Source organism: Adelges cooleyi, unplaced genomic scaffold, assembly GCF_023614345.1.
Source record: "Adelges cooleyi isolate 19-005CV unplaced genomic scaffold, UGA_ACOO_1.1 ACOO_flye_CR_arks_rails_tigmint_CR_PRNA_34, whole genome shotgun sequence".
NCBI lineage: Eukaryota > Metazoa > Arthropoda > Insecta > Hemiptera > Adelgidae > Adelges > Adelges cooleyi.
The window spans coordinates 327,231-399,319 of NW_026096013.1; the positions used below are offsets into that span (position 1 = coordinate 327,231).

The following is a 72,089-nucleotide window of genomic DNA, read 5'->3' on the forward strand; positions in this document are numbered from 1 at the left end:
TAGGAAAAATGAATTTTCAAAATAAAATGAGCGTCTTACATCAGTTGGATCACCCTGCACATAGTCAACGCCCCGCATTGCCAGAACCTTTTTTTTCTTTTTGCTACAACTAAGTTGGTATAATATTATGGTTATGGTAATTTATTGAAAACAAACCGCTGTGTGGAATAATCGTGATTCGCGTCGCCGACAACAGCTGTATGTTGCAGCTGCCACTACCACCATCGCACAGATCGGCCACCCCGCCCATCGCCAACTGTTATATAGGGGGAAAATTCAATGTTTAAGCAGGACTAGACGAGTCCACCTAACTGTGACTTTATATTCGAATCGGCGTAAAAAAACACTATAATACGGTTTAAAAAAAGGGTGCCCGGTATAGTACGTTTGTTTACATTTCCTAGTCCCTCCAAAACAATTTTTTACACTATTTGTCGCTAAAAAGTTATTTACTCTTCGAAAGAGGTTAAAAAGAAAATAAGCTAGAATAAGCACTGAAAAAAAAATTATTTAACAAAATATTTCAAAAAAATGTTGTGCGATATTTTTTTCTTGAAAGCAAAATGTCCATCAAAGAATTCTAAAGCCCTTATGACCATGCAAGTTCACAAGAAAACGTGGGTCATCGTGATTATCATTACTTTCTTATAATACAGGCTGACTGGTACCAATACGCCTTCACCCTTAAAACGTATTGACAGGCGTCTGCTCGATGATGTTTAAACTTATTTTCCAAATCAGTTTCCAAACCATAAAATTCTATATTTTTACATTGTAATAATATAAGTATTATAGGCGTCACACTGACACAATAACACAGTAACCATTATCAAATAATAGTATAATAATAATAAATTAATTTGGTAAAGCATTTAAGAAATAATCTGTTGTCTGGTGATTTTGAAATCAACAGTAACATTGTGTCATCCAGATACATTAATTATTTGCCAGAATTCTTTTTTATTAGTGCAAGTGCACATGCAGTTTAGTACTAATCATATTTTTACTAATAATTTGATTATATGTAAACAACTTTGTTCAAATATAATGGTGGACTGCTCACCAAGTGAGTTGCCAATTCGACACAGCTTACTACTCAGTACATTGTACATAGTTTTTTTTTATAAAATACATGTTGATAAGTTTTACGGGTAAAAGTTAACTAAAATAAACGAAATTACAATCGAAAAATTATGAATGTTAAAATTACAATGAGCTTATTAATTATAGAATGAATAAAGTTTCTATGAGTACAAATGGTATTAAATTATTCCCAATGTGTCCTTCAGTACCGTTAGGCACATTTTAAAGTGTTCGTATACATATTTGTCTTATTTTCTGTATTGCCCTAATAGTAATATTATATTTTAAGATAATAATTTTTTAAATTATTTTAATTGTGTATTATTGATCTGAAAGTCAATTTTCTGTAATTCTCAATAACGATAAAATATGACTCCCAGACAGCAAACATTTTATAATATTTTCAAAATATTGTAAAACATTACAAACACAGAAGTAGGTGTTAAATATTAAAGTGTGTTTTAATTTAAATTTTAGCTGTCAATCTCATTTTTTAAATCGGAAGTCATAGTTATAAATGTTTTACACCGAACGTACCAACACTTTTTAATAATGCAGTTACAAATGTATCTTTTTCAAATTATCGCCATGCGTGTATCCATTAGGTATTTAGGTACAGCTGTAAGGTAGTTCTACGAAGATCGGGTATCATGGATTTCTGTACAACGCTTTTTCTTTTGTGATTTATTACAGACAGCGGAATGTGGGCCTTAGAATGGAATGTACCTAAGGGATCTACGTCAGAGAAAAGACATTCAACACAGAATACCTACGTTCTGCAACAAAAATTGAAAAAATACGGCCAGCTATATTTGCTATATTGTCATAAAAGTGATAGTAAAATAGTTATTCGAAATTAATGTATAAATAAGAACACATTAAAAAAAAATATATTTCGTATTACATTTTTTAATAAATTCGAACATTTTTTTTCCAAAAACAAAGTATCGAAATAATTTTTAAAAATTACTAAGCGTACTTAGTATAGTATTTACTTCAATGGGGTAGGTTAAAAAAAATATGTCATTAACGATAATAATATAACTATGCAACATATAATCCACTTCTGTGGCATATTAACAGTCCATACTTTTTATAAGACCTCACCGGGAAGTTAAAGTCAATACATTCAAAATGAAATAAAATATATACTTTCTACTGTAAAACTGTAACATTGTATAATAACGTTTGTTACGGTGCAACACAACATCTAAAACGGCCTTTCTCAAACCCACCAACGATCCGTACCGAATAGTAAACGAAACTACCGAAAAACCACTAACAAAACATCAGCCAATGGGATTGCGGGGTTTTACGAAAACAGCATAAATACCGACCGCAATCCCACAATCAACACAGTCTTCTTCCAACCATCCGGGTATCTTATACACTGGATAATTTGGAAGCCGACAACTACACTATCAACCGCCAGCGTCTACCAGCAGTAGCAAGCGACACCAGCAGTAACCACAGAGACTCAGCAGCAGCGGAACCGACAGGAGCGGCACCGCAGCAGACGTGCCGACAGTTCACACGGCTCCACCGACGGTTCCCCATCGCAGGCCGTCCTTCCTAAAATTACAGAGTCACTTATTAAAGTTGCGCTCTCCTCCCGGTGACTAGAGTCCGTAGGCGCTTATTCAAGCTGCCCTACTTTCCTTCTAGTCATCCCAATACATCCCCCACACATCTGTATCCCCTGTAGGACAATATAGTACCATAATTGTGAGGTACATAGTGCCCGTTTAACCCAGCGTGAGAGGCAAACTTATGCGAGTCCCGCCCTCACCGTTACTTATTGTATTACCTAAAACCTCTGAATAATAAAGAACAACCGTAATATCAAGCATCCGTTTTATTATTCAACACACGACACGGCAAGGCACCCGCCACCCGTATCAATTGGCGCCCAACGTTCAAGCTCGAACCCAGACCCCAGATCAATAGTCTCGCGCTCAAAATGACTGAGAAAATAGATGACGCATTCAAGAGAATAGACTCTTTGGAGTCATGGACGAAAAAAATTATCGCCTCCATCAAAGAGCTAGACGCGAACAACACCGAACACAAGAAGAGGACCGAAGAACTACAACAATTGTTAAACATGTCTGACACAAACTTAATTATTGAAAAGGCCAAAAGGGAATCTGAAGTTAGCTTACTCCAAAAGGAAATTGAACAATTAAGGGTATTGTGTCAGCAAAGTGCATCCAATACCACCAATAATACCTCGGAACGAGTCATACCTGTCGAAATGACCCCACCAACATTTTATGGCAACGAGCGGGACATACACCCTAAAAAATTCATTAAAGAACTAAGAAGATACATTACACATCGAAAAGTAACTACGGAAGACCAGATTTTACTAGTAGTAGAAAACAGTTTACGCAACAAGGCAGCAAACTGGTTTAGCATAGTAAAAGACGCTTCTCCCGATCTCGACCAATTCGAAACTATGTTTTTAAAGAATTTTTTTTCGGAAAGCCAACAATGGGATATCTTCATAAAATGTACGGAAGCTGGTAAAAAACCAATCCAATCCGGATTTCAAGGTCACTTCCATTACTGGATGTCCGAACTTAAGCAGTTAGACTTTCCAAAAATGGATGAAGAACAATCAATCAACCTTATCACCAAACATTTTCCGATATCCGTGCAGGCTTACATTCAGACTTGTCCAGAAAAAAAATTCCTACCCATTTGGGAAAAATTAAAAGAAATCGAAACAAAGAGAAACGAAGGCAGAAGTGACCAATCAGTTCAAAACAATTTGCAGCGCCTAAACAACTACAAACCAGACCAGAATCAGTCTAATCCACCGCCCAGTAACGTTAGGAATGAAGCTGGACAGAAGGACCGAAAACTTAAGCAGATTACGACCGAATATGACAAATTCAATGAAGAGGAGTCGGAAGAAATTGATCTTGAAAAAAACTCCTATCAGGGGATTGTGGACTAAGATCGCCCACAATCATAAACACCCCAGATCTTCGCGCAGACATAAAAAGTATTATCGCACTCGAGGATGTGATCGATCAAGCAGATGACACGTCCACAACTAATCTTAGGGAACTATGCGACAACGAGAACTTTGACTTCACTCCGCCAGTCAGTTTGAAGGAATGCCCTTATATAACTGGTCAAAGAGTCGACAGAATAGACTTGCTTGTTGATATTGGAGCAGAAATAACTGTCATGTCGGAAGAGTGTTATAATGACAGATCAAAAAAGGCACCTGACATACCAACGCTCCCGATAACTGGACTTAGTATCCACCTAGCGGGTGAAGACAAACCAACTAAAATCCGAAAACAAGCACTCATACCGTTGAACCTAGACCCACACAGGGAACAAATTCCATGCACAGTGGTTGGCCAGTTAAACGATGGCGGGACTTTAGAAAATGATTTTTTAAGAAATCACAAGGCGGTTATCGATTACGGCAAAGAGCAAATTATTTGTGAATACAACGGCAAAGAAATAAGCATACCATTTTCAAATACATCAGGAAAACCAACGTCTCCATTACACACGATAGCAAGAAAAGTAATGACAGAACCACGGGTGAAAAAACCACCAGATAGATTTCTGGCGGCCGTGAAAAATTACGGACATAATCAATGTGTGTCCGTTTTCTGATAATATAAAACAAGGGCTACGGCAAAGAGCGAATCGGAACGCCAAATCAGGCTAGCAAACAAAAAACTTTGCCACATATATATATATAAAAAAAAAAAAATTAAAAAAAAAAAATAATAAATAAATAAAATACAAAAAAAATCAACATCAAATCGTCAAACTGCAAAATGCCGTCAACCATGCAAAACAAGACACTGAATTTGTGTACGAACTGTTGGATACAAGATCCAACACCCGGACACAAATGCGGGGGGGCACTGTTACGGTGCAACACAACATCTAAAACGGCCTTTCTCAAACCCACCAACGATCCGTACCGAATAGTAAACGAAACTACCGAAAAACCACTAACAAAACATCAGCCAATGGGATTGCGGGGTTTTTACGAAAACAGCATAAATACCGACCGCAATCCCACAATCAACACAGTCTTCTTCCAACCATCCGGGTATCTTATACACTGGATAATTTGGAAGCCGACAACTACACTATCAACCGCCAGCGTCTACCAGCAGTAGCAAGCGACACCAGCAGTAACCACAGAGACTCAGCAGCAGCGGAACCGACAGGAGCGGCACCCGCAGCAGACGTGCCGACAGTTCACACGGCTCCACCGACGGTTCCCCATCGCAGGCCGTCCTTCCTAAAATTACAGAGTCACTTATTAAAGTTGCGCTCTCCTCCCGGTGACTAGAGTCCGTAGGCGCTTATTCAAGCTGCCCTACTTTCCTTCTAGTCATCCCAATACATCCCCCACACATCTGTATCCCCTGTAGGACAATATAGTACCATAATTGTGAGGTACATAGTGCCCGTTTAACCCAGCGTGAGAGGCAAACTTATGCGAGTCCCGCCCTCACCGTTACTTATTGTATTACCTAAAACCTCTGAATAATAAAGAACAACCGTAATATCAAGCATCCGTTTTATTATTCAACACACGACACGGCAAGGCACCCGCCACCCGTATCACGTTTTGTATTTTATAATCAATCATTGTACTGTGATATTTATGTTTAATAGTATTGTGTTTTTTATTTCTACATAAATACTAAACTTACACTAAGATATACAATCGTATATCCTAATACCAACTAAAGAATGTGTCGTATTGATTGTTTTTAAAGTAACAATGCTTTGAGTATTAACTGAAATAAATTGTTTTTTGGCACTGTAAAACGTTCCACGTATTTTAATCATTATACAAATTTTTAGTAAACTACGGTATTTTTTTCCAGTTAATTTAAACCGAATATATAATATTATTATTGTTTCTTTGTGTTAATCATAAGCACTATCTATATGTTTGAAAAAAATCATATTTTTAATATAGTGATTTTTCTTCTTTTAACAAAAAAAATGTAGATCAATATTCAAACTTTATCAGTTTTGGATACAATGTCTATAAAAAATCAAGTAATTTGGAACAAAATAGCACATAAATAGGTTATTGTGATTTTGGGAGACTATTGAAGAATATTGAGAATATTGAAGAATCAGAAACCACCGCTACTGAATCATTAGTGTTACAATATATTGTTTATATTTATACATCATTTCTATTATTCCAATGTTATTTTAATTACCAAATTTTCTATTTGAATGTTAGTGAATTCATTCTACTATGCTTGAATACATAATTTGTAGTATTCCTATGTTTTAATTACCAAAGTTTCTATTTTTGTGTTAGTTGTTTCAATCTGTATATTTATAATTTTAGCCGTTCGGCTTTAAGTAGACAGTGACTTTTTTTTATTAAATCATGATAGTGTCGTGGCCGTAGACGTTCGGAGTAATTAAACCCTTAGTAGTAATTAAAATAACAACACTTGTTTACGTTAGTCACCGTTTATTCTATTACGCTATAGTACTACACGACAATAATAATACTATTGATACCCGGCGGTCCGGTGACGGCCGTATTTATGTTAACGGCGGCGGTCAACATTGCTGATAAGCTGCGCCGGGGTTTTGCTTAATGGGCAATTAGGGAAGCACGACCCGGCCGGGTATTGTCATCGCGGTCCGGGTAATAGTCCAGACCGCGGTGATGGCAATACCCGACCGTGTCAATAGGTATCAGTAAAGTAATTGTTTTTACCTTTTATATAGGTTCCAATGAAATGATATCCAACAAAATTTTAAATAATGTATTTTAATAATTTTGTTATCTAGCTAGTGGGCACTATCTTTCGAAGGCTTTGAGGCACGTTTATCATAAAATCTTATATCAAAGCCTTAGATTGTTTGAAGTCGAAATTCTCAAAATAAAAGGACCACCCTAAGTCCTAACCCACATAATATTATACTCTTGCCATAATGTCTCGTTTTATTATCTTTTCTTTGCACTCATGTTGAATTCTTCATATAACCTCGTTATGATAATTCAAGGAAAAAATTATTTAGTGCGATGTTTGTTGGATATTGTGAAAGATCTTGCACTCTCAAGTCTCAATAAAGGCAGAATTTTAACTGGGAAAATGTTTATTTTAGTTTTTTTTTCGACAATAGAAATCCTGCCGATGCTGTATAATTTTTAGAGGAATAAAACGAAATAAAACACTTGCTCGACGAGTGCCGTCTCGTGTTATACTAATTATAAAGATGTATTTCAGATAATATAATTTATTTTTTATTGGTTCGTTATCTGGCTATGAATTATTCGATTTTTTATAAATTAATCGTTTTAGTAATTCATATTTTAATTACATTAAATGCAAAATACATTATTTTTAATATGTTCAATTTGTTTTTTTAATCTAATAAACTCATTTTAACATTTTAAATAAACTTTTGACTGCTATATTAGACTGCGTTTGTTTAAGACGTATAAGTATTTGAAATCTAAGGATTATAAAAATACATTAAAAAAACTGGTAAAGTAGTAATGCAACTGCTTTTGAATAAAATGCAGTTGTTTATTAAATTTAGCTAAAAATTGATAATAACATAAGGTTTTGCACGGGCTTAGGTAAAAATGAATTTCATATTCGGGTTCCTGGCCGTCGAAAACATAACATTCAAACAACCTCGACCGGTGAGATGTTAATGCATACCTACAGCAACTGTAGTGGATAGGTATTTCGTGTATGGACTATGTTGTGGGTACTTAATACTCGAACATTGTTCGTTTTGGCGTTGGTTATTTTATTTCGACACTCTGTTTTAAACAATACACCAGATGCCTGACCCAACGAGACCTATAGTGTAACGACATATTTGTAAAATATTTCTGCTGTAGAATATTCTACTACCTACCAGTATAAAAAAAAAAAAAAAGAGTATTTTTTCTACATGCGGATTGTAAAATGTTCCGTGCCTATTCTCCCCCAAGATCAACACACAATGCCGTGTGAAATGCCTGCCATTGATTTGTCCCTTTTGTCAGCGGGGAACAGCTGCCCGGCCGGTGTTTATAACAATACGGTTTTAGCATCTGCTGTCGGGGGTACTGTGTGTATGCAAAGGGACGTGTCAACCGTGGTGGGGACAGCCACAACGCTCGAGCCGGCCGCCTGCAGCTGCCGTATGACCAACGCCAGTGTCCTTGGTCTCCCGCACCGGTCGGTGCTCTGTTTACTAGTTTCCTCTCGGCTGTACGCTCGACGGTCCAACGTAGTTCGGCATCGACTGTTAACGTTACATTACATAATAATAATATTGTATTTTTTTTTTTACCACGGGTTTAAAAATTATTATTTCAGTTTTTGTTTTACCATTTCAACGCTATAATCGTTCATGCAGCAATGCCGTGTTTTGCCGTCTACACGTCCCACGTCTTTGGTGAGTACGAACTAAAATCGATTTTATACACACACGCACAAATCACGGGCTATGCTGAAATATCCTAGTGGCGCTAACGTTTTTCTAACTTTGTTATTTCGAATGTAATATTATCACGAGGTCAGATTAGTAGGATACTATAACTTGTAGTGGTTTCATGTTAAGACAAATGGATAGAAAACATAATATTTTAGTTCATCCATTTTGTCAGCACCGTAGCGTGCGATGTCGTTGTAAATAAGTAGTAGAACAAACAAGTAATTTCTACTACTCAAGTGTTGAACTTTTAAAATATTTTATTGATACACAAGTTAAAGTAATTATTGAAATAGACTGGCGCGGAGGTGCCGACACTTTTGACTGACCAAATCTAACTCCGACAAAAGCTGCTATCGCAAACGCTTTTATGTGGCAAACGACTTTCGTGCGTCACTTGGTAGGCGTGCAACTTGATTAATATTAATGAGAGACGTTTACCAATACTGAAAAATTATTGTTATAATTGTTATTGTAACAATATTTATTGTGGCGCCTATAATATTATTAAAAGCGCTAAATTAAAGATAACACAATGGTTAAATAGCTTTGGCTACAAATCTTTAACAAGTATACTACTGACTGACACCAGTGGATACAATGTGCCTACATATTCATTTATAACAATTTGAACTTTAATATAAGTTAATACCAGAGTCTACAGCACCTCTCTTCCAAATGAAAGGGTTATGCTTATCTTAAAAAAATTTGAAGAAAATAAATAATTTAAAATAAATCTTTTAAAAAATTTGAATTGAATTACAATTAGGAATGTTATATCGAAACATTTTTTTCATTTATTTTACTTGGTATCGAATCTAAAGCTAATAACGATACCTACAAAATATCGAAACAAATTATCGATATTTACTGATATTGATAAAAAATAAAAAAACAGTACAGTGGGGTAAAAAATTTGCTTTGAATTCCGCACCGTGTGTTTAACTTTATCTCTTCCACTGTGCTGGCTAGATCCTGACTGGTGCTTGGATTGGGATTATTATATCCCAGGTCCAAATATATCAAAAATCTATTGTAATTTTCATGAAGGAATAGTCCTTTACAAATCGGCTCGAATGCCCCAGAGTATAAGTTCAGAGTGTAAACGCAAAACCGCGGTGATCCATTGGAAACAATTATTTTGTACACCGACAAAAAGTTTATAGTTTTTAATATTTTAAATACTGCCAAAGTCAATTCCGTCATACAACTGAGCTCTGGCTTTTTTGACTCGACTACCGTAAGCAACTACATGTATTGAAGAACATAAAAACATAGTAAAAAAACATATTATGAGTAATAATAATACACGAAAAAATACTTTTCGCTTATAAAATGCGTTAGTAAATAAAAAATCTTGAAGTGTTGCGTGTAAAAACACACAATTTTTCAAGTATTTTTCGGGTCGATGTGAACAACATTTGATCAACAGCACTTTTCTAAACCAATACTCATCCACAAAAACAATTTTATAAATTTGCCTTTTTGTAAAGAATTGTAATCACGCTAGTGATGAGCGATTCTATATATGTTCAGAGTAATTCATATTTATCCATTTTTCTCATCGGCTCTACCAAATAGTTCAACGCTCTTGACATGTAATCAAACATCTGTGTGCTGTTTTTGATTTGTTTCAAAAGGGTGTTGAATAGTACACAGGATTTCCGATAGTGACCAGAGGAAACCACAAAAGGTTCATTAACCTCGCCTGCGGCAAGTTTAGCGTTGTGGCGTTTTTCTTTTTTATATTTACTTATATATGCTTGACGTACCGCACGTTTACATTTGGCCAAAATGCTCTTGGTCAAATTTTTTTTTTTTTCGTAATTATTCTAGTCGAAAATTGGATTCCAGCACATTGTGCTATGATGCCTGCATTATCGTACCCATCTCAGTTACGTGGTGATTCCAAAAATTTGTCTGTAGCACTTTCTTCCTGTGTCATAACACTGTTAGATATAACATGCATATATTATAGTACTCATAGTTATTGTCTGTGATTTTGAAATACATCATCTAATATTGCGATCATTTACTTTTAAGTTTAAAAATTTTAGTTTCTTGTTAGAGATTTCTAATTACAATTATTGGTTTGCATACAATGCTGTATTGTAATAACATTTCAATATTTATTTATGTGTTGGCTTCATAAAGATTTTTTGTCTTTATGGGTGTTCTAAGTTATTTTAGAATTTGTCAGTACAAAGAGACGTTAGAGTCTAATAATCGATTTAGGAGTTTGGCTTTGTGTACGTTGACTATGTAAAGTTCATCAGCGTACACAATATTTATATTATATGCAAACCGTATTTTGCGGAACGCGATGAATATTAGAATTAAAACTGCGGTGTTTTTTTATACACAAAAAATAGTGGTGTTTTGTGATGTAAATTGTAAAAACATAATATTTTTACATTATGTTGAATGCCCCCCGACTTTTAAAATAATACAAACAATAATCATTTGTAAATATAACTAATAAGTAGGTGTTGGGATTTTATTATAAAAACAAAATGTAGAAATTGAATGCTATGGCTTAAGATATGCGGTGAATACAGTTAAAGAACATACTTTGGTATCATCGGAAACATCGTGAGTACACATGGGTGCATATTTTGTGCGACTTTCAAACTATGGTGTGCCTAAGTAAAAATGTAAATTATATTTGTTTTTAAATATTCATACCGAGTTTTAGTAACAGGTTTGAGCACGATATAGAGATATTTATGGAGTACATAATGATTAGTGCGACTTGAAATCGCAAGTGTGAGAGAGGGTTAAAAAGTTACACTTGTCCTTCTATTTTACGACACAAATACCATCACTTTGTTAACATATTTTTTCACCTTTTTATAGTGACGTTTTTAGGAATATTTTTTCAATTGTACTATAAATCCATGTTACGTATGTTTTCATTATCAACATTTTTCTACATAATTGCGCACTGTTATGAATGTTATCCATATATAAAGAACTCTTTTTATATATAGTAAACCATCCATACATTTGTCTACTACAAACTCTGTATGACACATCAAATGACATATGTCCTTGCCGGAGTCTCTATGTACACTAATTTGTTGGAAGTAATATAATACTTAGACACATGGACTAAGGTTTTTTTTTCGATCCAAAAAATATGTTTAATTTGTATTTACTAATTATAACTTCTTTGAATAAAGAACATGAAAAAAATATATATTTTATCAAAATCTAGTTGATGTTTTAAATTAAGTAAACAAAATAGACATTTTTAGTAGAATTTGCAATTTAAGCTGTTCAAAAATTAAAATAAAAAAGTAATCATTTGTATTATACGCTATTAATTACATATCAGTTGTTAAAAAGTATTAATTTAAATTTAAATTGGTGAATAAAAAAAAATAGACATTTTAACTATGTTGAAATTAAAGTTGTTATACTTCATTGATTTTTATAACATTATTTTGTGAACTCAAAATAGTTGATTCAGTATATTACAGTTATTCATACTGCCAGTTAATTCTTACTAGAGTACCTTACCTTACTGCGGTAACGTCATAAATAATAACCTCCAAGTGTATTAACATTTGAAATGTGCTCAAAAAAAAAAAAAAAGAATTAGCATCAGTTTAAAAAAATAAAAAGCGGGTAGTATTCGGATAATATGGACTATAACTTCATCTCAAGAATACACGCTTTATAAAATATGTTGATTAGCCATTTTGCTACGACTCTAATATAGCGAGCATTATTCCGGTAATAAAGACATATTGTCGTATCAAGAATACGCGATTTAAAAAATTTGCATGTGTCTCGAGCCACTTATGTCAATAACAAAGAGTGAATATAACTTGAGTTTTTACTCTTATATTAAAGGTATTACTTACATAATAACATGAATACAAATTCTGGCCATGTATGAACTTAAATTTGAAAAAAAAACATGAACTGTTTAATATAATGTTATATTAATTAATGACAGTAAAATTTTAATTTCAAATTTTAATTTTGTCATAACCAATAGTTTATACAGCATTATCGAATTGCTACGACAATTACGACATAGTAAAAATCTGTTATTAAACATTACATATAAATATATATATATAACATACAAAACAATTTCAAGTATAATACTATAATGATTACGTATTGAAAATAAAGTTTTTAGATTATTGGCAGCTTGAAAAATAATTTGGAATACATAGGTTTCTTTTTTAAAGCATCAACTATTATAGGATATATTTTTTCTCACTACAAAAATAACCATAACTACAAAATAGTTAAACATTGTATATCTAGATATATCTATATAATTGAAATCTATATTAACATGTATTAAAATTAATATTTAATTTATCTTAAAGCCGTAGTCCAATAGTGTTGACGTTTGTATTATGATAAAATCAAAGTTTTAATAAGGTTTCATTAACAAAATTAATGGGATTTTTTTGTTAAGCGGTAAAGTGTAAAAATTTGTAAGAGGAGGAGTGGCCGAGTGGGTAAGGTCGCAGTGTGTTAGCGCTCACTGTACCCCGTTCGACTCGGCTACTGGCGCTCTATTTGCCGAGCAGTGTTGGGCCTTAAAGGCTCGTTAGGCTTAATGAAATACTTCTTGTTCATTATCAAATTAATGACTACATAGCTCTACCTTTTTTATTATATTGCCAATTTTCATTAATTAACCATAAAATATTATAAATAGTTTTCTTATGACACCTAATTAAAAATTAAATTTTAATAAGAATTGGTATAATCTAAAAAAAAAAAAAATAGAGTGAAATTGTCTTCAGTTACTCGTTTTGAACTATAGTCAAAATAGTTTATAATTTATGTAGACATTAAATAGTTTGTAGCGGGAGATGTCGTAATATGTCCAAAGTAAATACTCAAATATTATATTTATTTAACACAGAATATTACATATACTGTCGTGAAGATGCTGATACTCTGACTGATAAAATTCAACTCGTCGGGAGCTGCAATCGAGAATCCTTTGATGTGGCTAGGTGGAGTTTCCTTGGCGTCATTCGGTAGACGTTAATTGTTATTATCTGTAATTACTAAACAAGGGCGTTTTTCAAGTACTGATAATTATTGTTATTGCGCGAGCTTGGCGCCTATAATATTTATATTATTACAACGTAATAGTATAGAATTTAAAAGACTGAATTCTTAAAGGGCCTTCTCTCTGAGAATAATCATAAATGACAACAGAGGACCGTAAAATGGAGTATGGTATCGAAGTATTTTTGCTGTTCCGTAGCGCATATTACATAGTAACTAACCTATTCATAAAACATGTAGTATAAATTGAGTCAATTTGGAGCCATCATCGTCTATGGTGACATCACAAAGTGTCAAAATTTATCAATTTCTCTCTAAGTTTATGCTTCATTGCAGTAGATAAAATAACTGTTCTGAGAGCCACAAAACTTCTATTTTTATTTGAATGCTCCGTAGCACATGTTACATAGTGACCTACCTATGCGTAAGTTACACAATATAAATTGAGTCAATTTGGAGCCATCATCACTAACTAAAGTGACATCACGAAGTGTCGATAATTATCAATTCTTCTTCTCAATGTTTATGCTTAGTTGCAGTAGATAATGAGACTGTTATGAGAGACAGAAAACTTCTTATTTTATTTGAATGCTCCGTAGCACATGTTACATAGTGACCTACCTATGCGTAAGTTACACAATATAAATTGAGTCAATTTGGAGCCATCATCACTAATAAAGGTGACATCACAAAGTGTCGATAATTATCAATTCTTCTTCTCTAAGTTTATGCTTAATTGCAGTAGATAATGAGACTGTTATGAGAGCCAGAAAACTTCTATTTTTATTTTAATGCTCCGTAGCACATGTTACATAGTGACCTACCTATGCGTAAGTTACACAATATAAATTGAGTCAATTTGAAGCCATCATCACTAATAAAGGTGACATCACAAAGTGTCGATAATTATCAATTCTTCTTCTCTAAGTTTATGCTTAATTGCAGTAGATAATGAGACTGTTCTGACAGCCAGAAAACTTTAATTTTTATTTGAATGCTCCGTAGCACATGTTACATAGTGACTTACTTATGCGTAAGTTACACAATATAAATTGAGTCAATTTGGAGCCATCATCACTAATAAAGGTGACATCACAAAGTGTCGATAATTATCAATTCTTCTTCTCTAAGTTTATGCTTAATTGCAGTAGATAATGAGACTGTTATGAGAGCCAGAAAACTTCTATTTTTATTTGAATGCTCCGTAGCACATGTTACATAGTGACCTACCTATGCGTAAGTTACACAATATAAATTGAGTCAATTTGGAACCATCATCACTAATGAAAGTGACATCACAAAGTGTCGATAATTATCAATTCTTCTTCTCTAAGTTTATGCTTAATTGCAGTAGATAATGAGACTGTTATGAGAGCCAGAAAACTTTAATTTTTATTTGAATGCTCCGTAGCACATGTTACATAGTGACCTACCTATGCGTAAGTTACACAATATAAATTGAGTCAATTTGGTACCATCATCACTAATGAAAGTGACATCACAAAGTGTCGATAATTATCAATTCTTCTTCTCTAAGTTTATGCTTAATTGCAGTAGATAATGAGACTGTTCTGACAGCCAGAAAACTTTAATTTTTATTTGAATGCTCCGTAGCACATGTTACATAGTGACCTACCTATGCGTAAGTACACAATATAAATTGAGTCAATTTGGAGCCATCATCACTAATGAAGGTGACATCACAAAGTATCGATAATTATCAATTCTTCTTCTCTATGTTAATGCTTAATTGCAGTAGATAATGAGACTGTTCTGACAGCCAGAAAACTTTAATTTTTATTTGAATGCTCCGTAGCACATGTTACATAGTGACTTACTTATGCGTAAGTTGCACAATATAAATTGAGTCAATTTAGAGCCATCATCACTAATGAAGGTGACATCACAAAGAGTCGATAATTATCAATTCTTCTTCTCTAAGTTTATGCTTAATTGCAGTAGATAATGAGACTGTTATGAGAGCCAGAAAACTTCTATTTTTATTTGAATGCTCCGTAGCACATGTTACATAGTGACCTACCTATGCGTAAGATACACAATATAAATTGAGTCAATTTGGAGCCATCATCACTTATAAAGGTGACATCACAAAGTATCGATAATTATCAATTCTTCTTCTCTAAGTTTATGCTTAATTGCAGTAGATAATGAGACTGTTATGAGAGCCAGAAAACTTCTATTTTTATTTTAATGCTCCGTAGCACATGTTACATAGTGACCTACCTATGCGTAAGTTACACAATATAAATTGAGTCAATTTGGAGCCATCATCACTAATGAAGGTGACATCACAAAGTGTCGATAATTTTCAATTCTTCTTCTCTAAGTTTATGCTTAATTGCAGTAGATAATGAGACTGTTATGAGAGCCAGAAAACTTTAATTTTTATTTGAATGCTCCGTAGCACATGTTACATAGTGACCTACCTATGCGTAAGTACACAATATAAATTGAGTCAATTTGGAGCCATCATCACTAATGAAGGTGACATCACAAAGTGTCGATAATTATCAATTCTTCTTCTCTAAGTTTATGCTTAATTGCAGTAGATAATGAGACTGTTATGAGAGCCAGAAAACTTCTATTTTTATTTGAATGCACCGTAGCACATGTTACATAGTGACCTACCTATGCGTAAGTTACACAATATAAATTGAGTCAATTTGGAGCCATCATCACTAATAAAGGTGACATCACAAAGTGTCGATAATTATCAATTCTTCTTCTCTAAGTTTATGCTTAATTGCAGTAGATAATGAGACTGTTATGAGAGCCAGAAAACTTCTATTTTTATTTTAATGCTCCGTAGCACATGTTACATAGTGACTTACCTATGCGTAAGTTACACAATATAAATTGAGTAAATTTGGAGCCATCATCACTAATGAAGGTGACATCACAAAGTGTCGATAATTATCAATTCTTCTTCTCTAAGTTTATGCTTAATTGCAGTAGATAATGAGACTGTTCTGACAGCCAGAAAACTTTAATTTTTATTTGAATGCTCCGTAGCACATGTTACATAGTGACCTACCTATGCGTAAGTACACAATATAAATTGAGTCAATTTGGAGCCATCATCACTAATGAAGGTGACATCACAAAGTGTCGATAATTATCAATTCTTCTTCTCTATGTTTATGCTTAATTGCAGTAGATAATGAGACTGTTCTGACAGCCAGAAAACTTTAATTTTTATTTGAATGCTCCGTAGCACATGTTACATAGTGACTTACTTATGCGTAAGTTGCACAATATAAATTGAGTCAATTTAGAGCCATCATCACTTATAAAGGTGACATCACAAAGTATCGATAATTATCAATTCTTCTTATCTAAGTTTATGCTTAATTGCAGTAGATAATGAGACTGTTATGAGAGCCAGAAAACTTCTATTTTTATTTTAATGCTCCGTAGCACATGTTACATAGTGACCTACCTATGCGTAAGTTACACAATATAAATTGAGTCAATTTGGAGCCATCATCACTAATGAAGGTGACATCACAAAGTGTCGATAATTTTCAATTCTTCTTCTCTAAGTTTATGCTTAATTGCAGTAGATAATGAGACTGTTATGAGAGCCAGAAAACTTTAATTTTTATTTGAATGCTCCGTAGCACATGTTACATAGTGACCTACCTATGCGTAAGTACACAATATAAATTGAGTCAATTTGGAGCCATCATCACTAATGAAGGTGACATCACAAAGTGTCGATAATTATCAATTCTTCTTCTCTATGTTTATGCTTAATTGCAGTAGATAATGAGACTGTTCTGACAGCCAGAAAACTTTAATTTTTATTTGAATGCTCCGTAGCACATGTTACATAGTGACTTACTTATGCGTAAGTTGCACAATATAAATTGAGTCAATTTAGAGCCATCATCACTAATGAAGGTGACATCACAAAGTGTCGATAATTATCAATTCTTCTTCTCTAAGTTTATGCTTAATTGCAGTAGATAATGAGACTGTTATGAGAGCCAGAAAACTACTATTTTTATTTTAATGCTCCGTAGCACATGTTACATAGTGACCTACCTATGCGTAAGTTACACAATATAAATTGAGTCAATTTGGAGCCATCATCACTTATAAAGGTGACATCACAAAGTATCGATAATTATCAATTCTTCTTCTCTAAGTTTATGCTTAATTGCAGTAGATAATGAGACTGTTATGAGAGCCAGAAAACTTCTATTTTTATTTTAATGCTCCGTAGCACATGTTACATAGTGACCTACCTATGCGTAAGTTACACAATATAAATTGAGTCAATTTGGAGCCATCATCACTAATGAAGGTGACATCACAAAGTGTCGATAATTATCAATTCTTCTTCTCTAAGTTTATGCTTAATTGCAGTAGATAATGAGACTGTTATGAGAGCCAGAAAACTTCTATTTTTATTTGAATGCACCGTAGCACATGTTACATAGTGACCTACCTATGCGTAAGTTACACAATATAAATTGAGTCAATTTGGAGCCATCATCACTAATAAAGGTGACATCACAAAGTGTCGATAATTATCAATTCTTCTTCTCTAAGTTTATGCTTAATTGCAGTAGATAATGAGACTGTTATGAGAGCCAGAAAACTTCTATTTTTATTTTAATGCTCCGTAGCACATGTTACATAGTGACTTACCTATGCGTAAGTTACACAATATAAATTGAGTAAATTTGGAGCCATCATCACTAATGAAGGTGACATCACAAAGTATCGATAATTATCAATTCTTCTTCTCTAAGTTTATGCTTAATTGCAGTAGATAATGAGACTGTTCTGACAGCCAGAAAACTTTAATTTTTATTTGAATGCTCCGTAGCACATGTTACATAGTGACCTACCTATGCGTAAGTACACAATATAAATTGAGTCAATTTGGAGCCATCATCACTAATGAAGGTGACATCACAAAGTGTCGATAATTATCAATTCTTCTTCTCTATGTTTATGCTTAATTGCAGTAGATAATGAGACTGTTCTGACAGCCAGAAAACTTTAATTTTTATTTGAATGCTCCGTAGCACATGTTACATAGTGACTTACTTATGCGTAAGTTGCACAATATAAATTGAGTCAATTTAGAGCCATCATCACTAATGAAGGTGACATCACAAAGTGTCGATAATTATCAATTCTTCTTCTCTAAGTTTATGCTTAATTGCAGTAGATAATGAGACTGTTATGAGAGCCAGAAAACTACTATTTTTATTTTAATGCTCCGTAGCACATGTTACATAGTGACCTACCTATGCGTAAGTTACACAATATAAATTGAGTCAATTTGGAGCCATCATCACTAATGAAAGTGACATCACAAAGTGTCGATAATTATCAATTCTTCTTCTCTAAGTTTATGCTTAATTACAGTAGATAATGAGACTGTTATGAGAGCCAGAAAACTTCTATTTTTATTTGAATGCTCCGTAGAACATGTTACATAGTGACCTACCTATGCGTAAGTTACACAATATAAATTGAGTCAATTTGGAGCCATCATCACTTATAAAGGTGACATCACAAAGTATCGATAATTATCAATTCTTCTTCTCTAAGTTTATGCTTAATTGCAGTAGATAATGAGACTGTTATGAGAGCCAGAAAACTTCTATTTTTATTTTAATGCTTTGTAGCACATGTTACATAGTGACTTACCTATGCGTAAGTTACACAATATAAATTGAGTCAATTTGGAGCCATCATCACTAATAAAGGTGACATCACAAAGTGTCGATAATTATCAATTCTTCTTCTCTAAGTTTATGCTTAATTGCAGTAGATAATGAGACTGTTCTGACAGCCAGAAAACTTTAATTTTTATTTTAATGCTCCGTAGCACATGTTACATAGTGACCTACCTATGCGTAAGTACACAATATAAATTGAGTCAATTTGGAGCCATCATCACTAATGAAGGTGACATCACAAAGTGTCGATAATTATCAATTCTTCTTCTCTAAGTTTATGCTTAATTGCAGTAGATAATGAGACTGTTATGAGAGCCAGAAAACTTTAATTTTTTTTTGAATGCTCCGTAGCACATGTTACATAGTGACCTACCTATGCGTAAGTTACACAATATAAATTGAGTCAATTTGGTACCATCATCACTAATGAAAGTGACATCACAAAGTGTCGATAATTATCAATTCTTCTTCTCTAAGTTTATGCTTAATTGCAGTAGATAATGAGACTGTTATGAGAGCCAGAAAACTTCTATTTTTATTTTAATGCTCCGTAGCACATGTTACATAGTGACCTACCTATGCGTAAGTTACACAATATAAATTGAGTCAATTTGAAGCCATCATCACTAATAAAGGTGACATCACAAAGTGTCGATAATTATCAATTCTTCTTCTCTAAGTTTATGCTTAATTGCAGTAGATAATGAGACTGTTATGAGAGCCAGAAAACTACTATTTTTATTTTAATGCTCCGTAGCACATGTTACATAGTGACCTACCTATGCGTAAGTTACACAATATAAATTGAGTCAATTTGGAGCCATCATCACTTATAAAGGTGACATCACAAAGTATCGATAATTATCAATTCTTCTTCTCTAAGTTTATGCTTAATCGCAGTAGATAATGAGACTGTTCTGACAGCCAGAAAACTTTAATTTTTATTTGAATGCTCCGTAGCACATGTTACATAGTGACCTACCTATGCGTAAGTACACAATATAAATTGAGTCAATTTGGAGCCATCATCACTAATGAAGGTGACATCACAAAGTGTCGATAATTATCAATTCTTCTTCTCTATGTTTATGCTTAATTGCAGTAGATAATGAGACTGTTCTGACAGCCAGAAAACTTTAATTTTTATTTGAATGCTCCGTAGCACATGTTACATAGTGACCTACCTATGCGTAAGTTGCACAATATAAATTGAGTCAATTTAGAGCCATCATCACTAATGAAGGTGACATCACAAAGTGTCGATAATTATCAATTCTTCTTCTCTAAGTTTATGCTTAATTGCAGTAGATAATGAGACTGTTATGAGAGCCAGAAAACTTCTATTTTTATTTTAATGCTCAGTAGCACATGTTACATAGTGACCTACCTATGCGTAAGTTACACAATATAAATTGAGTCAATTTGGAGCCATCATCACTAATGAAAGTGACATCACAAAGTGTCGATAATTATCAATTCTTCTTCTCTAAGTTTATGCTTAATTACAGTAGATAATGAGACTGTTATGAGAGCCAGAAAACTTCTATTTTTATTTGAATGCTCCGTAGAACATGTTACATAGTGACCTACCTATGTGTAAGTTACACAATATAAATTGAGTCAATTTGGAGCCATCATCACTTATAAAGGTGACATCACAAAGTATCGATAATTATCAATTCTTCTTCTCTAAGTTTATGCTTAATTGCAGTAGATAATGAGACTGTTATGAGAGCCAGAAAACTTCTATTTTTATTTGAATGCTCCGTAGCACATGTTACATAGTGACTTACCTATGCGTAAGTTACACAATATAAATTGAGTAAATTTGGAGCCATCATCACTAATGAAGGTGACATCACAAAGTGTCGATAATTATCAATTCTTCTTCTCTAAGTTTATGCTTAATTGCAGTAGATTATGAGACTGTTCTGACAGCCAGAAAACTTTAATTTTTATTTGAATGCTCCGTAGCACATGTTACATAGTGACCTACCTATGCGTAAGTACACAATATAAATTGAGTCAATTTGGAGCCATCATCACTAATGAAGGTGACATCACAAAGTGTCGATAATTATCAATTCTTCTTCTCTATGTTTATGCTTAATTGCAGTAGATAATGAGACTGTTCTGACAGCCAGAAAACTTTAATTTTTATTTGAATGCTCTGTAGCACATGTTACATAGTGACTTACTTATGCGTAAGTTGCACAATATAAATTGAGTCAATTTAGAGCCATCATCACTAATGAAGGTGACATCACAAAGAGTCGATAATTATCAATTCTTCTTCTCTAAGTTTATGCTTAATTGCAGTAGATAATGAGACTGTTATGAGAGCCAGAAAACTTCTATTTTTATTTTAATGCTCCGTAGCACATGTTACATAGTGATCTACCTATGCGTAAGTTACACAATATAAATTGAGTCAATTTGGAGCCATCATCACTAATGAAGGTGACATCACAAAGTGTCGATAATTATCAATTCTTCTTCTCTAAGTTTATGCTTAATTGCAGTAGATAATGAGACTGTTATGAGAGCCAGAAAACTTCTATTTTTATTTGAATGCACCGTAGCACATGTTACATAGTGACCTACCTATGCGTAAGTTACACAATATAAATTGAGTCACTTTGGAGCCATCATCACTTATTAAGGTTACATCGCATAGCGTTGATAATTGTCAATTCTTCCTCTATAAGTTTATACTTATTTTTTATAACACTACGGTTCTCGATCTTTAGTCATTTTGATGTTTTCTAACATCTCTTTTATATGTTCTAAGTATTGGCGCTCTTGTTCATCCCGAAATTGGTCCTCATACATACTATTAGCGAAGGCGCCAATACCTGCTGCGCTCAAGTATTTCAGAGTGCTCCAAATATATTTTACCATTTGAGAATCGGAGAACGTCTAAAATATTTATGAGTGTGAATTTCTGTCTTAATTGATGCAACCAGCTTTTGTCGTTTGAGACACAGTCTGCTTGTTCAACTAATTTTTCAAGGTACTCTGACCTTATTTTGTTTATTATTCTTTTATAGTTGTACAACAGTACTTTCTTATATCAAGGGTATTTTTATCTTGGAAAAGCGTTCAGTGGCCAATTTGTGATTAATAAATATAGCCCTCAATTGGGACTGACAAATACCGTGTAATTATTGTTTGCCTTTTAATTTACCTAATATATGTTGTGAAAATGCTAGTTGTACTGCTCCGGAAACTATTACAAGTTCTTTTAAAGAAAGGTTTCCAAATTTAAAATCAAATATGAAGTATGAAATATTTTGACTAGGTCATTGTTACTGGATACATTTTGTTGCTCCTTTACCGCAAACGCCTAGAATAGAATATACGTCTAGAAATACTTAACGATGAAATTCGAAAACCTGATATAAATTTTAGAAAATGTATCACTCCAGAAAAAAAATTATTGGTGATTTTGAGGTAAGCAAATAATAAATTCTAAATAGTTTATATTTTGTTTATACTTAATATGTAAGTAATTTTATAAGCAATGCTATTTTAAATGATAATTTATTTTATGGAATAATGTTCTTTCCTTGATTATCACCTCTTTGTTCTATGTTTTGTCCTGCTGTATAGAACAAAAACCCTCCCTATTACCTTAATAAAGTTACGGTTTTCTTTTACTAACTTGAGATGCCCATTAATTATTAGAGAGGCAACAAAAACATCACCTGTAATACATTCTTTGTTTATTTTAGCTACAGACGGAGCGTTTTCAGTATTTGCTGAACTGTTATCGTATGTAATAAGAGAGACCGCCCGTGCAACCGGATAGGTTAAAATTGATGCTCTCATTGCTCCATGCTTGCGTTTGTATCGCGTGCTCCATCAAATCTTAACTCCCACCGAAGCGACATCATCTGATGGCTTCCTACTATTGGCTGAATAGATAAGTAAATCATCAGATTGTTTTCCAGTGTGGAGGCAGATAAGTTCTTACTGTACGACGTACGATATTTAAAATTATGTTTTTTTATGAGTGCTCGCCCGTCTATTAGTATTCACGAGCTTTATGTTTGTCCTCAACCGCAAACATTTATCATTTACCTTGAAAATAAAGTATAAATATAGATATAAAAATATCTATGGATTTTTTTTTCTTGTTATTTACTAAACACAGAGTTGTTCATAACCTTGAAAAAATCTTTCTCGAAATCGTTTGCCGTTATCTGTCGTAATTTTGTGTTTAATTCAATGTACACGGATAACCACGCCGAATGTTGGAATTTTAAGACCCTATGTACATTTGAAATAACATTTTTAAACATTTAGTTTTGTACTCGTTTATATTATAAAATTGTATTATTATACCTTTTCAACCCGAAACCCATTAGCAATCGCCTGTTTCAAATTTGGATAATGTACCACATAATTCTCCTTCTTTTCGAAAGTTGTTACCAACTTTTTGAATTGGGTGGGCATTTAGTCTCTGGCAAAAATGGTAGCTCGTTATGAGCATCGTTTAGACTCCGGTTAAGAGATGTCAACCTCAAACACTAATCCTGTTGAGGAATGCTCATCTTGTCTTTGGAGAGTCAACTTCGGATCTTCTGTCACCGACTGTGTTAATAGTTTAATTTTGTTCATAGAGTATAGTTATACAGTTTATCTTAAACGGCTAAGAATAAGAATGTTAGTACTAAATAAATTAACTTAACGATAACTGTTAAATTATTTTTTCATTATTATTTTTTTATAATAATAATTTAAATAACAAGAAGTTTAAAAAGTATTTAATCCTAATTATTATTATTATATAATATAAAATGTAAAGATTTTGTATGTACTTTCATTTTTTATCAAATCCTAATGTCAGTTGTTGCATTAACTAAAAGATAGTGCTACATAATTTTGTCTGTTAATTATTTTTTAAAACTAAATAATTTGCACTACATACAGAGGTACTCCGCAAAATATGATAATACTTTATGCGGTAATTATTAGTTTTAAATATAAACAAAGAATAAAAACAATAATGAATATCAATTCTTAATAAATATATGTTTACTGCTACAATCGATACATAATAAATTATTTTACAAACTCGTAAGCCTTGTCGTTGTAATCAAAGCGTTTATTATTTGGTTACATGGTAGTTAGGAAATCCGTGGATCTTTAATGCAGTGGTTTCCCTGTTGTCTTCTGCATTCTCCAGCCGTTGACCATCTGATGTGGTTCATCCGCCTTTTCAAGGTAGTTTCCTACCTTTATACAGTTTATCTTAAACGGCTAAGAATAAGAATGTTAGTACTAAAAAAATTAACTCAACGATAACTGTTTAATTATTTTTTCATTATTATTTTTTTATAATAATAATTTAAATAACAAGAAGTTTAAAACGTTGTCGTTGTAACCAAAGAGTTTATTATTTGGTTACATGGTAGTTAGGAAATCCGTGGATCTTTAATGCAGTGGTTTCCCTGTTGTCTTCTGCATTCTCCAGCCGTTGACCATCTGATGTGGTTCATCCGCCTTTTCAAGGTAGTTTCCTACCTTGAGGACAAAATATTGCCCAACTCTACGCAGCTCATCTGCCCCTAAGGCCGTTGGCTTTGTAGAGGTGTCTCCTTATCCCGGGAGACTATCGGTGTTCCTATTAATCGCATTTTACGATAAGGGAACAGCCCGTGGCCTTATTCTAACCCGAGAGCCACACAGGCTATTACTTTATTAGCTAATAAAGTATACAATATGTTATGAAGGCTTATCTTATGATAACCTTTTTAATAAGTTGTAAAAAATAAAACCAATAATTGGTTAGTGTTTATAAAGTACTCAGTAGTATACTGAATTGCTATTTTATTTGTGAATCAAAGAAATGGGGAAGTCTTGAATTTACAAAAAATATACCAATCAGATTTTAATATACATAATAAATATAAAATTTTAATTTAAATACAATATTGTACTATTGTTCTAATAAATTTCATACATTAAATATATTGCGTTTATGTTTTATTTGTTACTGGACACCTACAATATTACTATACATTGCTTTAAATTCTAAAAAAAATATTACTTAATATCTACAGGTTATTATTTTTAAAATAATCACGGGGACGGCTAGTGTCGTATGGCGTACGCTGATAACAAAGCCAATTGTCAAAATAATATTCGATTAAAATGAACTAATAACCAGGTTATTTCCGGGCACCAGCTCACCTCAATCGCACTTCAATAAATTGCCGCAGACGAGTCGCCGAAAATATTATTTTTATTGTGTCCAATTTCTTATCGCCATCTACCGGCAGTAAAATATCGCGCAGCAATTTTTCTATAGCAGTGGGCTATCTATAATATTTATAATCAACGGTTACACCTAGTTTTGTTGCTCCACAGAAGAACGACAAGAGGCCGGCCCAGTTCATCTCGGTCCCGGACATAATTCCAAACTCTTAAAACAATTTTCTTTGTAATGTTCTCCCGGAGTTCTATGTGCGATTTGTCTCCCCGAGTAAGCCTAGTGTTGAGAAAAAGCACACCCTGGTCCGCTTAATTGTCTAACGCCCCTCGACCAAAGGGCGTATCGTTTCCTGGCTCGGTACCTAGACCATCAAAAATCACCATTGCTGTTGTATGAGACCGTAAATTATTCTGTTCTTACCTCGTTTCTCCCCAGCCATTGGTTGCGGAGCGGTAGTCATAGCTGGTGCCTTGGAGGCGGCTCTTCCTGTTCTAGTTGATCCCATGGTATACCTTAATAATTGTAAATTAATAGTCATCACAATAATAAAAGTGAGTACAATAAAAGGTCTAAATAGCAGTAGTGCGTAGACTGAGCGTTGGACGACGTCTGACCATCGTGCCTTGTCGATAGACGGTATTTATGTGGTAGATTGGCCCTGGGTGTCGTGGGAACAGTTTACGTGGTTAGGCCACTAGCCGAAAAGACCCTTCTGAAGAAAAGGACGTGCAAAGTCGGATGTTCCTTTTAGTATAAAGGTGGATAGCGAATGGTCTCCGTAGAAGCCGTAGGGCGAGGTGGAACCATGGGCTGAGGTTCTTCAACATTAGGATAGACACGATCCAATGTGTTAAGAGGATGTCCAGCTTCGTCATTGACGGTTGGCCTAGTTACAATCTCAGAACGAAAATTTAATGAGTGGTTACAAAATAAGCGTTTAGTTACATAGGTCGTCACATAATACATAGTGCAAAATATAATAATTGTACAAATGGTGTATAATAGCATATTGTGTCGATGGGTATTCACCATTACATTGTCGTGTAAATCTTTTTGATTTATCTTGTCAGGTATACTACCAAAGGTTCAGAAATTTTCTTAAAGTCGTTAAGGCGGTTAGTAATTACATGGTCAGATAAAAATGTATTAACATTTTTTTTTCCCTTTATTAATAAATATACAATCTGTTCCAAATAGGTACAATCAGAGTATTGGCTAAAATAATAGCATAACATGAAAAGAACATGATAAAAGAAGCCACCCATTGATGACACTTTTAAGTAATTATTTTTTTATATTTTTGTCTGATTTATGTCCGTTCAATCTGTTAATAGGTCTCTACACCATTTGCGCTTCAAGCAAATGCAAATTAATGTTAGTTATATTGGTCTTTGGAATAAAATCTATGTACTCTAGATTTTCGTTAATAATGTAAATGTATCTATTGTTAACTATATGGCTGGGTAAAGGTATTAGGTTGTATAAACTTAATTCGATTTGATTTACAATAGGTATATCTATAATAAAAACAATAGTTTGGTTTTTAGAAAATATGGTTATTTCTGAAATCTTTAATAACTCACCAACGTCAGCCGTAGTAAACCCTACTAGTAAGTCAGTTGATTTAGGTAATTGAACTTTAATGTCTTTAAGGATTTCTAAAAATTCACTAGGCGTTAAAATGATTGACTAAATTTCCCCCAGCTGTGATGTGTGTTAGATCGGATAATAAATTCGTGTCAGAGTCATATTGGTCAGTTAAGGTATTTAATATTATAAAATACTCTGTAAGAGTTATACCTACTTCAAGTGAGTTTAGCTATAGTCTTAGTGTTTGTATTATAATTACTGAAGTCATAGAACATAATGAGTTTCCATCTATCATTTGTGATTCAAACACCTTGGTTTTCGTAGAACAGGCCTGCATCAAACCTGTCACTGCCAGTCAACGTGGACTGTACTTGGAACAAGGTATCCTAAAGAAATGGCGATCCAGAATACTCTGTAACTTATTAAGTGGTATAATGAAATACGAGTATAGTTTCACTGGTCTAAAAATGTTTACTAAGCAATTAAGACAAGATATATATAAATAATACAAATATATATAACAACATTTAAGGTAATGTTGTTCAGAGTTCCATACATAGGTTTTTGTAATAAAGTTTTCTGACTATTCTATTAAAGATACATTTAGTAAGGGCTGTGTCCGAAACAGGACAATGTTCATGGGAAAAATTGGAATGGGACCTACCACAGAATACATTGTGGGTGTCAAATAGTCCTAACATGTGTCCCCCACCTGACGGTGGGGGACACATGCCCTAGCATTTCTTCGTATAAAGTCCTACGTGGGCGAAGTCCGTTAGTGTAAGTGTATAAATACCATTGTTTTTGTCTTTCGCTGAAAGGTTTTACATAGAAAAGAATAATAATAAATAACATTCAAACAAAACTATATTTTGTTGTTCTTAGGACTTGGAACATACACTGAGTCAAAACCAAAAACAATTACGAAAAGAATCGGTTAACTACGCACACCATGCTTTAACAATTAAATAATTGATAAGTAGCAGACGATTGTAGCTAAACGACTGAGCGGCGACAAGCCCGTCGTATTGTCTTATATAGGGAGTAAATGCGTCATTAGCAGGGGGGTAAAGTATGAAATGTTTCCTAGGATAATCATCCAAGCGTACAATTGTATGGTATGAGTCAGCATATGATATGTGTCCTGTTTATTTTAGTATATCCTTTTATACTTTTATAAAATATTGTATTATTACCACACAGTGTAGGACCTGGAAAACAAGTTTTTTGGAATACACAATGTAAAGAGAAATGTTATAATAATAGCTTCAAAAATAGTTGAAGAACATAATGTTATGTTCGTATGTTTAATACTGTATTTTTCTTAGGGTCCGTTGAAAAAAGACAGTCCATGTCGTGTTGTCGATAAGTCCCGTCGTGTCGTCGCTGCGCGCGTAAACACTTATCCAACGGCCTTTAGGTCAAAATAGCATCGATATTAAAGATTCATTTATAACTAACTGAGTACCAGTGAAAGCATAAAAATAAGTGTTGGTAGATATCTAGTTTACAGGACACCTTTGTTTTTTGTTTTTTTATCAGCAGTATATAATTAAAACTGCTTACGCCTATTTTGCCCCGCTCGCACGTGGTTTAGAAGATTTTGAAAAAAAATATGTGGAAAAAACACACCAAAAAAAAAGAGTATAATCGTTTTATTTTTTAGACATTTTGTTTTTACTCTGTTAAAAATAAAATTTATGTCTTAAAGTCTATAATAAATGACTTATTTTGTCTACAACCTCTAAAAGTTATAAAATATCGAACCTGTCTTGTTTTCAAACTCGGCGCATTCCTGTTCCGTGAGCTTGAACGACTGTGGTAGAAAAACTCCATATTTTGTTATCGTCATGCGTACTACTGTGACCGAGCCGTTCCTTTGCTAAAATTCCTTTATTATTTAATTTGACAATTAGGTTATACAACGTGAACCAATTATCAAAGCTTAATTTTTATAATTCATGAGTTTAGGTAAAATCTCAGATAATCTTAACACAATATTTCCACTCAATTCTAGATTGGAAGTAGTCTTAACAGTTCCCTTCCCCACATAAATTTCGAAATCATGAATAATTGATTAGTAGTTATTTTAATTTAGGAAAGGGAACGATGTTTGATGAGAGGTGAGGCACATTTAATTTTAAGTAATATATAATAAATAATAATACATTTTTTCAGTATAGCCACGACAGCTGTACAGTCGTGACTACTACAGCCTGATGATGAACTCTGCAATGAGTTCGAAACGTGGACCTAAAAATACTAACGTGGATATATCCGAAAATCAGCAAAATGGAATTGCAATCCACGAAAGCTTTAACGCATTTATAATACATTTTTTACTATAAAATTCACCCTGTTTGCCATTCATTTTGTCATTAAAGGTATCAACAACCTATTAATTTTTTATTATTATATAATAGGTATCATAGTTATTACTTAGCAACCATGATCATTTTACTGATTATAATTATACTACAAGCAGGCGTTCCTTGGCTTTAGTGGTTAGCCCCGAAGGGGATCCCCTACGACTGCGGACCGACTAGTAGCACTAGGTGCTAATCACGGGCCGGAGAAGGTGTGTCTCAAGAAGAAGTGACCTGTCTGAAGGCCACTTATCGGAGGGCTTGGTAGAATTCTTTCTCCCCTAACCACAGGGATAACCGCGGCCAGTGGGCCAGGCCGCCCGCGCCCTGCGCACAACTGACCCCCTTGAGCGAGCTCAGCGAAGGCCTTCGTGCCAACCTCGGCCCTGTCGGTCGTCGACCTCGCTGAGCGTCGCCCGTGTGGGCGGGTTCTGGCGAACCATCCGCTCAGTTAAAGTTACGTTTGGCACTAGCGAGTGCGAATAACAATGGCACCGGTGTGCTTTCGCGCACAACTAATCGTGGGTCTTCCACCACTCGACTGGAAGACTGGGCGTCGCTCCTGTTTTGATCAGTTCATTGTGATTTAACTCCCGGCGGAGTGTGCTCTTAGCTCGCACGTGCATCGGCTTGTAGCCGTCAGGCTCGCGCCTGGTGCGCGGGGCTCGGGCCGTGGGGCAACTCTCTTGCGGACTCCTGTTCTTGTACCAACGCCTGTACCGTCCTATTCATCACTCCCGTTATGTATAAAATACCTAAAACGGCCTTTATTTCTAACAAATTTGTATCTAGTGCTGCTCTAGGTCTTCCAAAGTTTGGTCGGATATGTGCGAAATTTATGTTTGTACGTTAAACTATTTCTTGTAGTACAGATTCGGGAAAAAACAAGCTCCATGCCTCATAACAAGATTTTACTTGTTTTGCGTGACCAGTTGGAACGGGACGTATATTCAATATATTGTATACTCGAGTACGACTATTACGCGGTGGTGGGTCAACTAACCATAAAGATTTCATATCTTTTCCGACATAAGTTAGAGGCTAAACATTTATACGAGATAATTGTCGTTTACTTTGATTTTGACTATCATCATCATCATCACTGTCGTTGGACTGAGTTGTATCAGTGTCATGATCGCTTTCGTATACATAATCTACAACCGAAACATCTGAAGAAGCGATTTCATCATTTTCCTTTAAGAAAATTCTAATTCGATCTTCATCCCAAGAACTCATTTTTATATTTTTATTTTTATTTTTTATAATGTCGAAAATATAACAACAAGCAATATAACTGTTGAAACCCGTCTAATAAATTTAAAAAAATATGTTTTATGTCATAATAAGTGCTAACATGTGCTAGTATGTCGACCATGTAATAACGTTTTTTTTATACACGCGTACAGTGGCATGGGTCATTATGACCGATATCAGTTTTAAAAAACGAATTATCACGTAAATCTGATATAAATATACAAAATAACTCAACGAACATTAGCCTTATCAGTTAATTGAAAGGTACCATGAAGTCAAATGGATAAGGGTTTCTTAAAATGTGTAACGCTTAATCTAAAAAAACTTGCGGCCGAAAAAACTGATGCCACTAATGCCGGGTTAATAATGTTTACAGAAAACACGCTTATAGTATAATTGTAATCAGTAAAATGATCATGGTCGGTAAGTGATTACTATGATACATGTGATATAATAATAAAAATGTAATAGGTTGTTGATTACTTTAATGAGAAAATGAATGGCAAACAGGGTGACTTTTATAGTAAAAAATGTATTATTATTTATTAAATATTACTTAAAATTAAATGTGCGTCTACTCTCATCAAATACCGTTCCCTTTCCTAAATTGAAATAAATACTGTTAATTTACAAATAAATATAGAAAATGTAAATTACTGCTAAACAAAATATCTAAATTGTTATGTTCAATGATATTTTCCATTTCAGACATTTGTATTTTAATGATATCTTAAAAAAAATTTTATATGAGATAATAAGTGCTAACATGTGCTAGTATGTCAGTAGAAGGGGAATGTATGTACTGGAACAATGGGGTGATTGGAGATTGGTGATTAACTTGAGGATTAGCCTTGGAGATTAGTTTTGGGGATTGGGGATTACGCAGGTGGCGATCGGATAATTCACAGCTGTCTTGTACCCCGCCTCACGTCGTCTTGTAGGTGTCTCGGCCGCCGCCCGGAGAATGGCCGTCGGCCGCCGCGGGGATGAATGGATGACGGTGTAACAATGAAATCCGCCTCGTTGACCCTATCCTTACCTAACCTAACCCAATCGGCAAATTTTAATGTATTATATTTAAAGAAAAAAAATCTTTATTATTTTTATCAACTTATATCAATTTTTATATTATTATTTTTAACAGCAAATTTTTTTTTTTAATTTTCAACCTTACCTAACCTAACCTAAACTGCAAATTTAATGCATTATATTTAAAGAAAATTATTTTTATCAATTTTTATAATATTATTTTTAAGAGCTAATTTTTTTTAATATTCAACCTAACCTAACTTAACCTAACCTAAACTATTCATAAGCATAACGATATTTATTTAAAAATAATAAGGATAGATATTTAGTTCATAGACGAGTCATGGTAATTTAGTTTAAATAAATTTAATTAATTCAATTAAATTAAATACAAAGTTAACTAAAAAAAATAAGGATTTATTGTTTTTTTTTAAAAAAAAAAAGTTTCTTTTAGGTAAAATATTTAAGTCACAATCATACCTCTTAAAATCTAATATTAATAAAAAAAATTACATTAAATAACTGGTTTCTTAAATCTAATTTTAATAAAAAAAAATTACAAGTTAACATATTCAATAGGTAGATCAACGTAATTTACGAACTTGTCTTATGTAAGCAGGCTCCAATTCCTGGCGATTGATCTATCGAGTGTGAGCCATCGGTACAGTGGACGTCTGCATTGTTTACAATGCATTAAACGCATAAATGCGAAAAATCCATTAATATCGTTGATGGCAAATGACCTTACCCCAAATTCAGGTTGTCTTTGTATGCCTACAAAAGTACTCCAACACGGGCGTTCATTGCATATATAATCGCAACTGTTGAAACGTTTACAACAATACGCGGCATTCCATTCGGTAAACGCACTTGAATATCGTCGTATATGATCTACCCCGTATTTTAGAGGATATTGAGATATACGTTCAAAAACAAAACGTGAGGTAAACATATCGTTTCTTATATAAATTTCTGATAGACTTGACATAGTTAATTTGCTAATATTTTAAGTTAAAAAAAAATACACGGGTTGTTCACTGAAATGGTTAACAGTAAATGTTGATTTACGTATCTAATTATTTTCCAGGATATTTAGATTCAAAAAAAATATTGTGTATGTACCCGAGAAGTTTTCTTTATAAATGTAGATAGTAAATTTACCGTTAGGTTAGGTTATACATGATGTAAAACTGAAGAATTTGGATTGGTTACGTAAAGATCATCCTCCCACATGTAGCGACGTGTAAGGTTATTTTAAAATAATGTATACTATGTTAAAAATATATACATAAAATTCGTTTCGGTCAAGTCAGGGTGTGTAATATATCGTCAGAAAAGGTCAACCCAGTTATTTTCTTTATAAATATAAATCGTAAATTTACCGTGTAACCATGTTATCGAAGAATTTGGGTTGTTTGCTTAAAAAATCATCCCCATGTGGCGATGCGTATGGTCATTTTAAAATAGTATTTACGTGTAAAAATATATACATAAATTTCGTTTCGGTCAACGAAAGGTCTTTCCATAGAATCTTATAACGCACTAAAAAAAAATCAGGTTCAGACCAGTTGCTAGTAGATGCAATCTGAAACGAAATATCATCCCTTCCAACGAGTTAGGAGGGATGATTATTTTGCTTATTGGAGGGAGGTTATGATTAAATCTTAGACCATGCTAGTGAACCAATATTTCTAACAACGTCAGATTTGGTTCTACAGCGTAAACGTTAACAAGTGCATCTTAGTTTTCACTCCGTTAAAATATTACATTTATTTTTCAGTGTTTAATTTTAATATTATGGGTTTTGTGTTTTTTTAAAAACAAATTATCATATTAATATTATTATTATTGCTAATTTTAAATATATTTTCGCTTTCGCATAAATTTAACATACTAACGCATACAATATATTAACGCTTATATAAGATATTGCTTACTAACTTTATAACGTAATTCATTTTTTTTAACGCATTTAACATAATATATTATTATTAATCAATTATTATTATATTATTAATATTATATGGATCATATTAAATTTTTAATCATGTATCAATGTAATATTTGTAAAAAGGTGTACTCTTTAAAGCATAATTTAAACCGTCATCTTAAAACTCATGATGGTGTTCGATTTTACTGCGGTGAATGTGAATATGATTGGGAAACTAAAATCAATCTTACTCGACACTGCAAAAGGAAGCATGGTATGTGAATTATTTAAAATAAGATACATTTTTTTTAATTTAAAAAAATTTAGTGATTTAATTAAATAAATATATATTTTCATACAGCCGGAGCTGGTCAGGATGGAAGACACGAGCGTTTAGAGCAACGTACTAGCGTTATACAACACACATCCAACATCCTGACATTAGGTTAGTATAAACATTTTTTTTTTGTAAAATAGTAAATATTATTAAGTAAATTTTTTTTTTTTTTTTAGGACAAAGGGACACATCACATGAAAGCTTCTTTGATAGTGAAGGTGATGAATTATGTATTCAAGCGTATGATAATATTCCAACAACATCGGCAAATTTACCGGACTGCATACAGACTCCCGAACATATACAATCAAACTCGGCAAGTGGATCAGGTTAACCAATAATATAGTTTTTAACAAGTGAAACGATAGGATATAGTTAGATTAAAATTTAGTTAATAATATATTAGAAATAAATCCAATCATTTATATAGATATTATTACAACTTGGTTAAATTATTAGTAAAACCATTATTTTAATTTGTTTTACGATTAAATGTATAAATATTACTCATATTAATTAAATAGAACTCTGCAAAGTGATTTACAAATTTTAAACGATAAACTATTTATTTAAAAATCGATCACCGCCTACGATCGTTTTTTATTTTAACTGAAATTATTTTTAAACGATAAAATATTTACATAAAAATTGCCTATCTTCAACGCCTGATATTTTTTTAGTTTTTATTTAAGTTGATTAGAAAATTATAGTAAACGTATTATATTAAGTAGGGAATATTATTTTATTATTAGGTGTAGGTAAACGACAAAGAGACAACATCAACCAATCTAACACCCGATTGAAACGTCATCGACTAGCTGCTACTCAAGTAGATGGATTTGTATTAACTAACAGTGGATTCAACGGGCTTTGTAAAACTTTCTACAGAAGAAATTTTAATCAGTTAGCTGATTATGACTCTTTCCTGGCTGATACCAAACCGCAACTATTCGAATTATTAAGAACACTTGTAGCCGAAAATGCGGTGAAGTATACACTAAAACTAGAATCGACGTATAAAATCCCTTCTACAGAAGTTTTGGAAAATAGAGCATTCAAGACATCAGCAAGAACTCTATTCTAAGATACAAACATTGAATCAGCAATAGACTAGGATTTTGCTAAGTTAATTTCTGAAGAGGCTGAGATGGAGGGGAAAGGATCCGGGTTTTCTTTAGAGAAAATTGACGGTGTACTACTCGATATATTTAAATATACACCCCTTGGAGGTTCAGCTTTTATACCGCTTCCGGAAACAATTGAAAATCGTAAGGCGACAATAAACGTACAAAATAATGACAATATGTGCTTCAAATACAGCATTATGGCTAAGGACGTTACTGCACCAAACCCCAGCCGTATCACACATTATCAGAATGTACCAAGCAGACACAATTTCTCGGGAATTACATTCCCCATGCCATTATCTGAGGTGAAACATTTTGAAAAAAATAATCCAGGAGTATCGATAAACGTGTACAGCTTCAAGAAGGGGAGTTTAACGTATAAAAATAAATCTAAGAATAACAACGGCCAGACGTCTCAAAAAGAAAAAAAAACGAATTCATTATTATCCCGTACAAGGTGTGTGACCGTGAACTACCCGATCATTACGATTTATTATATTTCAGCAACGGAGAGGGAGTATATCACTACTGTTACATCAAGAATCTTGCAAGATTGATTGGATGTCAATCGTCTAAAACACCAAGGAAAAAGCCATCTGTAGACGCTGTTTTAAGGTGTACATCGATGAACCGGGTAAAATTGATAAAGAAGCTTGACTTGAAGATCATTAACGAATATGCGTCGAGAACGTGTCAGTAACTCCAATTCTACCACCGCCAAATACGTACATGCAGTTTGAGAACTGGGGTAACACACAAAAACTCGATTTTGTTATGTACGCAGATTTCGAGTGTTTGTTGAAGAAACCTGTAGGGGATAACCATTTTGGGAAAACAACTGTCACTCAAGAACATGTTCCCATGAGTTATTGTTATTTAGTTAAAGCTAGCGAGGATGTACCAACAGAGCTAATGGATCAATTCGACATACCACAATCCCCGGTTGTATACAGAGGTAATGCAAATTCTGAGGCTAACGATGTACCAAAGCATTTTATACAGAGCATTACTGATGTGGCACGTAAAATTGAACAGCTTTTAAAAATCAACACTCCTATATGTATGACATCACAGAACGAAAGTAACCATAAGTCTATCGTGAACGGTGGTAAATGTCCTCTTTGTAAATGTAAATTTTCATTAACAAATAATCCGGTACGAGATCACCACCATTTAAGCGGTAGATATAGACAGACTGTCTGTAATTGGTATAACTTAAAGATGCAAACTTCAAAGTTCGTAAGTTGTATCATGCATAATCTCTCAAGTTATGATAGTCATATAATAATAAACGAATTAGGGCACGATTCGCATACAATAAACGTTATTCCGAATAGTGAAGAAAAATTTATATCTTTTTCAAAATATATTTCGAATAGGTTTTCCATACGTTTTCTGGATAGTTATCGTTTTATGGCTAGTAGTTTGGAAAAATTAGCCAATAACCTTGCTCGATCCGATAAGACAAAGTTCCGTTCTGTGATAAATGTATATGGTGAAGATGATTTGGATATGGTTACTCGTAAAGGTGTTTACTGTTACGATTATACTGACTCATGGGAAAAATTGGAAGAACAGTGTCTACCGCCTATAGAACAGTTTTTCAGGTGAATTATAATAATTATATTACATAAAAAAAAAAAAAATAATAAAATAAATTAAAAACAATTTTTTTTTTTTAGTTCACTGACTGAGAAAAATATTTCCCAAGATGACTATAAACACGCTCAAAATGTATGGAAACGTTTTAAATTCAAAACTTTAGGCGAATACAGCTTATGGTATGTGATATATTTAATAGTATTCTATCTTAGTCTGATTATTATTTATATTTTTCAGGTATAATGAATTGGATGTACATATTTTATGTGATGTTTTTGAAGCTTTTAGGGAGCTCTATTTAAAAACATATGAAATCGATTGTTGTCATTATTATACTATCCCTGGTATGAGTTTCGATGTTTGTTTGAAATACACTGAAGCCAAGTTGGAATTGATATCAGACTATGACATGTTATTTATGTTCGAGCAAGGTAATAACAATTATAGTTTCACTGATGTTACATCTTTAACAATCGTTATCTAATTTAGGTGTAAGAGGAGGAATCTGTCAAGCTTCAAAGAGATACTCTAAAGCTAACCACAGCAAGGCACCCGTATACAATCTTGAAGAACCAAACAGATGGATAACATATCTTGATGCAACAAATCTGTGAGTAATAATAATGTGAAAACTGTATTTATAGTTTATTTATTTTTTTAATTTTCATATAATTATTTCAGATATGGTTTGGCAATGTCACATACGATACCAACTGGTAACTTCAAATGGTACGAAGGAAATCTTTCTGTAAAATCTGTTCAAAACCGTTTAGACAGAATAGACAAAATTGGGAAAACGGGTTGATTTTAGAGGTTGATGTCGAATACCCGAAATCCCTTCATGATCAACATTCAGATCTGCCGTTTATGTGTGAGAAGATTACTCCTCCTGGTTCAAAGATAAAAAAATTAATCTTGACGTTAAAAGATAAAAAAAAAGTATATTGTGCACCACTCAATTTTAAAGCAGGCTCTGAAGGAGGGTCTTGTTTTAAAAAAGGAGCATAGGGTACTTCAATTTGACCAAAGCCCTTGGTTAGCTAGCTATATTTCACTCAATACGGAAATGAGGAAAAATGCAACCGACGATTTCCAAAAGGACTTCTTTAAACTTATGAACAACGCAGTTTTTGGTATATGTGTATATATAATTATATTTAAAAAAAAAAATAATATCATCTTAATTATTTTAATAGGTAAAACCATGGAGAATGTGCGCAATCGCATAAAGATGTCCCTTGTTTGCAATCCTATAGCTTTTCAAAAACTGATAAACAAGCCTACATTTAATGGTGTAACGCAATACAATGAAAACTTGTATGCGGTACACCTCCACAAGGCAGTTTTAACTTTTGATAAACCTATTTATGTAGGATTTACTGTCTTGGAAATCTCCAAGACTTTAATGTATAATTTTCATTAGAATGTAATGAAAAAATACTATGGATGTGACATAGAACTGTTATACATGGATACAGGTAATACTATTATTATTATTATTATTTTTTTTTTATTGTAGAACTATTATATATATTTATTATTAATATTTTCAGATTCTCTAATGTATTTAATTAAGACAGATGACTTTTACCATGACATGCTAACCAAACCAGGTTTTCTGGAAAAATTGGATACATCTAATTTCCCGCCATCTCATCCGTGTTATAGAATCGAGAGAAAAAAAGTTCCCGGAACTTTCACAGGTTAGTTTTACAATATAATAGTTTCTTTTTTTTAATTGTATATAGATAATAATTCTAATATGTTTTAGATGAGACTGGAGGTGAAATAATCTCAGAACAAGTGGCTCTAAAACCAAAATCGTATGGTTACATACAGGTTGGACATGAGCATATTAAAGCTAAGGGCGTTGCTTACCATGTAATAAAGAACCACATGACATTTGAGGATCATATGGATTGTTTATTCCAAGGTATCAATGGAAAAGATCCTGCTGCATTCAATCCATACCGTACGATGAACTCATTCCGTTCTTATAAACATAATATTAAAACCATTTCAACCCTCAAGCTAGCGTTAAATCGACATGACGACAAGAGAGTTGTATTACCTGACCGTATACATACTTTACCTTATGGACATTATAAACTAATGTAAGTTATAAAATCATTAGTTTGTTATAACAAAATTTACTAATATAAGCTATTTATTTAAACGTAGGGAGATGGCTGAAGAAGAAGAAGAAGAAGAAGAACTATAATTTCCAATTTATTATTAAGTTTATAGGTATTGTTATTTTTTTTTCACCCTTTTATTTATTTTTGTTTTGTTATATATATTCTCTATACACTTCAGTTTTGTGCAGACGACCTCTCCCACTTCTGATTGTTGTAGTGAGAATATGTAAATAAAATTTATTAATATTCCCTCCCCCCCCTTTTTTTTCCACTTTATAACAATAACATTGATTAAATTTGTGAATACATGTATATAATATATGTATAATTAAATAATATCTATACATGTATGTTATGCTTGTAATGTCAATAATATAGATTTAATATTAAAATGAATTATATTGTAGCTAACCTCAACCTTTTTATTGTAAATTATAAATGTACATATACACTTTTTTTTACAATTTTATTTTTGTTTTGTTATATATATTCTCTATACACTTCAGATTTGTGCAGACGACCTCTCCCACTTCTGATTGTTGTAGTGAGAATATGTAAATAAAATTTATTAATATTCCCTCCCCCCTTTTTTTTTCCACTTTATAACAATAACAATGTTCAAATTTATGATAATAAATATATATATATAAATAATATCTTTACATGTATGTTATATTCGTAATGTAAATAAAAAAATAGACTACTAAATTATAATAAATACATTTTTTTTATTAAAAATAAAGTTAAATTAAAATACATTATAATATACAAGGTTATGAGATGTTTACAAACCAATTTCGTAATGCAAACATTTTATAAAAAGTACAGTGTTTAGGGTTTAAATTCATATGAAATAAACATGAAGGATGTGATTCTTCAGTGGTTAGTTCCGATAAGCGAGGGCATCCGATGTCTTCAAGGTTAATTATTTGGATATGTGGTATAAACTGATGTAAAATATCTTTTTTCTGTAGCCCTTTGACATAGATGATTGTAAATGTTAAAGAATTTAAAATTCTCGATATATCTTCTGTTTCAACGTCTCCATATTGAGGTGTCATTGAATGATGGTTTCTAGCTAGCCACTTGTTAACGTTTCGAGTGTTTTTGTTTGAAGTTTGTGTAAAGTTGTGCTTAAATATCCAATGTTGTGTATTCCATGTGTCAGTTGCAATTACAGATAATTCTTTTATTAAATAATTAGAGTCTGGTGACATAATACATTCCATATCCAAAATAGCGGAAGTCATTATGAAAAAATAAAACAACTAATTTGCCGGCTTCTTAAATCCTGATTTAACTGCGAGAAACACTTGTAAAGAACTTAAACGGCTTAATATATGTTCATCTAATTTTCGAACATCGTTTTGGTCTTGAATACTATTAAGAATCTCTACGATTGTTTTATCAGTTGTATACTTAAAAATTTCATTATTATCATTGATTTTTTCTATAGAAGTTTCTATAGATTTAATTTTTTCAAGTTTATCTGATGTTGTTTTCTGTATGTCATATAACTGTTTTGTAATACTTGAAATTTTATTATCGTTATTTTTTATAAGTTTGCTATTACCGTCAAGCGAAGAAACTATATTGTTTATAAATGTATCAGCAGTCTCTCCAAACACGTTCATAGTCAACGTATGACTGGCTATGGTTGCTTTATATCAGCCCTATTTATCCAACTATTTTCGGTCGATGGAAATCCTAACCATTTAACATACAATTTAGATCCTTTAGTTCGAACAACTTTTTCCACTAAGTAGTCATGTGGATAGTTAGTTTTAGACAATTCTTCGGTGTAGAAACAACCCGATATAGGGTTATTTTTATAATCTTTAAGTAAATAAGTGGGGGGATCTGTTTTGTTGACTTTAGTATTACAAAACACCTCAGTAGACCAATTCGGAAGGTAATTTTTATGGAAGAAACTTTTATAAATTGATATTCTGACGTTATCACCAATTTTAAATCTGATTTTTTTATATGGAATCACACGTTCGCGTAATTTTACTAGTGAAGGGTTTGCATTAGCTTGTGCAGGTGTTAATCCTATAGATCTGTGTATAGTATGATTATATTTTTCGGTTATTAATGGTAGAATATCTAACCAGTTATATGAACCCCTAGATGTGAACTCTCTATACATAAGATTTTTGAGCGTTCTATTAAATCTTTCGACGATGCTGGCTTTCAAAGTAGAAAAGTTAGAATATCGTTTTACTTTATATTTTTCAATTAATTCATCAAATGATTTTGAGTAAAATTCTGAGCCTCTGTCCACCTGAAGGAGTTTAGGACATTGAATATTAAATATTTTAGCTATTGCTAATGTAACTTCTTTACTGGTTTTAGATTTTAAAGGTGCTGTGTATGCGTATTTAGTATAACAATCTAATACTGTCAGTAAATATTTATACCCCTTATTAACGTTCGCATAGTGTACCATTTCAAATAAATCTGCTTGAAAAAAATCATTTTTTCCATATAATACAACCTTCCTTCTAAAATAATTTCTTCTTGCAGGCCTGTGTAGTTCGTTAGCAATTTCCCGTTTAGACATCGGGAATTCGTTTAATTAGCTTAGACTCGAGTAGCTCTTGCCAAATTAATGTGATTTCGTTCGAAACACCTGTATTACCTGCTGTTTGTGAAGCTAATAGTAATTTTAAACGTTCACACAAATCGTTTGGATTTTTTCAAAAAATTAGTTCTTTCTTAACGTTTTTTCTTAGCGTTAAAGTAAGACCTTCACCTTTGGCGAATAAACCAACAATGAGATTATATTTTTTTCCTCCTTTGCTAATTTGTGTTTTGTTTTTATTCAGATGAACACTTGATTTTATTAACATACTTTTATAGTTCCCTAAATCTGTCTCAGTATAGTTCATAGGGTTTGTTGAAAAAATTAACTCCAAAACACCTGTGGTTAAGGGGCATGATATTTTATCTAAATAAACTGATTCTTCTTTAGCCTCAAACACTAACGCACAGTCTCCGAGAGTAATTTTACCATTTTTATGTTGTATAGGCCCATAAAGTTTATCCGAGTTACTAGACTCTAACCATGTTCTTATGCGTTCGTTAATAAAGTCTTCCATGTCTATCGCATCAGGGTTCTGATCTTGTGTCGATGAGGTGACTTCTGCACTTGCTTGCATAGATTCATTTACTAGGTTTTCTTTTGATTTTATTTTATATCCGTTAGTTTTTGCAGAGGTTCAATTATAGGATTTAGGTTTTGCCTTATAACATGATCGGTTCTAGCATTATTTTGTTTAAGATCTTTAAATTTTTGTTTAATATTTTCTCTAGCCTGTATTAACTCTTTTAATAAAGTGTAACTTTCCTCTGCCATGTTTGATCGATAAATGAATAAATAGTTATACGAGTTGTACTCTATATAGTAACAAACGTATCGAAATTGAGTCTATACCGTCCGTTATCTCTCTCATCGTCTTTGCTAATAACTATAAAATTATATTTTTCACGATTCCAACAGGTTGTACAAAACTCGTTAAATTGATTATATGACATGTCGGTAGCTACATGATCATTGTAAATATGTTTTAAGTTGGTCTGATCCATTTTGAATACCACAAGAAAATTTGCATTATCACGAAGAATTCTTTTGTCTAAATATGAATAACTTTGTGCACTATATAATAAATCCAACTTGTTATGTCTACCGCGAGCAAAATAAGCACGTATAATACCTTGACTTTCTGTTAAAACGTCATCAAAAATAAATGTGCTTTCAGGTAAAGCTTTCTCAGGTGGAATTACAGAATCGCTTTCGTTAAAAGTAAACATATTCATGCCATCAATACCGGATATAATATCCTTAAACATTTTATATTTTGGCTGATCTACAGTTTTCGAGTATAAATAAATGTTTTGAAACTTAATCCCATTAATGTTAGTAAGTAAAGAGTATACGCAGTTGGTTTTACCCCCTCCAGAAGGGGCTAAAATTAAAGCGCGTACGGAATTTGGTAATAAATATCCATTTTTAGATTTAGTCTGATACATCTCCCGAGGATCTGCGTTTAAAACTGAAAGTTTAATAGTTTGCGGTGAAAAAATCATAACGGTATAAATATATCTGGTTAAAAACGTAATGGCTCATATGATATTGTGAGTGAGACAGACGTCCAATTTTACACTGAATCCAGCCCGTCTTATGGCGTAAAATATCAAAAAGACGGATCTTGGTTGATGGGTGATAAGACAGTTCAACTCGACGGACATGATATTAAAGTCGGCAGTTTACCCGTTACTAAATTTACTAAAGGTCTACAAGAATTGGTCTTTAGTTCAACCCCCCGTATGGACGTTGTAACAACTCAGTATTTATCAGAATATAGAAACTTTTTAATACATACGCGGGCTCACGTGAAAGCCAACGGTAAATTGAAATCTAACGCGGGGTTCAAGTACAAACATATTATTCGCCCGTTATTTTCCAAAAGCGGTCAAAATCTAGATACATTCTTAAAGGAAGCGGTCAGCCCGGACAAACGCGTGAAAAAAAAGCAAGTCAGTGACTCTCACAGTCCGTCCAGCCGCTCAGAAAAGGGAGTCAGTGACCTCGACGAGCAACAGACGGAACCGCTAGACGTTGAAAACAGTGAGCACCCTACCGATAAACAGCTGGACCTTGTTGAAGACCAGGTGGTCGGCAGGGGTCTTACGTTCAAACCGGTTTCAAATCGTTTGAAAGAATTTGTATATTATGACGATATCAATGAAGTCGTTGAGCGATTAGCATTGTTGCACGGTTCTCTCAACGCAGGTAACACTAGTGTTTACCCCGAAATACTATCGTGTATCGAAGAATTACGTGAAGCCCGTATTATTTATTAAAGCAATGTCCGCCGGATCGATCAGAGAGGCCATTGCGGCAGAATTGCATAAGCCGGCTCGTAGGGTGTTTACAAGACGCCCGATTCTAGCGTATTTTAAGTCAGACCTTTGGACAGCCGATTTGATTGATATGAGGTCACTGTCCAAGAAACGAGGTAATAAAAACTACACGTTTATTTTAGCGATTGTAGACGTGTATACTAAATTCGCGTTTTGCGAACCAATTAAAAATAAAAGCGGGCCGGTTATGGCCGCCGCACTTGAGGCGATTATAAAGCGAAACGGTGAAGCGTGTAAGCTTTTCTTTAGTGATAGAGGCACTGAATTTTATTCTAAACATATCCGAGCAGTGTATAAAAAATATAATATCAAACAGTATTCGACTTTTACGCCCGTCAAAGCGTCGCCAGTAGAACGGTTCATTCGGACTATTAAACGAATGGTATGGCAACATTTTACCGCGGCCGGGTCATCCGTGTGGCTACCGATACTACAAGATATCGTCTTACAGTATAATACTCGTAAACATTCGGCTATACGCATGACTCCCTCTCAAGCTCACAGCTCGCCGGATAGAGTCAATTTTTTTCGACAAGTTAGACCTAAAACTAAACCGGCATTATTCGCCGTGGGCGACGTGGTCCGTGTGTCATTGTATAAGATGCTCTTTCAGAAATCTTACAAAATTTCCTGGTCCCCTCAACTTTATACTGTAGAGCATGTAGCTAATACATTGCCCGTAACGTATAAATTAAAAGATAGAAACGGTACGCCTATAAGAGGCAGTTATTATGCTGAAGAATTACAATGCACGCAATACCCAGACACGTATTTAGTCGAAAAAATACTGCGTCGAAACGGTGACAAATGTTTCGTTAAGTTTCTCGGTTTGACCGAAAGTCATAACGCATGGATAAATGAAAAAGACGTTGTTTAACTTTTGCAAGTCAGTCGTCGATATGTCAGCTTTAGTACTGGATGTCCAGTGTTGTTTGAATCAGTCATGCGAGCTAGTCATAAAAGAGTTAAGTGCATTGCCGGTGCGCGGATTTTCGGATGTAAAACATTGGATTTTCTTGCCGACCGATAATTTCATGCTTACTCCGAAAAGTCATCGCGTTAATCGTTGGTTGAAAACTAAGTTCCACGGTTTGCGTTATTCTGACGGATACATACCGTACAGTGACTTACAATCTATACTAACATCGTGTTGTGCCGGATACGATTTGGTGTTTGTCAAAGGACGACAGAAAAAACGGTTGTTGTCGAAATACATTTCCACCGAGATAATTGATTTAGAACAATTGGGTTGTCCTAAACGTGATTTACTTGTCAACGCCGTGTCAAGCCGCAATGGACAATGCAATCAGTGTGCGTTTCACAAAATTAAGCGTATTGCCATTTGTACCAGCGCCCTCGTCTGGACATTGAGACAATGGATTTTAGATAACCCGCAATTATTTTAAGTTTTTTCACACACACACACATACACACAAATTATGTAATCTTGCGTGTGTATTTTATATTTGATAATAATAATAATATCAAGCAACATTTATACTACATAAAATATTTTTTTATTTCTCAACACACACACACACACACACACACACACTATATATATGTATAACTATTTCAGTTAATTTTTTCTACGGTACAAGGGCATACCGTATAATATATAAATTGTCTGTACAACGTTATACGAATAATAAAAAAAATATCGTATGTGTCGACCGAAAACCAGTCGTTTTTTTTTTTACATGTAAGATTCACCTGTCCTTATAACAACAACATACATTTGTATAGTATATATATATATATACATAAAAATATTTTTTTCACAGCACATAATACAAATTTCACTTTATTTTTTTTCTACGGGCATGCCCGTATATACAATGTAAAAATTATCTACACAAAATCTTACGATTACTGAATATAAACGTTATTTACCGACAACAAACAGGTAATACAAATCGGAGGGTGTGTCGGCTGAAAACCAGTCTGTGTGTTATTTCACGGCGGCGGCGGCAACCCAGATTTTTTTTTTTATTATAGGAACGATCCTACCACCGATGAAATTCTTATGCGAGCGTCGCGTGGCCAGACCAGATTTATTTTTCTGTGTGATCGTCAGTACTGTGCGCGCTCGAAACCGTTTGTGTTCCGTTGTTTATAGAATAAATGTTTTTCTCGTTAGCGATTTTTTTTTTAAACCGTTTGGATATCCATAAGTTCGACATCGTCGTCGTCAATAGAATAATGCCCCCATGGAAGAGTTAAATGACTATCAGGTAATTGGAACCGTTTATCATCATCGTGAGTCATGGCTACTTTCGATACAATCTGCGTGTATATTTTATGCTTTTTCGATTTAAACAAGCACATTTTACGCATAGTCCTAACACTCTCGAGTGATATGCAATTTGAATAATCGCGTTCGGCAATAGTTTTCTGAACGACAGCCTTTTGAATGCCTTTCAGAATTTTTTTTTCAGCCCCCACCCCGTCAGCCCGAATATAATACGACTTGCTTCGAATGCCGATAAAAAGTAAAAACAACGTGCCGCCTAATTCATCTTTTATTTTGTACAAACACTTTTTGTTCACCAGCGGAATATTGTATTTATTTTGGGGCGGATAATTGCTAGTGTCAAATAAATTTAAATTATCCCGAATGTCTTTGTAAACGTCCGGCGTTTCAATTGAGTAATACAGGGAGTCAGTATCTGTGTACAAAAGCACAGCTTTATCGCCGTACTTTTGTTTAATAAATTTATAATGGAAATCATAAAGAATTAGTTTGGCCAATTCTAAACACACAAAACCTACATAACAAGGCCGATCATAGCAAATTTCGGTTCGTCGCATTTGTATTGCGACCAAGTTATCGTTAAAAATTGTGCAGCTGTCGTAAGGAGGTTTTGCGATCAAGACACTGGCCCCCTGTTTTTGCCTTAAATTTTCCCAATCGCTAACGAGTCTAACATTTATTCTTTTCTCGGGGTTTTCCAAGGTTTTGCCGAGTATGGAATTAGTTAAAAATTTAATTAGTTCAATTTCAAACTTTGTGCGCGCACTTGCCCGAAGTCTCGTGTTGAATTGAATAAATTCAGCCATCCACGCAGTTTATCTGAACCGTATTACTCGATGCACCTTCCGTAAAATCAACCCGTTGGCCACAGCTTGCTTTAAGCATCGGTAGTGCGTCACAAATCTGAAACAAGGTAAAAAAAAATGTAAAAAATGTTGGTTGGTTGGTTTACCGTATCGTTCTTACTTTGTTTTATTGTACAGGTTTGCTATTAATTTTTTATATCGCTTCCCGCCGCCGCCTCGTCCTTGGGGTGTGCCGGTTGGTGGCTCCATATTTTCCGCAAAGAACGGTAGGTCGGCGTGCGTGTCGTGTATCGCAGCTGGATAGTCTAAATCGACCTCAACAATATAGCCGTCGTCCCCGTCGTCCGGAACATTTAAAATATCCAAAGCGCTTACTTCATCGGGCGTTAGAAATTTAAAACTGTCAATCGGTAGTTTTTCCGAAAGACTCGACCCGTATAAGTTATTAAAATCTAGTTGAAGCAAGAACTTTGAACTTTTCCCCGGATCGTAATCGGCCGTAATCAGACCACCCCTTATATTTCGAAGTATAAGCTGGGTCATTTCAACGTCTGTCATAAATTCAAGTTCGAACCAATTGTTCGTCCGTTAGTGTTTTTGTTATTTTGTCTAGGGACCCGGGCAGGAAGCGGTACGAGTCGACAAACCGCATAATCATGGTCCGGTTGGTTTTATCATCGCCGCCGCCGCCGCACCTCAAGTACTTGGACAAGCTTATGTACTTTTCCTTAGTCTTGGCCAGCACCTTAATCGGACTTTTGTCGTTTTTCAAAGCTTCGGTAATTAGGTGGGAATCGTAATTACAAAAACTGTGTAAAAAAATTGGGACGTACGACGGGGTTCGAAGCTTTAAGTTGCACTCGTTAAGCGCTGCTCCTCGGTACCGGCCTGTAAACATAAAAAAAAAATGTATTTTCCGTTGTCTGCTGTTGGCAGCTGTTGTTGTTTAGCGTATATATTACCTGTAAAATGGTCGTGATCCCTGACCGCTTCGCTATGGTGCAGCGGGTCAGCACACACATAACACGTTGTCACCGATCTAAAGGCCTCTTGTTCATCACTCGTTAACGGCAACATTGGCATCGGTTTTGATATAATTTTCGCTATCTCATTGATATCTCGTTGCAGCCGCTTAACGAATTCATCCATACAATTGGGGCCGGTATACACTTCAAATTTATCCAATCGATCGTCGTACCAGCACTTAATAAAATACGCAAAGCTCATTGGTTCGTGAGCCGCAATGTCATATGTATACGACTCACCTTCATTAATATCGTGCGGCGGCTCAATCGGTTTTAAAAAGACTTCGGTGTCGGCGTAAATTACAAACGGAGCTGGTATCTGTTACTGGTGATTTTTGAATTTCATTATGTTATTTTTTCCGACTTCCGGCAGAGTAACTTTGCATTTGCGGCATTCGTGGTTGATGAATTGCGCCCTGGAGTAAAAATACAAGAGACACCCGTCGCACAGATATTTCCTCGTTCGGTGCTGGCTGACCTGTTTACTAATTAACCGATCGATGTCAGTAATTAGCGCGTAATGCCCGTCACTTCGGCGGTCAGTGGTCATGTATAGCAAGTTTACGTGCTGCGGGCGTTTTTCTTGAGTGTAGTAAAGCGGGCCGACTAATTTTTTGTTTTGCAGAGTGTACACGTTAACGCTTATGTTGTTTTGTTGCTCGAATTTCGGTATGCTTTTTAATTGCACGGGAGTCGAAATACCGGTTGTGTCCAGCACGTCGCTATAATGTGGGTACGATGTAGTTAATTCGGCTTGTATAGTTTTCGAATTTACCGGATGTAGTTTAGCCACAATAGACCAGAAAAAACACGCTTGATCCATATTGGCTATTGACAGAACAGCGTTTTTTTTTCTAATGTCCTTAGGAAGCTTTATCCAACACGAACCTTTGAGTGGGTCGTACTGACAAATTGACACTTCCATGTGAATGACTTCCCGCAAGGTCCATCCAGTATCTCGTTCGGCGAATTCCTCAGCGTCGCGCTTTATACTCTCGGTGAAGTCCTTGTAGATGTTGTGAATATCAGATCCTTGGGTAATCGACACCGGTGGCACGTTAAAGCTGAAAACGCTGCTGTCCGTTTCAGTTGTTTCGGCTGTGTTGTCGTCCGGGGCTCTCGTTTTTTCAAACAGTGCGTACAGTTCGACGCTCGCCTTAATCGCAACGTGCTGTTTGGTCGTTCTGCCCAATAACTCGATCACCTGGTTGCCACAATTATTCATAAACTCGGCCACGCCAAACTGTGAATTTGTATTTGTCACTTTGTACAATTCTATTTTATCGCCAAACGCCGAGTCGACTAATTCAATACCTATAATTCGATTTTTTCTGTTTAGCATTTTTTTTATTATTTGCACAATTATTTTGCAACTCACTTGTATGGTTTACCGCTGCCCCGCCGCCGCCGCTTGGGCCTGCATCACCCGCTCTCTCAGTCTGCATATCGTCCAGACCTAACCACTCGTACGATATTTGCTCGTCGTCTTGGTTTGGCCAAAATTCAGGTACAACTTCAACTACTTCGTACGTCTGTTCGCGTTGCGTCTTATGCTCTGTATGATTATTGTTATTACTTATTTTGAGTATTAAAGTTATTAACATTTTTTCACTTACGGTTGTCACGATGTAGACCGTAACCGTATCGTTCGACGTTTTCTATCGCGTCTAAAAGCATAAAAGTACTGTATTATTATTTCACCGCCCGCGCACGCGTTTATTTGATTAATTTTAACTCACCCTGAGGATGTACGACTTCTGCGAGATGTCGCGATAGGTTGTCGGGTCTGTTGAATGTTTGGTGGCATTTGTGGCATCTGAATACCATCTTTTCCGGGTCATGAGCCGTTCGCATGTGTCGTCGGCGATTGCTATTGATCGTATAAGTTTTATCGCATAAGCCGCAAGGAAACATCGTTGTTACTGGCTTGGTCCTCGCTCTAGCTCCTAGTCGAACGTATTACTAGTAATCGCCCCGTTGTATCCGCCTTTTAACCAAACACTTGTTTCCGGTAACCGATCCTCATTCTCTTGTTTAAACTATAACCGTTTTTTTTTTTTGTTACCACTTTCGCAATTACATCTGCCTTATACAATTGCAGGTGCCTGACGGACACGGGCGTTGTTTTATCTTTTAGTAATTTTTTTAATTATTCTACGCTTAGGATAAGTTAACAAATAACTCGGATATTTTATTTTATAATTTATTGTGCAACCAATAATACATTTTTCAATTTTACATCGGTAACCTTATTGCTTGGCCTTGCTGCTGCTGCTGCCGCCGCAGCTGCTATCATTATCCGTCGATCCTTCATCGTTCGATTGGCGGCGGCGCCTTCGCATTCTTAAATTATTGTTTCATAAAATTAAAATCGCTTTTTTTTTTTTTAATAATATTAATTTCGGACGTTACCTAAATAGTATAATAACTGGCTGAGCTCCAGTACCTTGAATATGATATATATGTTGAAACATATCGCCATCTGGCGGTACATACAAGACAGCCACGGTCAAGAAGACAGGTGCAGCCAACGCCGCACGGGATGCGCCCTAGTGTTGCATCGGCAGGAAGCCACAGTCAGGACGACGTACGCACGCTAGAGGGCGCGCCAGAAGAACATCAGTTTATTTCTAATCAACAATTAACAATTGTTAAAATTTATTGTAAAAAAAAGATGCCAATAATTTATTCGAATCTTTTAAGAATCACAGGGAAAATTATATATCATTAGATCAAAGTTACTTTTAAGGCCATAGGTCGATAAACGTTTGAAAATAGGGACACACGCTGAATATAACTAAACGCGTTTCGGGGGCCCCAAGGGCAGAAATAAGCATGCGGGCAGCTAATTAATCATCTTTCAGCTCATCGGTTCAGCGGTGCTTGACTTGTAAGTCCAACCGCGTTTGATCTCTCTTAGTAAACGGTGTTTTTGGCTACTAGCCAACAACCGATTGCATTATTTTCCTGTCTTATTCACGGTGTTTTTAGCCACGAGCTAACAACTGTTTACCTTATTCCAATTAACCTGGTGGTGTTTTAGATTAAAATCTACAACCACTTCCTTGTTTTATCTTACTAACGGTGTTTTTAGCCTAGGCTGACAACCGCATCCATCCCACTCCACTACTATCCGTTTTAAACAGCGTCCGCCTGTCACATTAATAATTATCTTTTTTTTATAGGCTAACCACCGTGTCCCGCCTCTCAGCGTACATAGTTTATATTCTTTTTCTTTTGCTCGCTTTTGTTTTTTTGCACTATTTGGGACATTACTGTAAGTAAGAATTTTAATATTCGTAGTTAGGAGTAATTTTTTAACCCATTCGCTCCAGCGGTGTTTATACTTAAAGTATCAACCGCGGTTGGGCGATTCGGTTTTATTTTTATATATATATATTTTTTTTCTCTTTTTTTTTTTTTTTGGCATCTTTCAACACATTTTTCAAACACCAGTGTAAACACACATTGTATTACTAAAAGTAATAATAAAGAATTTTTAAAATTCTTTTAAAAAGGAAAATTACGAGTTATTTAACTGTAGTTAGAAAGTAGTTAGCAAACCCTTCATTTAAATATACTTTGTAATTAAAAGAACAGACCTACTCTGTCAGGAACACAAGGGATAGGATTGTGTGGATAGATAGGGATTGTTTCAATGTCCATCGGGGCTAACGGTTTCGATTTGAACCCCGTTTTCTAAATTGTTGTATACTATCACATCTTGTTAGATAAAAAACAAAAACAATTACGGACTTTTATTCATACTTTACCTTGTAATAACCAGTTAATATTCTCCATATTTTATTCACCGATACACTGTGTCTTCGACGCGGTCAGTGGATTATGCAATATTATAGTTGTCTAATATCAGACTAAGACGTCGAGTTATTATACTTTTTTTTTTACCATTCAGCGTGCGTTGTGTGTGTGTCTACAGGCCACCTGCACCGGTTTTTTTTTATTTACTATTACAACCATCAGACGTATGTGTTCGCATCGTCGTCGTACAATGTTTCCCCTGCAGGTACCTGGTTTTTTTTGCATTCACATCAACCGACGACTGTACACATGTCGTACGATGATGACCCCTACAGTTATACACGCTCACCGGTCCGAATAGGACTGCAGGTACCTGGTTTTTTTTGCATTCACATCAACCGACGACTGTACACATGTCGTACGATGATGACCCCTACAGTTATACACGCTCACCGGTCCGAATAGGACGTTCTATCGCATCGTTAAATTATTATTATTATAATTTTTTCCCTAGTACTCGGTGGTTTAAAAAAAATACAATGTTTGAGTTTGTAAAGATACACACACACAATTTTATTCAACGATTGTAAATTACATTTTTTTTTTTATTCAAATATAATATCATGTACGTTAGTCCCTGGCATTTTCCCACGGTATCGTAGTTTCAAATTCGGATCGACGCCTCTTCTTATCTCGTCTTCGCTCATTGCATACCTCGGTGGCAAATACACTTCCAACGGTTTTTCAAAGCCCAATTGCACTACAACCACCGGCGTGAAACTGCTAAATTTCGTTTTCACCGATTTGAAGTCCAACACTTTGTACGGTACGTTAATCTGCAATTCTGATATATGCTGCCGATGCGTCTTGAGCCAATCATCGCTTTTTTGATTGAGCAGGTTGCTTGTAATTACATTCATCTGTCGAAAAAGTTTTAATTATATTAATGCAGCCGACAATCGAGTTATTATTTTATCACTCACCTCTGCGTTGTCGTAGTTTGCTTTATTCATCACAACCACCACCACCACTGGAAGTTTTCTTATGTGCGCTGAACTGGTCACTGTTTGTACCGTATTCTTTACAGTATTTATACGCATTTACACACAGACATCATCCGTTTACCGTTGTCCAATCATATCGTTTTAAAAACCGCGCGAGCGCGCTGTTGCAACCATCTGCTGTGTACACCCTCAGTCTATGCATTATAATCATTGGACGCATCATGGTTTGTCTAAACTTAGTTGTCCAAAGTTTAGCTGTAATATTTGACTCAGCTCACTTTGGTCAACTGGGCCTAGTACGCCATCAAAACGACCGTTGTATTATTATCACAACATTATAGCTAAATCTGTCATACCACATGGATACCAACATTTTTTTCTTATCACTGATAACAAACTGTAATAACACACACATTTTTTCTTATCACTAATAACAATCTGTAATACCACATATTTTTTTCTTATCACTGATAACAATCTGTAATACCACATGGATACTCACATTTTTTTGCCGCCAAAATTTTCTTATCACTGATAACAATCTGTAATACCACATGGATAGGTACTCACATTTTTTTACCGCCAAAATTTTCTTATTACTGATAACAATCTGTTATACCACATGGATACTCACAATCGACCATTTTTTTGACGCCAAATTTTTTCTTATCACTAATAACAAAAATTGATAACAATTTTTTTTGATAAGGAGGATCACTGATAAGAGAGGATGATCCTTACCCAACTATACACTACTAATGTGTACAATACCTTGGGCATGTCATTTCGGTCAATTATATTCTTCATCCAGACGTCAGCCAATTCTTCAACAGCAAATCTTTTAATTTCACTAATATAATTAGGATCGTCCATCGGCTCTATTGCTGAAGTTATAGTAATGCATGATACCTCCATGATACATCTTAACAACTCTGTTCTGCTTGTTTCCTTGGTTGGGAAGAAACAGCCCATGTAATATTTTATAATCATTTCGATTTGTTGATACACGTTTTCCGTTGTAATTGCCAAGTGTTTTTCAACACATTCATGAACAATATATTCTAGTTCAGCCAGTTTCGCCAAATCTCTACGGTTAAGTAGGATGCGACATCCATTTATAGTTTGAGACTTAATAACCAGCACATTTTCATCCTTATAAACCATTTTAGTTAATGAAAGATTGGTGTCTGAGAGAAATGTAGTCTGTGTATTTTCAGGCTTCTCCATGACGCTTGATAGTATATCACCCATTAGTGTATATATAGTTTTCATATAGTGACTTGTTATGCTCACATACCGATATGAATCATTACACTAAATGATTTTTTCGGTTCGAGCCCAATTTGTATAAATTTCCGATCGTTGAAATCCAATGTATAACTGCTGCATCCAATCAGGTCATTTGGCGGAGTCGGTGGAATGTAGGTGTATTTCTGCTTCTTGTAGATTGGTGCGATCGATCCATCCATGATGTATGAATTAAAGTAATTTGTTTAAGTGTAAAAAAAAAAACTAGACACTGGAAACTTCGATTCACTTTTAAACGTTGTACTGTAGAGCTCGAACACTAAACGATGAATGTTTTAGCACCATAGAACATCCCTAGTGCAAACGAATTGTTAAATATACCATGTGGGGGGTTAGAAACATTAAAATTGTAGCATTTAGTTATTGGAATGGAGATTTCTTTAAAATACTGTTAAAAATGCCTACTCTGGTCTTAAACCTGTCGTTTCCTGTTGAGACATGTAGACACATCTGACGGTGTACTGTAGATGCTATATGTTTTTTGTGTATTTACGACTTTTACCCTCTTATAAAATTACATTGTCCATATATAATATAGCCAATTGCATTGATTTTAAACATGGCGTATCCTATCGATACATGTAGGAACAACTGACGGTACAGTGTAGATGCCATATGTTTTTGAGTGTTCACGGTTTTTACCCTCTTGTAAGGGTGCATTATCGATATAATATTATATTAGAATTGGATAGTTTAAAAACCACCTGCTTTGACCTTAAACATATCGTATCATGTCGCGACATGTAGACCCACATGACGGTAAACTGAAGATGCATATGTGATTTACGTGTTCATGTTTTTTTTGTCGTTGTATATAAGGTACTTTGTCGGTAACCTTGGGTGTGTGGTCTGGATTAATCGTTTCTATAACACTATGGTTAGTAAGAATTGTAAAAAAAAAAATCTGACCATAATATTTACATAATTTCACCTGTCTGTGAGCTTAAGGTGTGTATGCATGATTTCTATGCGTTATAAGGATAAAATATTGTACTAAATGGAAACTTACCATTTTTACTTTTAAGGTTTGTATTAAATAATATATCGTATTCTATGACATCAGCTAAACAGTGTGTTAAAACAAAATTTAAAAGTAATATAATATTTTGTATGTATTATCCATAAATAATATTATTAAGAAATGGCCGTTAAAAACTATAACAGCTTAAAACATCGGTGAAAGGTTAGGTTAGGTTAGGTAAGGTTAGGTAAGGTTAAAGTGAAAATTAAAAAAAATTAGCTGTTAAAAATAATAATATAAAAATTGATATAACTTGATAAAAATAAAAAAGATTATTTTTCTTTAAATATAATACATTAAAATTTGCCGATTGGGTTAGGTTAGGTAAGGATAGGGTCAACGAGGCGAAGTTCATTGTTACACCGTCATTCATTCATCCCCGCGGCGGCCGACGGCCATTCTCCGGGCAGCGGCCGAGACACCTACAAGACGACGTGAGCGGGGTACAAGACAGCTGTGAATTATCCGATCGCCACCTGCGTGATCCCCAATCCCCAAAACTAATCTCCAAGGCTAATCCCCAAGTTAATCACCAAATTCCAATCACCCCATTGTTCCAGTTCATACATTCCCCTTCTACTTAAGTCGACCATGTAATAACGTTTTTTTCAGTAAAATGATCATGGTCGCTAAGTAAATATTTTAATACATGTGATAATAAATAAAAATGTAATAGGTTGTTGATTTTTTTAGTGACAAAATGAATGGCAAACAGGGTCACTTTTATGGTAAAAAATGTATTATTATTTATTATATATTACTTAAAATTAAATGTGCGTCTATTCTCATCAAACACCGTTCCCTTTCCTAAATTGAAATAAATACTGTTAATTTACAAATAAATATAGAAAACGTAAATTACTGCTAAACAAAATATCTAAATTGTTATGTTCAATGATAATTTCCATTTCAGACATTTGTATTTTAATGTAATCTTAAAAAAGTTGTTATATGTGATAATAAGTGCTAACATGTGCTAGTATGTCGACCATGTAATAAGGTTTTTTTCATACACGCATACAGTAGCATGGGTCATTATTACCGATATCAGTTTTAAAAAACGAACTTTCACGTAAATCTGATATAAATATACAAAATGACTCAACTAACATTAGCATTATCAGTTAATTGAAAGGTACCATGAAGTCAAGTGGATAAGGGGTTCATAAAATGTGTAACGCTAAATCCAAAAAAACTGGCGGCCGAAAATCTGATGCCACTGATGCCGGGTTAATAATGTTATACAGAAAACACGCTTATAGTATAATTATAATCAGTAAAATGATCATGGTCGCTAAGTAAATATTTTAATACATGTGATAATAAATAAAAATGTAATAGGTTGTTGATTACTTTAGTGACAACATGAATGGCAAACAGGGTTACTTTTATGGTAAAAAATGTATTATTATTTATTATATATTACTTAAAATTTAATGTGCGTCTACTCTCATCAAACAAAGTTCCCTTTCCTAAATTGAAATAAATACTGTTAATTTAAAAATAAATATAGAAAAAGTAAATTACTGCAAACAAAATATCTAAATTGTTATGTTCAACGATATTTTCCATTTCAGACATTTGTATTTCAATGATATCTTAAAAAAATTGTTATATGTGATAATAAGTGCTAACTTGTGCTAGTATGTCGACCATGTAATAACGTTTTTTTCCTACACGCGTACAGTGGCATGGGTCATTATTACCGATATCAGTTTTAAAAAACGAATTATCACGTAAATCTGATAAAATATACAAAATGACTCAACGAACATTGGCGTTATCAGTTAATTGAAAGGTACTATGAAGTCAAGTGGTTAAGTGGTTCTTAAAATGTGTAACGCTAAATCCAAAAAAACTGGCGGCCGAAAATCTGATGCCACTGATGCCGGGTTAATAATGTTATACAGAAAACACGCTTATAGTATAATTATAATCAGTAAAATGATCATGGTCGCTAAGTAAATATTTTAATACATGTGATAATAAATAAAAATGTAATAGGTTGTTGATTACTTTAGTGAGAAAATGAATGGCAAACAGGGTCACTTTTATGGTAAAAAATGTATTATCATTTATTATATATTATTTAAAATTTAATGTGCGTCTACTCTCATCAAACAAAGTTCCCCTTCCTAAATTGAAATAAATACTGTTAATTTAAAAATAAATATAGAAAAAGTAAATTACTGCAAACAAAATATCTAAATTGTTATGTTCAACGATATTTTCCATTTCAGACATTTGTATTTCAATGATATCTTAAAAAAGTTGTTATATGTGATAATAAGTGCTAACATGTGCTAGTATGTCGACCATGTAATAAGGTTTTTTTCATACACGCATACAGTAGCATGGGTCATTATTACCGATATCAGTTTTAAAAAACGAACTTTCACGTAAATCTGATATAAATATACAAAATGACTCAACTAACATTAGCATTATCAGTTAATTGAAAGGTACCATGAAGTCAAGTGGATAAGGGGTTTATAAAATGTGTAACGCTAAATCCAAAAAAACTGGCGGCCGAAAATCTGATGCCACTGATGCCGGGTTAATAATGTTATACAGAAAACACGCTTATAGTATAATTATAATCAGTAAAATGATCATGGTCGCTAAGTAAATATTTTAATACATGTGATAATAAATAAAAATGTAATAGGTTGTTGATTACTTTAGTGACAACATGAATGGCAAACAGGGTTACTTTTATGGTAAAAAATGTATTATTATTTATTATATATTACTTAAAATTTAATGTGCGTCTACTCTCATCAAACAAAGTTCCCTTTCCTAAATTGAAATAAATACTGTTAATTTAAAAATAAATATAGAAAAAGTAAATTACTGCAAACAAAATATCTAAATTGTTATGTTCAACGATATTTTCCATTTCAGACATTTGTATTTCAATGATATCTTAAAAAAATTGTTATATGTGATAATAAGTGCTAACTTGTGCTAGTATGTCGACCATGTAATAACGTTTTTTTCCTACACGCGTACAGTGGCATGGGTCATTATTACCGATATCAGTTTTAAAAAACGAATTATCACGTAAATCTGATAAAATATACAAAATGACTCAACGAACATTGGCGTTATCAGTTAATTGAAAGGTACTATGAAGTCAAGTGGTTAAGTGGTTCTTAAAATGTGTAACGCTAAATCCAAAAAAACTGGCGGCCGAAAATCTGATGCCACTGATGCCGGTTAATAATGTTATACAGAAAACACGCTTATAGTATAATTATAATCAGTAAAATGATCATGGTCGCTAAGTAAATATTTTAATACATGTGATAATAAATAAAAATGTAATAGGTTGTTGATTACTTTAGTGAGAAAATGAATGGCAAACAGGGTCACTTTTATGGTAAAAAATGTATTATCATTTATTATATATTACTTAAAATTTAATGTGCGTCTACTCTCATCAAACAAAGTTCCCTTTCCTAAATTGAAATAAATACTGTTAATTTAAAAATAAATATAGAAAAGTAAATTACTGCAAACAAAATATCTAAATTGTTATGTTCAACGATATTTTCCATTTCAGACATTTGTATTTCAATGATATCTTAAAAAATTGTTATATGTGATAATAACGTGTGCTAGTATGTCGACCATGTAGTAACGTTTTTTTCCTACACGCGTAGAGTGGCATCGGTCATTATGACCGATATCAGTTTTAAAAAAAGGAATTATCGCGTTAATCTGATATAAATATACAAAATGACTCAACGAACATTAGCGTTATCAGTTAATTGAAAGGTACCATGAAGTCAAGTGGATAAGTGGTTCTTAAAATGTGTAACGCTAAATCCAAAAAAACTGGCGGCCGAAAATCTGATGCCACTGATGCCGGGTTAATAATGTTATACAGAAAATACACTTATAGTATAATTATAATCAGTAAAATGATCATGGTCGCTAAGTAAATATTTTAATACATGTGATAATAAATAAAAATGTAATAGGTTGTTGATTACTTTAGTGAGAAAATGAATGGCAAACAGGGTCACTTTTATGGTAAAAAATGTATTATCATTTATTATATATTATTTAAAATTTAATGTGCGTCTACTCTCATCAAACAAAGTTCCCCTTCCTAAATTGAAATAAATACTGTTAATTTAAAAATAAATATAGAAAAAGTAAATTACTGCAAACAAAATATCTAAATTGTTATGTTCAACGATATTTTCCATTTCAGACATTTGTATTTCAATGATATCTTAAAAAAGTTGTTATATGTGATAATAAGTGCTAACATGTGCTAGTATGTCGACCATGTAATAAGGTTTTTTTCATACACGCATACAGTAGCATGGGTCATTATTACCGATATCAGTTTTAAAAAACGAACTTTCACGTAAATCTGATATAAATATACAAAATGACTCAACTAACATTAGCATTATCAGTTAATTGAAAGGTACCATGAAGTCAAGTGGATAAGGGGTTCATAAAATGTGTAACGCTAAATCCAAAAAAACTGGCGGCCGAAAATCTGATGCCACTGATGCCGGGTTAATAATGTTATACAGAAAACACGCTTATAGTATAATTATAATCAGTAAAATGATCATGGTCGCTAAGTAAATATTTTAATACATGTGATAATAAATAAAAATGTAATAGGTTGTTGATTACTTTAGTGACAACATGAATGGCAAACAGGGTTACTTTTATGGTAAAAAATGTATTATTATTTATTATATATTACTTAAAATTTAATGTGCGTCTACTCTCATCAAACAAAGTTCCCTTTCCTAAATTGAAATAAATACTGTTAATTTAAAAATAAATATAGAAAAAGTAAATTACTGCAAACAAAATATCTAAATTGTTATGTTCAACGATATTTTCCATTTCAGACATTTGTATTTCAATGATATCTTAAAAAAATTGTTATATGTGATAATAAGTGCTAACTTGTGCTAGTATGTCGACCATGTAATAACGTTTTTTTCCTACACGCGTACAGTGGCATAGGTCATTATTACCGATATCAGTTTTAAAAAACGAATTATCACGTAAATCTGATAAAATATACAAAATGACTCAACGAACATTGGCGTTATCAGTTAATTGAAAGGTACTATGAAGTCAAGTGGTTAAGTGGTTCTTAAAATGTGTAACGCTAAATCCAAAAAAACTGGCGGCCGAAAATCTGATGCCACTGATGCCGGGTTAATAATGTTATACAGAAAACACGCTTATAGTATAATTATAATCAGTAAAATGATCATGGTCGCTAAGTAAATATTTTAATACATGTGATAATAAATAAAAATGTAATAGGTTGTTGATTACTTTAGTGAGAAAATGAATGGCAAACAGGGTCACTTTTATGGTAAAAAATGTATTATCATTTATTATATATTATTTAAAATTTAATGTGCGTCTACTCTCATCAAACAAAGTTCCCCTTCCTAAATTGAAATAAATACTGTTAATTTAAAAATAAATATAGAAAAAGTAAATTACTGCAAACAAAATATCTAAATTGTTATGTTCAACGATATTTTCCATTTCAGACATTTGTATTTCAATGATATCTTAAAAAATTGTTATATGTGATAATAAACGTGTGCTAGTATGTCGACCATGTAGTAACGTTTTTTTCCTACACGCGTAGAGTGGCATCGGTCATTATGACCGATATCAGTTTTAAAAAAAGGAATTATCGGGTTAATCTGATATAAATATACAAAATGACTCAACGAACATTAGCGTTATCAGTTAATTGAAAGGTACCATGAAGTCAAGTGGATAAGTGGTTCTTAAAATGTGTAACGCTAAATCCAAAAAAACTAGCGGCCGAAAATACTAATGCCACTGATGCCGGGTTAATAATGTTATACAGAAAATACGCTTATAGTATAATTATAATCAGTAAATTGATCATGATCGCTAAGTAATTACTTTAATACATGTGATTTAATGATAAAAATGTAATTGGTTGTTGATTACTTTAGTGACAAAATGAATGGCAAACAGGGTCACTTTTATAGTAAAAAATGTATTATTATTTATTATATATTACTTAAAATTAAATGTGCGTTTACTCTCATCAAACACCGTTCCCTTTCCTAAATTGAAATAAATACTGTTAATTTACAAATAAATTACTGCTAAACAAAATATCTTAATGGTTATGTTCAATAATATTTTCCATTTCAGACATTTGTATTTCAATGATATCTTAAAAAAATTGCTCTATGTGATAATAAGTGCTAACATGTGCTAGTATATCGACCTTGTAATAACGTTTTTTTCATACACGCGTACAGTGGCATGGGTCATTATTACCGATATCAGTTTTAAAAAACGAACTATCGCGTAAATCTGATATAAATATACAAAATGACTCAACTAACATTAGCATTATCAGTTAATTGAAAGGTACCATGAAGTCAATTGGATGAGGGGTTCATAAAATGTGTAACGCTAAATCCAAAAAAACTTGCGGCCGAAAATACTGATACTGATCGGTTTAATAATGTTTTACAGAAAACACGCTTATAGTATAATTATAATCAGTAAAATGATCATGGTCGCTAAGTAAATACTTTAATACATGTGATAATAAATAAAAATGTAATAGGTTGTTGATTACTTTAGTGAGAAAATGAATGGCAAACAGGGTCACTTTTATAGTAAAAAATGTATAATTATTTATTATATATTACTCAAAATGAAATGTGCGTCTACTCTCATCAAACAAAGTTCCCTTTCCTAAATTGAAATAAATACTGTTAATTTAAAAATAAATATAGAAAAAGTAAATTACTGCTAAACAAATTATCTAAATTGTTATGTTTAATGATATTTTCCATTTCAGACATTTGTATTTCAATGATATCTTAAAAAAATTGTTATATGTGATAATAAGTGCTAACTTGTGCTAGTATGTCGACCATGTAATAACGTTTTTTTCATACACGCGTACAGTGGCATGGGTCATTATTACCGATATCAGATTTAAAAAACGAACTATCGCGTAAATCTGATATAAATATACAAAATGACTCAACTAACATTAGCATTATCAGATAATTAAAAGGTACCATGAAGTCAAGTGGATAAGGGGTTCATAAAATGTGTAACGCTAAATCTAAAAAAACTTGCGGCCGATAATACTGATGCCACTGATGCCGGGTTAATAATGTTTTACAGAAAACACGCTTATATTATAATTATAATCAGTAAAATGATCATGGTCGCTATGTAAATATTTTAATACATGTGATAATAATATAAAAATGTAATAGGTTGTTGATTACTTTAGTGAGAAAATGAATGGCAAACAGGGTCACTTTTATGGTAAAAAATGTATTATTATTTATTATATATTACTTAAAATTTAATGTGCGTTTACTCTCATCAAACAAAGTTCCCTTTCCTAAATTGAAATAAATACTGTTAATTTACAAATAAATTACTGCTAAACAAAATATCTAAATTGTTATGTTTAATGATATTTTCCATTTCAGACATTTGTATTTTAATGATATTTTAAAAAAATTGTTATATGTGATAATAAGTGCTAACATGTGCTAGTATGTCGACCATGTAATAACGTTTTTTTCATACACGCGTACAGTGGCATGGGTCATTATTACCGATATCAGTTTTAAAAAACGAACTATCACGTAAATCTGATATAAATATACAAAATGACTCAACTAACATTAGCATTATCAGTTAATTAAAAGGTACCATGAAGTCAAGTGGATAAGGGGTTCATAAAATGTGTAACGCTAAATCTAAAAAAACTTGCGGCCGAAAATACTGATGCCACTGATGCCGGGTTAATAATGTTTTACAGAAAACACGCTTATAGTATAATTATAATCAGTAAAATGATCATGGTCGCTAAGTAATGACTATGATACATGTGATATAATAATAAAAATGTAGTAGGTTGTTGATTACTTTAATGACAAAATGAATGGCAAACAGGGTCACTTTTATTGTAAAAAATGTATAATTATTTATTATATATTACTCAAAATGAAATGTGCGTCTACTCTCATCAAACAAAGTTCCCTTTCCTAAATTGAAATAAATACTGTTAATTTAAAAATAAATATAGAAAAAGTAAATTACTGCTAAACAAAATATCTAAATTGTTATGTTTAATGATATTTTCCATTTCAGACATTTGTATTTCAATGATATCTTAAAAAAATTGTTATATGTGATAATAAGTGCTAACTTGTGCTAGTATGTCGACCTTGTAATAACATTTTTTTCATACACGCGTACAGTGGCATGGGTCATTATTACCGATATCAGTTTTAAAAAACGAACTATCACGTAAATCTGATATAAATATACAAAATGACTCAACTAACATTAGCATTATCAGTTAATTGAAAGGTACCATGAAGTCAAGTGGATAAGTGGTTCTTAAAATGTGTAACGCTAAATCCAAAAAAACTGGCGGCCGAAAATCTGATGCCACTGATGCCGGGTTAATAATGTTATACAGAAAATACACTTATAGTATAATTATAATCAGTAAAATGATCATGGTCGCTAAGTAATGACTATGATACATGTGATATAATAATAAAAATGTAGTAGGTTGTTAATTACTTTAATGACAAAATGAATGGCAAACAGGGTCACTTTTATGGTAAAAAATGTATTATTATTTATTATATATTACTTAAAATTTAATGTGCGTCTACTCTCATCAAACAAAGTTCCCTTTCCTAAATTGAAATAAATACTGTTAATTTAAAAATAAATATAGAAAAAGTAAATTACTGCTAAACAAAATATCTAAATTGTTATGTTCAATGATATTTTCCATTTCAGACATTTGTATTTCAATGATATCTTAAAAAAATTGTTATATGTGATAATAAGTGCTAACGTGTGCTAGTATGTCGACCATGTAATAACGTTTTTTTCCTACACGCGTACAGTGGCATCGGTCATTATGACCGATATCAGTTTTAAAAAAAGGAATTATCGCGTAAATCTGATATAAATATACAAAATGACTCAACGAACATTAGCGTTATCAGTTAATTGAAAGGTACCATGAAGTCAAGTGGATAAGGGTTTCTTAAAATGTGTAACGCTAAATCCAAAAAAACTTGCGTCCGAAAATACTGATGCCACTGATGCCGGGTTAATAATGTTTTACAGAAAACACGCTTATAGTATAATTATAATCAGTAAAATGATCATGATCGCTAAGTAATTACTTTAATACATGTGATTTAATGATAAAAATGTAATTGGTTGTTGATTACTTTAGTGACAAAAAGAATGGCAAACAGGGTCACTTTTATAGTAAAAAATGTATTATTATTTATTATATATTACTTAAAATTAAATGTGCGTCTACTCTCATCAAACACCGTTCCCTTTCCTAAATTGAAATAAATACTGTTAATTTAAAAAAATATAGAAAATAAATTACTGCTAAACAAAATATCTAAATGGTTATGTTCAATGATATTTTCCATTTCAGACATTTGTATTTCAATGATATCTTAAAAAAATTGTTCTATGTGATAATAAGTGCTAACATGTGCTAGTATATCGACCTTGTAATAACGTTTTTTTCATACACGCGTACAGTGGCATGGGTCATTATTACCGATATCAGTTTTAAAAAACGAACTATCGCGTGAATCTGATATAAATATACAAAATGACTCAACTAACATTAGCATTATCAGTTAATTGAAAGGTACCATGAAGTCAATTGGATAAGGGGTTCATAAAATGTGTAACGCTAAATCCAAAAAAACTTGCGGCCGAAAATACTGATTACGGTTTAATAATGTTTTACAGAAAACACGCTTATATTATAATTATAATCAGTAAAATGATCATGGTCGCTAAGTGAATATTTTAATACATGTGATAATAAATAAAAATGTAATAGGTTGTTGATTACTTTAATGACAAAACGAATGGCAAACAGGGTCACTTTTATGGTAAAAAATGTATTATTATTTATTATATATTACTTAAAATTTAATGTGCGTTTACTCTCATCAAACAAAGTTCCCTTTCCTAAATTGAAATAAATACTGTTAATTTAAAAATAAATATAGAAAAAGTAAATTACTGCTAAACAAAATATCTAAATTGTTATGTTCAATGATATTTTCCATTTCAGACATTTGTATTTCAATGATATCTTAAAAAAATTGTTATATGTGATAATAAGTGCTAACTTGTGCTAGTATGTCGACCATGTAATAACGTTTTTTTCATACACGCGTTCAGTGGCATGGGTCATTATTACCGATATCAGTTTTAAAAAACGAACTATCACGTAAATCTGATATAAATATACAAAATGACTCAACGAACATTAGCGTTATCAGTTAATTGAAAGGTACCATGAAGTCAAGTGGATAAATGGTTCTTAAAATGTGTAACGCTAAATCCAAAAAAACTGGCGGCCGAAAATCTGATGCCACTGATGCCGGGTTAATAATGTTATACAGAAAATACACTTATAGTATAATTATAATCAGTAAAATGATCATGGTCGCTAAGTAATGACTATGATACATGTGATATAATAATAAAAATGTAGTAGGTTGTTGATTACTTTAATGACAAAATGAATGGCAAACAGGGTCACTTTTATAGTAAAAAATGTATTATTATTTATTATATATTACTTAAAATTTAATGTGCGTCTACTCTCATCAAACAAAGTTCCCTTTCCTAAATTGAAAGAAATACTGTTAATTTACAAATAAATAAAGAAAACGTAAATTACTGCTAAACAAAATATCTAAATTGTTATGTTCAATGATATTTTCCATTTTAGACATTTGTATTTAAAAAATATCTTAAAAAAAATGTTATATGTGATAATAAGTGCTAACATAAGCTAGTATGTCGACCATGTAATAACGTTTTTTTCCTACACGCGTACAGTGGCATCGGTCATTATGACCGATATCAGTTTTAAAAAAAGGAATTATCGGGTTAATCTGATATAAATATACAAAATGACTCAACGAACATTAGCGTTATCAGTTAATTTAAAGGTACCATGAAGTCAAGTGGATAAGTGGTTCTTAAAATGTGTAACGCTAAATCCAAAAAAACTGGCGGCCGAAAATACTGATGCCACTGATGCCGGGTTAATAATGTTATACAGAAAATACACTTATAGTATAATTATAATCAGTAAAATGATCATGGTCGCTAAGTAATGACTATGATACATGTGATATAATAATAAAAATGTAGTAGGTTGTTGATTACTTTAATGACAAAATGAATGGCAAACAGGGTCACTTTTATAGTAAAAAATGTATTATTATTTATTATATATTACTTAAAATTAAATGTGCGTCTACTCTCATCAAACACCGTTCCCTTTCCTAAATTGAAATAAATACTGTTAATTTACAAATAAATATAGAAAACGTAAATTACTGCTAAACAAAATATCTAAATTGTTATGTTCAATGATATTTTCCATTTCAGACATTTGTATTTCAATGATATCTTAAAAAAATTGTTATATGTGATAATAAGCGCTGTGCTAGTATGTCGACCTTGTAATAACATTTTTTTCATACACGCGTACAGTGGCATGGGTCATTATGACCGATATCAGTTTTAAAAAACGAATTATCGGGTTAATCTGATATAAATATACAAAATGACTCAACTAACATTAGCATTATCAGTTAATTAAAAGGTACCATGAAGTCAAGTGGATAAGGGGTTCATAAAATGTGTAACGCTAAATCTAAAAAAAATTGCGGCCGAAAATACTAATGCCACTGATGCCGGGTTAATAATGTTATACAGAAAATACGCTTATAGTATAATTATAATCAGTAAAATGATCATGATCGCTAAGTAATTACTTTAATACATGTGATTTAATAATAAAAATGTAATAGGTTGTTGATTACTTTAGTGACAAAAAGAATGGCAAACAGGGTCACTTTTATAGTAAAAAATGTATTATTATTTATTATATATTACTTAAAATTAAATGTGCGTCTACTCTCATCAAACACCGTTCCCTTTCCTAAATTGAAATAAATACTGTTAATTTAAAAATAAATTACTGCTAAACAAAATATCTTAATGGTTATGTTCAATGATATTTTCCATTTCAGACATTTGTATTTCAATGATATCTTAAAAAAATTGTTATATGTGATAATAAGTGCTAACATGTGCTAGTATATCGACCTTGTAATAACGTTTTTTTCATACACGCGTACAGTGGCATGGGTCATTATTACCGATATCAGTTTTAAAAAACGAACTATCGCGTGAATCTGATATAAATATACAAAATGACTCAACTAACATTAGCATTATCAGTTAATTGAAAGGTACCATGAAGTCAATTGGATAAGGGGTTCATAAAATGTGTAACGCTAAATCCAAAAAAACTTGCGGCCGAAAATACTGATTACGGTTTAATAATGTTTTACAGAAAACACGCTTATAGTATAATTATAATCAGTAAAATGATCATGGTCGCTAAGTGAATATTTTAATACATGTGATAATAAATAAAAATGTAATAGGTTGTTGATTACTTTAATGACAAAACGAATGGCAAACAGGGTCACTTTTATGGTAAAAAATGTATTATTATTTATTATATATTACTTAAAATTTAATGTGCGTCTACTCTCATCAAACAAAGTTCCCTTTCCTAAATTGAAATAAATACTGTTAATTTAAAAATAAATATAGAAAAAGTAAATTACTGCTAAACAAAATATCTAAATTGTTATGTTCAATGATATTTTCCATTTCAGACATTTGTATTTCAATGATATCTTAAAAAAATTGTTATATGTGATAATAAGTGCTAACTTGTGCTAGTATGTCGACCATGTAATAACGTTTTTTTCATACACGCGTACAGTGGCATGGGTCATTATTACCGATATCAGTTTTAAAAAACGAACTATCACGTAAATCTGATATAAATATACAAAATGACTCAACGAACATTAGCGTTATCAGTTAATTGAAAGGTACCATGAAGTCAAGTGGATAAGTGGTTCTTAAAATGTGTAACGCTAAATCCAAAAAAACTGGCGGCCGAAAATCTGATGCCACTGATGCCGGGTTAATAATGTTATACAGAAAATACACTTATAGTATAATTATAATCAGTAAAATGATCATGGTCGCTAAGTAATGACTATGATACATGTGATATAATAATAAAAATGTAGTAGGTTGTTGATTACTTTAATGACAAAATGAATGGCAAACAGGGTCACTTTTATAGTAAAAAATGTATTATTATTTATTATATATTACTTAAAATTTAATGTGCGTCTACTCTCATCAAACAAAGTTCCCTTTCCTAAATTGAAAGAAATACTGTTAATTTACAAATAAATAAAGAAAACGTAAATTACTGCTAAACAAAATATCTAAATTGTTATGTTCAATGATATTTTCCATTTTAGACATTTGTATTTAAAAAATATCTTAAAAAAAATGTTATATGTGATAATAAGTGCTAACATAAGCTAGTATGTCGACCATGTAATAACGTTTTTTTCCTACACGCGTACAGTGGCATCGGTCATTATGACCGATATCAGTTTTAAAAAACGAATTATCGGGTAAATCTGATATAAATATACAAAATGACTCAACGAACATTAGCGTTATCAGTTAATTTAAAGGTACCATGAAGTCAAGTGGATAAGTGGTTCTTAAAATGTGTAACGCTAAATCCAAAAAAACTGGCGGCCGAAAATCTGATGCCACTGATGCCGGGTTAATAATGTTATACAGAAAATACACTTATAGTATAATTATAATCAGTAAAATGATCATGGTCGCTAAGTAATGACTATGATACATGTGATATAATAATAAAAATGTAGTAGGTTGTTGATTACTTTAATGACAAAATGAATGGCAAACAGGGTCACTTTTATAGTAAAAAATGTATTATTATTTATTATATATTACTTAAAATTAAATGTGCGTCTACTCTCATCAAACACCGTTCCCTTTCCTAAATTGAAATAAATACTGTTAATTTACAAATAAATATAGAAAACGTAAATTACTGCTAAACAAAATATCTAAATTGTTATGTTCAATGATATTTTCCATTTCAGACATTTGTATTTCAATGATATCTTAAAAAAATTGTTATATGTGATAATAAGGCGCTGTGCTAGTATGTCGACCATGTAATAACATTTTTTTCATACACGCGTACAGTGGCATGGGTCATTATGACCGATATCAGTTTTAAAAAACGAATTATCGCGTTAATCTGATATAAATATACAAAATGACTCAACGAACATTAGCGTTATCAGTTAATTGAAAGGTACCATGAAGTCAAGTGGATAAGGGGTTCATAAAATGTGTAACGCTAAATCCAAAAAAACATGCGGCCGAAAATACTGATGCCACTGATGCCGGGTTAATAATGTTATACAGAAAATACGCTTATAGTATAATTATAATCAGTAAAATGATCATGGTCGCTAAGTAATTACTTTAATACATGTGATATAATGATAAAAATGTAATAGGTTGTTGATTACTTTAGTGACAAAATGAATGGCAAACAGGGTCACTTTTATAGTAAAAAATGTATTATTATTTATTATATATTACTTAAAATTAAATGTGCGTCTACTCTCATCAAACACCGTTCCCTTTCCTAAATTGAAATAAATACTGTTAATTTAAAAAGTAAATTACTGCTAAACAAAATATCTAAATGGTTATGTTCAATGATATTTTCCATTTCAGACATTTGTATTTCAATGATATCTTAAAAAAATTGTTCTATGTGATAATAAGTGCTAACATGTGCTAGTATATCGACCTTGTAATAACGTTTTTTTCATACACGCGTACAGTGGCATGGGTCATTATTACCGATATCAGTTTTAAAAAACGAACTATCGCGTGAATCTGATATAAATATACAAAATGACTCAACTAACATTAGCATTATCAGTTAATTGAAAGGTACCATGAAGTCAAGTGGATAAGGGGTTCATAAAATGTGTAACGCTAAATCCAAAAAAACTTGCGGCCGAAAATACTGATTACGGTTTAATAATGTTTTACAGAAAACACGCTTATAGTATAATTATAATCAGTAAAATGATCATGGTCGCTAAGTGAATATTTTAATACATGTGATAATAAATAAAAATGTAATAGGTTGTTGATTACTTTAATGACAAAACAAATGGCAAACAGGGTCACTTTTATGGTAAAAAATGTATTATTATTTATTATATATTACTTAAAATTTAATGTGCGTCTACTCTCATCAAACAAAGTTCCCTTTCCTAAATTGAAATAAATACTGTTAATTTAAAAATAAATATAGAAAAAGTAAATTACTGCTAAACAAAATATCTAAATTGTTATGTTCAATGATATTTTCCATTTCAGACATTTGTATTTCAATGATATCTTAAAAAAATTGTTATATGTGATAATAAGTGCTAACTTGTGCTAGTATGTCGACCATGTAATAACGTTTTTTTCATACACGCGTACAGTGGCATGGGTCATTATTACCGATATCAGTTTTAAAAAACGAACTATCACGTAAATCTGATATAAATATACAAAATGACTCAACTAACATTAGCATTATCAGTTAATTGAAAGGTACCATGAAGTCAAGTGGATAAGGGGCTCATAAAATGTGTAACGCTAAATCTAAAAAAACTTGCGGCCGAAAATACTGATGCCACTGATGCCGGGTTAATAATGTTTTACAGAAAACACGCTTATAGTATAATTATAATCAGTAAAATGATCATGGTCGCTAAGTAATGACTATAATACATGTGATAATAAATAAAAATGTAATAGGTTGTTGATTACTTTAGTGACAAAATGAATGGCAAACAGGGTGACTTTTATGGTAAAAAATGTATTATTATTTATTATATATTACTTAAAATTTAATGTGCGTTTACTCTCATCAAACAAAGTTCCCTTTCCTAAATTGAAATAAATACTGTTAATTTAAAAATAAATATAGAAAAAGTAAATTACTGCTAAACAAAATATCTAAATTGTTATGTTCAATGATATTTTCCATTTCAGACATTTGTATTTCAATGATATCTTAAAAAAATTGTTATATGTGATAATAAGTGCTAACATGTGCTAGTATATCGACCTTGTAATAACGTTTTTTCATACACGCGTACAGTGGCATGGGTCATTATTACCGATATCAGTTTTAAAAAACGAACTATCGCGTAAATCTGATATAAATATACAAAATGACTCAACTAACATTAGCATTATCAGTTAATTGAAAGGTACCATGAAGTCAATTGGATAAGGGGTTCATAAAATGTGTAACGCTAAATCCAAAAAAACTTGCGGCCGAAAATACTGATTACGGGTTAATAATGTTTTACAGAAAACACGCTTATAGTATAATTATAATCAGTAAAATGATCATGGTCGCTAAGTAAATATTTTAATACATGTGATAATAAATAAAAATGTAATAGGTTGTTGATTACTTTAGTGAGAAAATGAATGGCAAACAGGGTCACTTTTATGGTAAAAAATGTATTATTATTTATTATATATTACTTAAAATTTAATGTGCGTCTACTCTCATCAAACAAAGTTCCCTTTCCTAAATTGAAATAAATACTGTTAATTTAAAAATAAATATAGAAAAAGTAAATTACTGCTAAACAAAATATCTAAATTGTTATGTTCAATGATATTTTCCATTTCAGACATTTGTATTTCAATGATATCTTAAAAAATTGTTATATGTGATAATAACGTGTGCTAGTATGTCGACCTTGTAATAACATTTTTTTCATACACGCGTACAGTGGCATGGGTCATTATTACCGATATCAGTTTTAAAAAACGAACTATCACGTAAATCTGATATAAATATACAAAATGACTCAACGAACATAAGCGTTATCAGTTAATTGTAAGGTACCATGAAGTCAAGTGGATAAGGGTTTCTTAAAATGTGTAACGCTAAATCCAAAAAAACTAGCGGCCGAAAATACTAATGCCACTGATGCCGGGTTAA

The 72,089-nt window shown here is 32.8% G+C and overlaps 2 protein-coding genes and 1 long non-coding RNA gene across 4 annotated transcripts; all 3 read left to right on the forward strand.

Annotated features, from left to right (window-relative positions):
• Positions 1–8,339: 8,339 nt before the first annotated feature.
• LOC126840073 (uncharacterized) lies at positions 8,340–34,151 on the forward strand. Its single transcript, XR_007686031.1, has 3 exons — positions 8,340–8,508; positions 33,850–33,979; positions 34,067–34,151. It is a non-coding gene; the product is annotated as an uncharacterized LOC126840073 (long non-coding RNA).
• A 1,609-nt stretch (positions 34,152–35,760) lies between these two features.
• Positions 35,761–37,881, forward strand: LOC126840068 (uncharacterized). Of its 2 annotated transcripts, XM_050575557.1 has the most exons (6): positions 35,761–36,776; positions 36,852–36,950; positions 37,009–37,202; positions 37,261–37,381; positions 37,453–37,500; positions 37,583–37,881. In XM_050575557.1, coding segments are annotated over exons 1-6 (1,341 nt in total). In that variant the 5' UTR covers positions 35,761–35,898; the 3' UTR covers positions 37,584–37,881. The 2 variants fall into 2 exon arrangements, with proteins under 2 accessions (XP_050431514.1, XP_050431513.1); XM_050575556.1 differs by having other exon boundaries at positions 37,453–37,881.
• A 349-nt stretch (positions 37,882–38,230) lies between these two features.
• Positions 38,231–39,517, forward strand: LOC126840069 (uncharacterized). The gene is made up of 4 exons (XM_050575558.1): positions 38,231–38,249; positions 38,325–38,474; positions 38,543–38,885; positions 38,953–39,517. The coding sequence occupies exons 1-4, from the start codon at positions 38,240–38,242 to the stop codon at positions 38,990–38,992; spliced, it is 543 nt and encodes a 180-aa protein (XP_050431515.1). The 5' UTR covers positions 38,231–38,239; the 3' UTR covers positions 38,993–39,517.
• Positions 39,518–72,089: the final 32,572 nt, after the last annotated feature.

Coding starts and splice junctions, on each gene's coding strand:
- LOC126840068 (XM_050575556.1), top strand. CDS start 35,899: ATGCAGTTTGAGAACTGGGGTAACACACAAAAACTCGATTTTGTTATG. Junction 36,777..36,851: donor CCTATAGAACAGTTTTTCAG/GTGAATTATAAT, acceptor TTTTTTTTTTAG/TTCACTGACTGAGAAAAATA. Junction 37,382..37,452: donor TATCTTGATGCAACAAATCT/GTGAGTAATAAT, acceptor TAATTATTTCAG/ATATGGTTTGGCAATGTCAC.
- LOC126840069 (XM_050575558.1), top strand. Junction 38,475..38,542: donor AGTTCCCGGAACTTTCACAG/GTTAGTTTTACA, acceptor AATATGTTTTAG/ATGAGACTGGAGGTGAAATA. Junction 38,886..38,952: donor TATGGACATTATAAACTAAT/GTAAGTTATAAA, acceptor ATTTAAACGTAG/GGAGATGGCTGAAGAAGAAG.